The sequence below is a fragment of the Acomys minous genome, assembly GCF_964271855.1.
Source record: "Acomys minous genome assembly, chromosome: 20".
In the NCBI taxonomy this organism is placed as follows: domain Eukaryota; kingdom Metazoa; phylum Chordata; class Mammalia; order Rodentia; family Muridae; genus Acomys; species Acomys minous.
The window spans coordinates 16433332-16505420 of record NC_140502.1 but is presented as its reverse complement, the minus strand read 5'-3'; the positions used below and the strand labels follow the sequence as shown (position 1 = coordinate 16505420).

General features: G+C 43.2%; 3 protein-coding genes across 3 annotated transcripts; 1 reads left to right on the top strand and 2 right to left on the bottom strand.

The window, feature by feature from the left end:
• Nucleotides 1–39916: 39916 nt before the first annotated feature.
• On the bottom strand, nt 39917–41107 carry LOC311590803 (speckle-type POZ protein-like; the record flags this gene model as incomplete). Its single annotated transcript, XM_084770062.1, has 1 exon — nt 39917–41107. The coding sequence occupies one exon, from the start codon at nt 41105–41107 to the stop codon at nt 39917–39919; it is 1191 nt and encodes a 396-aa protein (XP_084626188.1).
• An 8030-nt stretch (nt 41108–49137) lies between these two features.
• On the bottom strand, nt 49138–50190 carry LOC311590802 (speckle-type POZ protein-like; the record flags this gene model as incomplete). Its single annotated transcript, XM_084770061.1, is given in 2 exon segments — nt 49138–49713; nt 49717–50190. Coding segments are annotated over 2 exon segments (1050 nt in total).
• A 14959-nt stretch (nt 50191–65149) lies between these two features.
• Nucleotides 65150–66203, top strand: LOC311590801 (speckle-type POZ protein-like; the record flags this gene model as incomplete). The annotated part of the gene is given in 2 exon segments (XM_084770060.1): nt 65150–66022; nt 66024–66203. Coding segments are annotated over 2 exon segments (1053 nt in total).
• Nucleotides 66204–72089: the final 5886 nt, after the last annotated feature.

The following is a 72089-nucleotide window of genomic DNA, read 5'->3' as shown; positions in this document are numbered from 1 at the left end:
CCATGCCAGGCAGAAGAGGGCATCAGATAACTTTATTGATGATTGTGAGCCATCCTGTAGTTGCTGAGAATTTAACTCAGGACCTATGGAAGAGCAGCCAGTGATCTTAACGTCTGAGCCATCTACCCATCATTTCAACCCAACAAAAAGAAACTCATGTTTTGGGGAAATAGCATTTAAGGATAGAATGCTGCCTACTGTATTGTTTATAAATAAACACCCTTTGTACAGATGAAAACCAAAACCAAAACCAAAAACGAATGAAAATATTCTTGTCTCCTCTGTGAACAGGAAAGCCAGTGCAAGATGAAGGATTCTGGACCATAATCAGTCTTGAGCAACACTTGGCACTGCAAGATGTCTTCTATGGAAACATGTTCCCAAACCTACAGGAAACAGAGCAACTGGCCTCAAGACTCCAGCTAAAGGACATGGTAGTGGAGGTTGGTGCCTGGGTGTGTCTCAGGGTAGTCAGCTAGCCCAGGGCCTCCTGTGGGCTTTCCTTTCTTCTAGTCATTTAAAGGTGTAAATGTATCCGGGCATGGTGGGACATGCTTTTAATCCCAGCACTCAAAAGGCAGAGGCAGGTGGATATCTGTGAGTTCGAGGCCAGCCAGGTCTACCGACTCCAGGACAGCCAAGGCTAACACAGAGAGACCCTGTCTCAAAAAACCAAAGAAAAATGTTGTAAAATTTTCATGTGTACTTGTGCATGATTTCTCTATATGTGCACCATGTGCATGCCTGGTTCCCAGAAGGCTAGAAGAGGTTATCCTATCACATGGAAGACGAGCTACAGGTGGTGGATGCTGGGAATGGAACACATGTATTCTGCCTCACAACTGTCAGTAGTTATAATCCCAGAAGGTCCTAAAACATTGTCTGACCTCCCAGGCACCAGATGTAAGTTTCTATGGATATAGGCACACAAGACACAACACACACAGGCACACACACACACACACACACACACACACACACACACACACACACACACACATGGAAAGGCAACTCTAACAGAATCTGGAAAGAACAGATCATAAAAAGACGTTTAGTACTTTTATTTAATGTATAATCCAACAATAAGTGATGAATACTCTAAGTAGCCTTGGAAACCCTATCTTTCTGTTGATAACAGTGTCACGAAACTAATACAGATGATATTGCATCTCTATACAACCAAAAGAAGACTAATGGCTTTTGCTACCACCCCTCTTCTTTGTTTTACAGATTTCTGGTCCTCAGCCAGTCCAGGGTCAATGTGTTCATTCGGAGTGTGATGTAATAAAATCCATCACGTCCTCTGTTATACCATGATCTTCAAGGATCTCTTTCCAGAGTTCCTGAATATCTGCAATTGAGTCTTCAGTACCATCTTTTTGCTGGAATGCAGCTTCCATAGTAAGTTTAGCTTCAGTGGAGGCACACTCAGCTACTGCCTGGTCATTCTGGGTCGCTCTTCCTAGAAAATTCCCAGAGCCTGCAGCAGCAGCAGCAGGAGCTTGGCCATCACAATGGTCTTCTGCGAGACAACACCTGACACCCACTGATCCTTGTTCAATGTGGAGAGTCTCTTCCAGGTAGGGAACGGAGTCCACACAAGATGTCCCTGAAGACATGGACTCTCCAGTGGCAGAGTCAAGAACAGATGAACAACCATGGGAACTGATTGATCCATCAACATCCTTAGGGCTTTCCATATTCTCTGGTGGTTCTGAAACATTCTGGAGATTTTTCTGTTTGTACTTAGCTCGACGGTTCTTGAACCACATCTGGAAATACAAAAAGAGGAGTTATAGGAAGGCCTGTGTGTGTCAGACTGGCTCAGAATAGCAAGTTGCAGGAGATGCCTAAAAAAAGGTATGTATAGCTTCCTCTCTTTGAATCTGGTCTCTACAAAGCTCTCCTAGTTAAACTGCCTGTGAATTCCACAAGCTGAACTGCCAGGAAGTGAACTACACTTCACTGCCTCTCACCTAGCTGAGTCACCTGAACTGACTGAAAAGAACTAACTAGAATTCAGACCTCCATGATTGCCTGAGATCTTGGTTAATGGCATTTGTCACCACACCCTGGACATGAGATTACTTTATCTGAAACTTGCTTTATTCTGGGCTGGCCTTTAATGGGAGATCTATTTGTTTGTCTCTTGGGATTAAAGTTATTTCTGCATTCCAACTGGATTAAGAAGAGCTAGAAGATTTTTGAATGTGATGTCTTGCTGGTGCAGCGATGTTGTGAATTGAATTTTCTCTGTACAGATTGGGTCAATATCAGAGTGTAGAGTGGGCTCTGTTTTCAGTACTAAATCTACTGTGCATTGGGACAATCTTTTTATTCCCTAATGAAAACAGATCTGTGTCATCATAAGCTACACTGAGACTTAGAGTCCAGATTAGGTCTGTCACTGAGTCTCACCAAGACATTTTTTATAAAATTTGTACTAATTTGCTAATGTAGTTAACTTTAATCCTCTTCTAGGTATCAAGAAATCTTCACATGACTTAGTAAAGTAAGGTTAGTCTTCCATGACTCAGGTTTCCTGAACAAGTAAAAAGATAGTTGAAGCTTCCATATTCACCCAGGATGAATGTAATCAAACTTCCAGGAAACACACTTCAGGTAGGCTGGGTTGGAGTAAAAGCAGTGCATCCTCTCAAAAAAAAAAAAAAGAACAGCAGCTCTCTGTGTCGGTCTAAAGGAGGCAGAAGCAGGTGGATCTCTGTGAGGTGATGACCAGACTGCTCTAGGTAGTGAGACTTTGGCTCAATTTCATAAAGAGCTAAAAAAGGAGGAGTATCAGCCATGTCAATATAGAGCAGTGAATCTGGGCAGTGTGCTGCATGAAGGCTCATTTCTTGAGGTGCTCATCATGCAGTGGAGTACATATTTCTTCTGAGTTGACTCTTAAGTGTGCAGGAGAATGAAGAGATTTTGGCCAAGAAATAGTTAAGTTTTGTGGTCCCAAGCAAACCAGGCAGCCCTATAAGTTGGGGCTGCACACTGAGTGAGACCTCAGGGTGGGGTTTTAGATGGTCAAGAGGGGATTAAGGGTGTGTTGATGGGAGGGTCCTGGATGAAGAACCTATTTAAGGCCTCATTCCTGGAGTAGAGCTTCGAGCTTCAGGAGGGATCTGGGAAGATGGCAGAGCCTACAGAAATCCAGGGTGAGTTTTCTGTGTAGATGAGAATGTGAGTGCCTGGAGGCTGTACTCTTTTCAACTTCTAGCTGCAATGAATAGGAGTCTCTCTTTCTCCACAGGGTCTTCATCACATGATTTTTTCAAAATTATCTTGACCTTCCTGATTATATAAAATAATATTTTAAAATGTTAGTTTGTATCCATGTGATGGCTACCTATGTTTAATATTTGTATGTTTGTTTGTTTCCTTTGTACTAATCCGAGATTATATTCGAGTATATATATCCGAGTATATATTCCAGACTGTCTTTGATCTCTGTGGAATCCATAGTTGGAAGGACTTCACAGATATCCTACTACCTCGTGCTTCTAAGTGTGGTATTAAATGCCTGAAAGCAGCAGTGAAGGGGTCTTAAAAGCACATGTTTATTATTTATCATCTTCCCCACCGCCACTGCTAGCAGCAGCAGCAGCAGCAGCAGCAGCAGCAGCAGCAGCAGGAACAGCAGCAGTGTGGGTTCCCTGAGAAGACCTGGATATTCTGAAACATTCTCTGTAGATCCATGTAGCTTCAAATTCAGATATCCACATTCCTCTGCCTCTTTAGTGGTGGATGAAAGTTGTAATTCACCATGTCCTCTGGCAACTGCTTTTTCTTGAAATTCAATGTTAAAATTTTAGTATGTTGTGAATACTAATCATATATCTGATTTTGTTGTTTGAGAAAACATTTCTTTGAAGATGGCACACAGATGTCTAAGCTCTACAAACATGGAACCAATTTCAGAACAAAGTAGAGATACCACCAAAATACAATGTAAAAAACCACAATTTCATACATGTTACTTATATGTTGAAAAACACGGGGTTGTCCTGGCATGGTGGTGCATGTCTTTAATCCCAGAACGAGGGAGGCAGAGGCAGGCAGATTGCTGCAAGTTTGAGGTCAGCCTGGTCTACAAAGTGAGTTTAGGACAGCCGAGGATACACAGGAAAACCCAGTCTTGAAAAAAAGTCTCACTGTTGAAAAGAAAGATACTTTAATTTAGGCACAATGATCATGTGAGGAATAGTTGGGTTTCATTACCCCCCCCCCTCTCCCTTGCTATTGTACTTACTAATTTGCTATTTTTTTTATAAAAATGAAGGGAGTAGATGTTCACAGGCTGCAGAATTGGAAGAATTTGGAGTGGGGAAGAATGTTTGGTGTGTTTGAGGAAAAGTCTTTCTGTGTTATCCAGCTGTACTGGAAAGTGACAGCCTGGACCTCTCAGTGGTCATCCTGTTTTAGCAACTTGTCTCCTAGGGTTAAAGGAAGGCTCTATGCCATGTGATTAAAATATTTTGTACAACATTCTTTTAATAATGGGTCAACTCCCATTGTGGTGTGACTTACATATGTTGTTTTATTATTCTCCATTAAAAATGACTATCTTCCCAACATTACATCATATAAGGGACAATATAAATGTATATATAACACAATCAATATATAAATATTAACATACATGGCATGCTTAATATCTTGTTTCATTCTTACAGAGTATGCCGTATAAATTCATATAAGCATATTGTGGTTTGAATTGTTACTTTTAAAGATTTATTTACTTAATATGTTTAAAGTGTTCTGCCTGCATGTGTGCTATCCTAGCAGAAGAGGGCACCAGATCTCATTATAGATGGTTGCGATTCACCATATGTTTGTGGTGAATTGAATTCAGGGCCTGTGGAAAAGCAGTCAATGTTCTTAAACTGAGCATTCTCTCCAGCCCTGGTTGGAATAAATAAATGTAATGAATTTTTTTCTTTCAGGTGCTTCATATATATTTGATTTTTACATTTATCTTATTTAATCAATTTACAGCCTGATCACAGCCCCTTCCATTTTTCCTTTTTAGCCCAGTTCTCATGAGCCCTACCCTCATTCTCCTGTCCCCATCCCCTTAGAGAAGTAGAGTCCCCCGTGGTTAGCAACACAGGTGAGCATATCAAATTGCAGAAGGACTGAGGGCATCTTCTGCCAATAGGCCCAGACCAGGCAGTCCAGCTATGGGTAAGAGACCTAACGACAAGCAACAGAGTAAGAGACAATCTTTACTCCACTTGATAGTGGACACACATATAAAAAAAGCAGCATATCCGCCTCAGATGGGAAGTAAGCAGCCTTAGCAGAGCCCATTTGTTCTTTGTAGTTGGTGTTGTGGTCCATGTGAGCCACCATGGACCCAGTTAATTTGCTACTGTAGGTGTTCTTCTAGTGCCCTGACATTTCTGCCTGCCTCAATCCTTTCTCCCCCTCTTCACAGGACTCCCAGAGCCCCACTTGTTTTTAGGCTGTGGGTCCCCTAATCTGATTTCCTCATCTGATGGAGGAACCTTTCGTAAGATAATCATTCTAGGCTCTTCTATGTAAGTTTAGCAGAGTATTATTAGAAGTTTCAGAGGTAGGCTCTCTGTCATGGGGTGGATCTCCAGTTGGGCCAGTCCTTGTTTTTCAGTCCCACAATCTCTGTTCCATCTTGATCCTACAATTCTTTAGGTTGAAGCCATTGTGGGTTGAAGGAATGTGGGAATTTTTCTGAAAATAATAGAAGCTTATGTGGGGTGGCTGTAGAGATTAGGAAGAGCTGGGGATGGAGAAAAATGAGGTTATATACATTCACATTAATAAGTGAAAGGTTTTATTTTGAGGAAGAGTTTTCTCTTATTTCCAGCTGTATTGCAAAGTCTTCTGTAGAACAGCATATCCTGTAACTCAGAGAGGTCCTCCTGCCTTTGCAAGGTGACTCCTAGGATTATATGTTGTCCATATATCATGTGATTAAAATAATTCATTTAAAAAACTTAAAATAATAAGTTTTCCAAAAAGACAGTCATTGTTTTTCTGGGTTCGAAATTTGGCTCACCCGGTGAAGGCACTTGACGAGAAAAGATTTGTAAGATGTCCACTGTCATTAACATGTGGCTTCTGAACCCCAATATGATATAAAAGTGAAGTTAAAACATTGAAAGACATCTCCATGAACATTCTGTGTACTTAAAGCTGCAGATGCTTGTATAGAATTAAGGATGAGCTCTGAGTGTCCTTCTCTACAAAGTAGATATTGGCTCTGACCTGCCTCTAGCCATGCCTTCCATACAAAACTCAATCATTTTCTGATTTCTCCTTTTTTATTCAATCCCCAATACTAGTGAGAGAAATAGATCTTATTCATAGTAAAAATGGAGAGAGATGTCTTAATAATATGAATTTATAGTCTCCATCCTTGGATTTTTTTCAAAGAAAAGCTCTGGTCTCAGTCCTGGGTGTACTTGATGTCACTCTGTAGTCTAGGCTGAACTTAAGGTGAGAATTGTCCTCCTGCATTTATGTAGGAGTTGGGATTACAGGCTGTCATTCCTCTTCTGACCCTTATGTAGTTTTTGATAACACTAAGAGCCTATGATTGTTTTTCTCATTGGAAAACCTAGAGACTCACATAGAGAATTTATCTGTTGTTTGAATATTTTATCTGTAGAGCTGATGTGATGATTTTCTCTCCTCACAGTTCCCCAGTTGAAGAATGTATTCCAGTAGGACCACATTATACTAGTCTTCCTTATCCACCAGTATCTCGAGTTCTGCCATTTAATTCATCCTACCCAAGCATCTTAGGACCCAAAAGGTTCCAAGGCTTTCATCGAAATTTCCAAATGTCTTCATATGCACTCATGGACACAGGTTTTCAAATGCCACAAGAGTGTGCAAGAAATGTCTGTCTCCAAAGGACTCAGTATCCTCTAGTGCCCACAGGATTTCCTACACATTCAAGCCTTCAAAGACAACCAGATTTGACAAGCAACTTAGATCACCAAATGTCTCAAAGTTTTCTACTTCCTGGAGGATCCCGGAATCAGATGCATCTCGAAAGGCATCTAGGATTTCAAAGCAATCAAAATCTCTACATTGCCCAAAGGGCCCTAGAGGCTCAAGCAACCAACAAACCACCAAGTCTCCAATGGGATTCAGAATATCAAAGGTACCAAGTTCCCCAAGTATCCATTGGATCTTCAAGTAAACCATGTATCCGTATGGACCGAGATCTCGGAGGGAACTCAAGTCTGCCAACATCAGGAACTAACCCAGTTCACTCAATACCCCAGATGCCCTCATCTTCCTCAGAAAGGTCTGATAATAACAGTGAAGTTCACCTCAGTACTCCAAAGCATAAAAATAGGCGTCACATTAAGGACTCGGAAGAACAAAATCGCCGGCTGCAAGAATATTTTTATGAGTGCATGCAACCAAGGAAACAGCAATGCATGGAGCTGGCTGAAAATCTTGGAGTGACAGAGTACCAGATCCAGGTATGACTTTTTCTTGACTCTCTCCCCCTGCAACCAGAATATTACTCTAGTCAGCACCTTCACTGATTTGAAAATCCCTCTCAGTTTGTGCTTGTACTATCCTGGGAGATCATGTCATAGATGTTGACTGTAGATGGTTGTTCATCCAGGGCTAGACATGGCATTCTGCTTGTGCATGGGTACTTCGCTGGAGACACATTATCAGCATGTAGAGTCTCTGGGAACTAGACACTTATGTTTCTAGTAAAGACATAGAAAATCTAGGTGGTTGCCCTACGATTTGAGTGTTAGGTGGTATCTATCCTGACATCCTACCTCTTTTTAGGCATCTCCTGCAACTTCCTATTCTGAGCCAGGTTGACACACACAGGGCTTCCTATAACTCCTCTTTTTGTGTTTCCAGATCTGGTTCAAGAACCGCCGAGCTAAGGACATACATAAAAATCTCCAGAATGTTTCAGAACCACCAGAGAATATACAAAGCCCTAAGGATGTTGATGGATCAATCAGTTCCCATGGTTGCTCATCTGTTCTTGACTCTGCCACTTGAGAGTCCATGTCTTCAGGGACATCTTGTATGGACTCTGTTCCCCACCTGGAAGAGACTCTCCACATTGAACAAGGATCAGAGGGTGCCAGGTATGGTCTCCAAGAAGACCATTGTGATGGCCAAGCTCCTTCTTCTGCTGCTGCAGGCTCTGGGAATTTTCTAGGAAGAGGGATCCAGAATGACCTAGCAGTAGCTGAGTGTGCCTCCACTGAAGCTAAACTTCACATGGAAGCTGCATTCCAACACAAAGATGGTGCTGAAGACTCAATTGCAGATATTCAGGAACTGTGGAAAGAGATCCTTAAAAATCATGGTATAACAGAGGATGTGATGGATCTTATTACACCACACTCTGAATGAACATATTGACCCTGGACTGGTTGAGAACCAGAATCTGTAAAACAAAGAAGAGGGGTGGTAGTGAAAGCCATTATTCTCATTTTGGTTGTATAGATGCATTATTGTCTGTATTAGTTTCGTGGCAGTGTGATTCACAGAGTGATAGGCTTTCCAAGGCTAGTTAGAGTATTCATCACTTATTGTTGGATTATACATTAAATAAAAGTATAAAATGTCTTTTTATGGTCTGTTCTTTCCAGAATCTGTTAGAGTTGCCTTTCCATGTGTGTGTGTGTGTGTGTGTGTGTGTGTGTGTGTGTGTGTGTGTGTGTGTGTTGTGTCTTGTGTGCCTATATCCATAGAAACATACATCTGGTGCCTAGGAGGTTAGACAATGTCTTAGGAGCCTCTGGGATTATAACTACTGACAGTTGTGAGGCAGAATACATGTGCTTGCAACTTATCTTAAGTCTTGTGCAGAATGAATTTAGCTTGATGATTCCAAAGATGACTAATTGCTTTACATCTTCAGTAGAAATATCTAAGTAAAAAAGGCTGTGGTGTTCTTAATCCTTTGCAAAACATGTAACCATTTTAAAAATTATCTTTCATGTTCCAGTAGATAAAAGCAATATTATGGCTCACTATCAGCTTCAATTCTATTTCTAGTGGCTACTATGTCCTATTCTTGCCATCGAGGACAGAGTGTACACCTTCTGTATTTATATGAACGTAAAATGTTCATTTACATAAAATAAAATTACTACATGTACTAACTAAATGATCTAAATCTGGCCGTTTATAAACTACAACAGATTTATTTTGTAAAAGTTTAGTGTGTCCATGAAACTCATAGCTCGCTGGTGTTGACAAGTTATAGTTCAACATACAAGAATATTTTTTCTTTTTACACACTGTGATTGTAACATGGGTAACAGTGTCATGTCACTGTACTCAGATAAATATACTTTGGTGACTTGGGGCCTAAATCTGCATTGTAAAATCCATCCATCAACTTTTATGTAGCTTTTATTTTATTATCTCAAGCAAGTTCGTTATAATTTATTCACGGTATATACAGATTATAATCTGCTTGATCTTCTTTTTTTGTTCTGACCCTCTTTCCCTCTTTAACTCTATTTTTGTCTCATAGATCTCTTAACAGCTGAGGTCGTCCTGTTGACTACAACCAATTAGGTTTACTCTGGATAGCCTGCTTCCTCTTCCTGTCAGTTCCCATAGTGCCCCCTCTGTACAGGGGAAGTGTTCAAATGGCAGGAAATAGAAGTCATGTCAGGAGCAGTCAACCCTGCTTCCCTACATGGAGAGTAAGTTGTCCATCTGCTACATCTGTTTTGTTTTGTTTTGTTTGTTTCGTTTGTTTTGAGACAGAGATATGCTGTTATCCCTGGGTGTCTTGGCCTCGCTCTGTAGACCAAGCTAGCCTTGAACTCACAGTGACCCTCCTGCCTCTGCCTCCTGAGTGGTGGGATTAAATGCATGTGCCACCACAACTGGCCTCATCCTCTGCATCTGAACAGGAGGTCAAGGTCTCTGCTTGCAAACTCCATTGTTGGTGAAACAGTTTGCACAGGTTTTCCAGCCCTGATAGTCTCCTGGGGGAAGTCTTGACATCACTATCCTCAACATTCATTTCTCAACACATCTCTTCACTCAGAGTATGGCTGTGAGTCCCAGGATATGTCCTGCTTCCCCCTGGATAGAGTCTCTCAGAGGACGTATGTGTTGGGCTAATATCCACTTATATGTGAGTATATAGCATATGTGTCTTTCTGGGTCTAGGTTACCTCATTCAGGATGATCTTTTCCAGTTCTATCCATTTAGCAGCCAATCTCAAGATTTCCTTGTTTTGGTTGCTGAATAATATTCCTTTCTATAAATGTACCACAATTTCTTTATCCATTCTTTGAGGAAGGGACATCTACCTTGTGTGCCAATTCTGAGTACTACAAATAAAGCTCACAGGAACATAGTTGTGGCATGCCCATGAACATGCATGGGAATTGGGAGGTCAAATGAGAGTAGCATTCAACAGGATTGGGGTTATAGGTGTTTTGAAGGTGACTTTTAATTGCCTTGAAGTGAACGCAGGTCCCTTACACAGGTTCCTTGAGTATTCAAATAGAGCTGTAATACTATTAAATCATCTGTGGGAATCATTCACACCCCTCCATAATGCACGGAGGCCATAGAAAAAAAGTGTAACCTTCTTTAGTTAACATTTTATGTGACTGTGCTTTGAGCCACATGGAATCTCATTTACCAGCTACAACTCTGTTTATAAATGTTCCTGTGACCACCCTACTGTCTTGGCTTACACTGTGTACCTTTGGGGTACTTGTGTGCAGTATGTTTATTTCATTTAATCTCCTATATGTAGCAAAGTACTTCTCAGCACACTGAGTCTCTTTTTTATCTATCTCAGCCTGTCTGTGTATCTATCTATCATCTTCCCATTAACACACACACACACACACACACACACACACACCCACACCCACACACACACACACACACACACACACGTATGTGTTATGGACCTTAGTGATATATCTGCTTCTGGGATGAGTGCAGTGATTGAAGGAACGGTACAGCAGGGAACTTCTGGCAATCTGTCCCTGGTTGACTTCCAAGTGACTTCATTGACAGTCATCCCTTGAACTAGCAGTTCCTGTACTTCAGCTCTCCATGTAGCTTTGCTTACTTGTATGTGCACACATCTTTGGCCTTCATGTAATGGTAGATATCCTTAAGAGTGTACTATTATTCCTTTCAATGGAATGCCTACATAAAATGTAATGGAAAATTTCCCTTTTGTTTAATGGTTGACTGCCTGTTCACCACAGTTTAACTGGTGCCCAGTTTGTCTTTGCAGCTGCTGTGCAATTAACGCTTGCCTATAATGCTTCAAAACAACCTGTAAATCTACTGTACAGACCGCTGCAATGGGCCAGCATATGGTACTGTTCCTACGTGGTATATGCAGATAATACGTATATTAAATTTGCATTCTGTGAGGTTCCACATGAATAAATTAAATATAACCAAATCAGCCAATAAATTATCTTAAAAAGTAAAAATCTAGACATGGTGGCTTATATTTTAACCTGGATTTTAGGAGAATCCCCAACACCTCTGCAAGTCACAGGACAGTGTGAGCTACAAATTGATACTTTGCCTCAGCAAACAACAAATCCCAGAGGGAAAGTGTTAATGAGTCTTATAGGTCTGAGGTTATTTGACTCCATCTGCTAACCTAGTCTTAGTCCTGGAGGATTCTAGTCTCCATACAGTATAACCTAGGCCTAGAATGCTTTCAGCCTCTGAGACTTATTGCTTACTATGGTCATACTGTCTCTTTTTTTCTAAACTCTGGGTGGCTGCTTTCAATCAGCTGTTCTTGCTGAAATTACTCTCCTAGTCTCTCAGTCTGAAATTTCTCTCATCCTCTTTCTAAATTGCTTTTCTTTGCCTCATAGTAACTTTGGAAATGTATTGTGAATTATGGACCCTTCTTAATCTCTGTTTTGTTTTGTGTTCAGCTATGTCTATGTATAGCTTCCTCTCACTGAAATCGGTCTCTACAAAACTCTCCTAGTTAAACTGCCTGTGAATTCCACAAACTGACCTGTGATGAATTGCCTCTCGCCTAGCTGAGTCTCCTGAACTGACTGAAAAGAATGGAGTAGAACTCAGACCTGTATGATGCCTGAGAGCTGGGAATAATGGAGTGTTTCACCATACCCTGGAGCTAAGCTTTCCTTTACCAGAAACTTGCTTTATCCTGGCTTGGCCTTGAACTCAGACATCTATTTGTCTGTCTCTTGAGATTAATGTAATTTCTGAATTACAGCTGGCTTAAAAAGAGTTAGAAGAATTTTGAATGTGATCTCTTTCCAGTGTAGGATGTTCTGATTTTAAATTACTGTATACAGGTGGGGTCACTATCAGAGTGCAGGGTGGGCTCTGTTTTCACAACTAAATCTACTATGCCGTGGGCCACTCTTATTATTCTCTGTTCACCACTGCTGTATGTCATCATAAACTACATAGAGGTTTGAAGTCCACATTAGCTCTGTTACTGAGCCTCACCACGGCATTTTTGATAAATTTTGTACTAATTTGATAATGTAGTTAACTTTAATGTTTTTGTAGGTATCAAGAAATCTTTCCATGGCATAGCAAAATAAACTTGTCCATTCCATGACACCGGTTTTTTGCAGAAGTAAGAAGAGAGATGAAACTTCCATATTCACGCAGGTGGAAGTAATTAACCTTACAGGAAACACACTTCATGGATCCTGGGTTGAAGTAAAAGTAGTGCATCCCCTCATTACAAAATCCAACAGCAGTACTCTGTGGCCTCCTATTCATTATATGGCCTAGCAGTGACCAAACAACCCATGATCAGGCCTGTGCTTATGGAAGAGCTCTGGAACAACTGTGGGACTGTAAGGGATCTCATATTCCTGGGAAAAATCCTTAGGGTCTAGATGCTCCATGTAGAAATATCATGATAGTGTTGGTATCATGGCTAAAGTGTAGTTGCCAAAATTATCTAAGGCTGAAGAGACAAATCCCCATCAAGAAGTGAAGAACTACATGAGTGTTGTGGACTATCCTTTATATCAGTCTAAAGGAGGCAGAAGCAGGTGTATTTCTGGGAAGTGATGGCCAGATTGCTCTAGGTAGGGAGACTCTGTCTCAGTTTTATAAAGAGAGTAAAAAGGAGGAGTATCAGCCATGTCAATATAGAGCAGTAAAGGTTGGCAGTGTGCTGCATGAAGGCTCATTTCTTGAGGTGGTCATGAACCAGTGGAGTCCACATTTCTTCTGAGTTGAACCATTAGCAGTGCAGGAGAACCAAGAGTGTTTGGCTAAGAAAGAGTTAACTCTTGTGGTTCCAAGCAATCCAGGCAGTCCCATAAGGTGCAGTTTCACACAGATTGAGGATCAGGGTGGGGTATCTGGTGTGCAAGAGGTGATTAAGGGTGTGTTGGTGGGAGGGTCCTGGATGAAGAACCTATTTAAGGCCTCATTCCTGGAGTAGAGCTTAGAGATTGAGGTTGTATCTTCGAAGTCCGGAGAGCATCCTGATATCCAAGGTGAGTTTGCTTGCAAGAATTCTGTGTAGATGAGAATGTGACTGCCTGGAGGATATATTCTTTTCAACATCTAGCTGCAATGAGTAAGAGTTATTCTTTCTCCTTATGGTCTTCATCACAAGCTTTTGTTTGTTTTAATTAACTTGGCCTTCTTGATGATGTAAAATAATATTTTAAAGTGTTGAATTCATCCATGTGACGGCTACCCATGTTGAATATTTGTTTGTTTGCTTTCTTACCGTTTACTAACTGGGTATGTCTATATAATCCAGACTGTCTTTGATCTCTCTGTGGAATCCATAGTTGGAAGGACCTCAGAGATAAATTAATATTTCAGTCTTCCAAGTGTGGTATTGAATGCCAAAAACTGCAGTGAAAGGGTGTCAAAACCACATGTTTATTATCAATCATAATCTCCACCTCCCACATCACCCACAACCACCGCCTTCATTAGCAGCACACTTCTTATTATTTTATGAAGCATGGATTCTCTGAGAAGACCTGGATAGTCTCAAATATTCTCTGTAGACCATCAGGCGTCAAATTCCGATATCCACATTCCTCTGCCCCCTTATTGGTGGGATTAAAGTTGTAATTCAGCATATCTTTCTCCAACTGCTTGTTCTTCAAATTCAATGTAAAAATTTTTAGTATTTTGTAAATATTAATCTTTTGATTTTGTTGTTTGAGAAACCTTTTCTTTGAGGATGACACACACAAAGTCTAAGCTCCATAAAACCAGAACCAATGGCAGAACCAAGGTGAGGTGCCATCAAAGTGTAATGTAAGAAAACATAATTTTTTACATGTTACTTTTATGTTGAAAAACAATGGATAGGTTGTCATAGTGGTGAATGCCTTTAATCCCAGCACTAGGGAGGCAGATGCAGGCGGTTCACTGTGAGTTTGATGATAACCGGGTCTGCAGAGTGAGTCAAGGACAGCCAAAGAAACAGAGAAACCCAGTATCCAAATCCATGCAAAAATGAAGAAACAAGGAAAAACACTGGGTATCTGAAGGATACTTTAGTTTAGGCAGAATGATCAGTTGAGAAGTTGCTGGATTTCATTACCTCTCTTTCTGTTTCTCTCTCTCTTTCTGTTTCTCTCTCTCTTTCTGTTTCTCTCTCTCTCTCTCTCTCTCTCTCTCTCTCTCTCTCTCTCTCTCTCCCTTGCTATTGTGTTTACTATTTTACTAATTTTTGATAAGAATGAAGGATGCAGATATTCCCAGGCTATAGATGTAAGGAAGAATCTGAGTGGTGGTTTTTTTTAGAGACAGGGAATCTTTGTGTAGCCTTGCCTGAATGGGCCTTAGTTTGTAGACTAGGCTGTAGAGGAACTCCCATCTACCTCCAGAGTGCTCTGATCAATGGTGTGTGCAATTGTGCTCAGCTAAAACAAATCTTTTTGAACTGTGTGTGTACCTGAGACTTTGGGTGATGGCAAAAGAGTAGTGATGAAAACTGAAGGCACAGATGAAGAGATGTTTGCTCTCATTTGCCTCTAGCCATGCCTCCCTCGCAAAATTTAATTATTTCTCCTTTGGTCTTTAGGGATGGAGATTGAATTAGAGTCATTTTCATGGTAGACGTGTGAGGAGATGAATTAAGAACATAAATTTGTTTCCTCCATCCCATGTTTTTTCCCCCTCAAGACAGGGTTTGTCTGTATAGTCTTGGCTGTTCTGGAACTCTCTTTGTAGACCAAGCTGGCCTCAAACTCAGTGAGATCCAACTGCCTCTGGACTATTGGGATTAAAGGCATTTGCCACCACATTAGCTCCTGTTTTTGTCCAATGAAAAGATTTAAGTTGTTTGCATTGCTTATCTCAAAATCAGTCTATCACAGATTGCTTCTTATTTAGTATCAGTCCAGATTAGGAGATAAGTTTCCACCTTTGTGCTGGGGTGAGAGGCCTTGCTACTTCCACAAACACTGGTGTCCAGAAGGAGAAATACCTGACCCCACCTAGAAACTGATAAACCTGTGTCTTAGTCTTTGGAGTTGGGATTTAAAGGATGGCAGTAATATACTCTGAGGCAGATACCTTTTGACCCCTTTTAGTTGGAATCCAAGATAGGAATCCTACAAAATTGGTCTTCCCTAGCCAACACTCTATAGCTTTTTAACATTTGCAGATGTCCCTCCAAAGCTTGTTTATAATCTGTTAACCCAAGAAATCGCTAATGGTAAGGCACAAAGTCTGCATTTGTTGTCTTTAAAACTTGGAGGAAAACGGACCACTAATGTTGTCTGCTGTAACCTTCCACTGGGTATGTACATTAAAAGCAAAAATGGATTCACTCAATTTGCCAATTGGATGCTAAAGAACACCTCTTTCAGATTCAAGAGAATATATACTTCTTTCACTGGAGGCATCAGATTTAGGCGAATCAGAGTTTACAGGTTTCTTAATAAGCTGGGGAGCCGTTTTCCAGAGTGACTGGCTGGGAGTCAGGATATGTGTGAGTGAGTGTGTGTGTGTGTGTGTGTGTGTGTGTGTGTGTGTGTGTGTGTAGGAGATAGTGCAGGTAGGAGCTGCGATGACCTTTTTATGATTAGAGTCACACTTTCTATTTCTTTCTAAACTCTGCCCAGCTGCTTTAAATCAGCTGTTCTTGCTGAAACTCCTCTCCTAGTCTCTCAGTCTGAATTTTCTCTCATCCTCTTTCTCTATTGTTCCTCTTTGCCTCATAGTATCTTTGGAAATAGGTTATGAATCCTGGATCCTTCTCATTCTCTGTTTTGTGTTCAGCTATGCATAGCTTCCTCTCTCTGAATCCTGTCTCAAAAAAACTCTCCTAGTTAAACTACCTGTGAATTCTAGAAACTAAACTGCCAGGAACTGAACTACACTTCACTGCCTCTCACCTAGTTGAGTCACCTGAACTGACTGCAAAGAACTAACCAGAATCAGACCTCCATGATTGCCTGAGATCTTGGATTAATGGCTTGTGACACCACACCCTGAACATGGGATTTACTTTATCTAAAACTTGCTTTATTCTGGGCTGGCCTTTATTTGGAGATCTATTTCTCTGTCTCTTGGGATTAAAGTTATTTCTGCATTCCAACTGCATTAAGAAGAGCTAGAAGAGTTTTGGATATCATCTCTTGCCAGTTCAGCTATGTTGTGAGTTGAAATTTCTCTGTACAGATGGGGACAATATCAGAGTGTAAAGTGGGCTCTGTCTTCAGTACTAAATCTACTGTGCAGTGGGACATTCTTATTATTCTCTAACAAAAACTGTTGTATGTCATCATAAATTACACAGAGGCTTAAAGTCCAGTTTAGTTCTGTCTCTGAACCTCACTAAGACATTTCTGAGAAATTTCATAGTACTTTGATAATGTAGTTAACTTTAATCCTTTTGTAGGTATCAAGAAATCTTCACATGACTTAGTAAAGTAAGGTAGGTCTTCCATGACACAGGTTTCCTGAACAAGTAAGAAGATAGGTGAAGCTTCCATATTCACCCAGGTGGAAGTAATTGAGCTTCCAGGAAACACAATTCAGGGAGGCTGGGTAGTAGTAAAAGCAGTGCATCCTCTCCAAAAATAAAACAGCAGCTCTCTGTGGCCATCTATTCATTATAGGGCCAAACAATCCATGATCAGGCCTATGCTTATAGAAAATATAAGCAACTTTGGGACTGTAAGGGATCTAATTTCCCAGGGAATATGATTTAGGGTCTAGATGCTCCATGTAGAAATAGCATGATAGTGGTGATATTATGCCTGAAGTACAGCTGCCAAAATTGTCTAAGACTGAAGAGACAAATCCTATCAAGAAGTGAGGAACTACATGAGTGTTTTGGACTGTCCTTTATCCCAGTCTAAAGGAGGCAGAAGCAGATGGATCTCTGTGAGCTGATGGCCAGACTACTCTAGGTAGGTAGACTCTGTCTCAGTTTTATAAAGAGAGCAAAAAGGAGGAGTATCAGCCATGTCACTATAGAGCAGTGAAGGTGGGAAATGTGCTGCATACGGCTCATTTCTTGAGGTGGTCACCAACCAGTGGAGTCCACATTTCTTCTGAGTTGAACCCTTCACAGTGCAGGAGAACCAAGAGTGTTTGACTAAGAAAGAGTTGACTCTTGTGGGTCCAAGCAAACCAGGCAGCCCTATAAGGTGGGGCTGCAAACAGATTGAGGATCAGGGTGGGGTGTCTGTTGTGCAACAGGCATTAAGGGTGTGTTGGTGGGAGGGTCCTGGATGAAGAACCTATTTAAGGCCTGATTCCTGGAGTAGAGCTTAGAGCTTGAGGTTGGATCTTCGAAGTCCGGAGAGCCTTCTGATATCCAAGGTGAGTTCCCTTGTAAGATTCTGCGTAGATGAGAATGTGACTGCCTGGAGGTTGTATTCTTTTCAACATCTAGCTGCAATAAATAGGAGTCTCTCTTTCTCCACATGGTCTTCATCACAAGCTCTTGTTTGTTTTATTTAACTTGGCCTCTTGATGATGTAAAATAATATTTTAAAGTGTTAAATTCATCCATGTGATGGCTACCCAGATTGAATATTTGTTTGTTTGCTTTCTTACATTTTACTATTTAGATATGTCTATATAATCCAGGCTGTCTATGATCTCTCTGTGGAATCCATAGTTGGAAGGACCACAGAGATAAACTAATATTTCACTTATCCAAGTGTGGCATTGAATGCCGGAAAAGGACAGTGAAAGGGTGTTAAAACCACATGTTTATTATCTATCATCATTTCCACCTCGTCCCCACCCCCATAAGCACTGCTTTCATTAGCAGCACCCTTCTTATTGTTTTATGAAGCATGGATTCTCTCAGAAGACCTGGATCATCTGAAATTTTCTCTGTACACTCACCTGGCCTCAAATTCAGATATCTATATTCCTCTGTCTCCTTAGTGGTGGGATTAAAGTTGTAATTCAGCATATCTTCCTCCAACTGCTTGTTCTTCAAATTCAATGTTAAAATTTTTGGTATTTTGTAAATATTAATCATTCGATTTTGCTGTTTGAGAAACCTTTTCTTTGAGGATGACACACACAAAGTCTAAGCACCATAAAATGGAACCCATGGCAGAACAAAGGTGAGATGTCACCAAAGTGCAATGTAAGAACACATAATTTTGGACATGTTACTTTTATGTTGAAAAACAGTGGGTAAGCCGGGAATGGTCGGGAATGCCTTTAATCCCAGCCCTAGGGATGCAGAGGCAGGCGGTCGCTTTGAGTTTAATGATAGCCTGCTCTGCAAAGTGAGTCTAGGACCGCCAAAGAAACAGAGAAACCCAGTATCAGATAAACAAACAAAGATGAAGAAAGAAAGACAAACACTGGGTATCTGAAGGATACTTTAGTTTAGGCACAATGATCATTTGAGAAGTCGCTGGATTTCATTACCCCCCCCCCTCTCTCCCTCCCTCCCTCCCTCTCACTATTGTTTTTACTAATTTACTAATTTTTGATAAAAATGAAGGAAGCAGTTGTCACAGGCTATTAATGTAAGGAAGAATCAGGAGTAATTTTGAGATAGGGAATCTCTGTGTAGTCTTGGCTGAATGGGCCTCAATTTGTAGACTAGGCTGTAGTGGAACTCAAATCTGACTCCAGAGTCCTCTGTGTAATGGTGTGTGCAATTATGTTCAACTAAAACAAATTTTTTCGAACTGTGTGTGTGTACGTCAGTCTTCCGGTGCTGGCATAGGGGTGGGGATGAAGTCTGAAGGCACACATGTAGCAGATATTTGCTCTCATTGGCATCTAGCCATGCCTCCCTCATGAAATTTTATCATTTCTTGTTTTCTGTTCTCTCTTTGTTTTGGTCTTTAGAGATGGAGATTGAATTAGGGTCATTTTCATGGTAGACGTGGGAAGAGATGAATTAAGAACATAAATTTGTTATCTCCATCCCCTGTTTTTCCCCCTCAAGACAGGGTTTGTCTATGTAGTCTTGGCTGTTCTGGAACTCTCTTTGTAGACCAAGCTGGCCTCAAACTCAGTGAGATCCACGTGCCTCTGGAGTATTGGGATTAAAGGCATTGGCCACCACATTAGCTCCTGTTTTTGTCCAATGAAAAGACTTAAGTCCTTTGCATTGCTTATCTCAAAATCAGTCTATCACAGATTGCTTTTTATTTAGTATCAGTCCAGATTAAGAGATAAGTGTCCACCTTTGTGCTGGGGTGAGAGGCCTTGCTACTTCCACAAACACTGGTGTCCAGAAGGAGAAATACCTGACCCCACCTAGAAACTGATAAACCTGTTTCTTAGTCTTTGGAGTTGGGATTTAAAGGATGGCAGTAATATACTCTGAGGCAGATACCTTTTTACTCCTAATAACTGACATCCAAGATAGGTATCCTACAAATTTGGTCTTCCCTAGCCAACACTCTATAGCCTTGTAATTCTTGCAGATCTCCCTCCAAAGCCTGTTTATAATCTGTTATCCCATGAAACCTTTAATGGTAAGACACAAAGTCTGCATTTGTTGTCTTTAAAACTTGGAGGAAAAAGGACCACTGATGTTGTCTGTTGTAACCTCCCACTCGGTATGTACATTAAAACCAAAGATGGGTTCACTCAGCTTTGACAACTGGAAGCTAAAGAACACATCTTTTAGAATCAAGAAAATATATACTTGTTTCATTGGAAGCATCAGACTCAGGAGAATCAGAGTTTGCAGATTTCTTAATAGGCTGGGGAGCAGTTTTCCAGGGTGACTGGCTGGGAATCAGTATGTGTGTGTGTGTGTGTGTGTGTGTGTGTGTGTCCGATCCTGGAAATATGGATGAATGAAATTCACTTTTTTGTTTTCAGGTCCATTCAAGTGCATTTCGTATTACTTGATCAGCATTGAGGTAGCTGAATTGTTTAGGTGAAAAATTATAGGATCTTAGTGTTGAGTCATTCCTGGATGTGTGGGTTTTGCCAACACCTCTTTTGAGTATTTGATGTAACTCTGAGAGATATTAAATCTGTATATATTTTTTGTAGCAGAACATTTATCTACCAGGTTTTTTGTTATAGTAGTTTGTGTGCATTGTTTTCTTTTTTGTGTGTGTTTTGATGTCTGGTAAAATGTCGGAATTGTTCTGGGTATCTGTAAGTCTAATTGCATCCTTATTTCTTTTGTGACTAGGTGTTTTATCTTATGCAAAAGATCTTGCCTCATTTGGTTATCTGTTGTTAAACACTCTTTGCTCTACCATCCTGATACTACATTGGATTTTCAGGATCATAATGTAGATTGAGACTTTCAGTATGAGATCTTAGACAAAAAAAACTTGTTTTGGGATTACGTATATCAGATAAGGATAACAGTTACCCAGAAGGAGAATTACAGGCAGCAAAAGACAAGGTTATAGTTGTTGACTTTCCCTTAAATATGGACTTCAATGGATCAGGTCTTTGTTTTAGGGTAGAAAGGGGGCGCTGGATACAGCCTATATTTTACAGTGGGATTGGCACTTCCATCATGGACAATGATTGCTGAAGTCAGAGCTTCAAAGAACAGAATGCTGTTACAGAGCATGTTGCTTTGGACAAACTTTATGATCAAATGCTTGATATTTTAAACAGCAAAGGCTACTCAAATACAGAAACAATAGATATGCTTTCTTAAGGATATATCTGTACTGTTCTGTAATTTAATATTTGTGTTCTTTCACTTTATTCCCTTTGGGTTTTTCAAGACAAGTCTTCTCTATGTAACTGTTCCTGAATTCCTTGTGTTCTTTCACTTTTAATATTTTTCTTGAGGATGTATAGTCCTGTGACACTTTAGAATGGGAGAAATACAATTCTTGAGGAACAGCAACAATAACATCTGCTTTTTCAAGAGGGGATGAGAGAACCCTGAGCTATTGTGTAATTTGCTATGTTCTTATGACAGATATTCCTACCCTTGACAGAGCATTTTTCTTCCTATTAAGTCAAATATTGTTGCACTTTCCATAGTTTCTTGTTTTTTTTCTTTTGAAACATATTTTTAACATTACTGTCATATAATCATGAAACCATTTCTAACATAAACCTGAGTAGATTTTGGCCTTTTATTATATTTCTTTTCTCTTTCTAACTTGTAGCTTTTGTACATCACCAACTATTGAAACACATTTAGAAGTCACAAGACAGATACTAAATTGGCAGAACTGAATCTTCCTGATGAAGCTAACCAAAATGGCTTCACAGCTCAGAAAAACTTTTAAGCCTGAGTCACCACCAAATGACTTTGAAACAGACACTCTAGAGTCCATTCCAAGCTGGGATTCTGTTGTGAATTCTGGAGAAGACAACTCTAACTCGCCAAGTCCTCAGCTGAACTTTTCCCCAAATGACAATGGCTCTTTGGCAAAGCAAGAGCTAGAAAGACTCTGGGAGATATTCACCTCATGGTTGCAGCCAGAAAAACGGAGCAAGGAGCAGATGATTTCTCAACTGGTCTTTGAGCAGTTTCTCAACAGTGGACACTACAAGGACAAGGATGCCTTAAAAGAGAAGTGGGAATCAAGTGGGGAAAACATGGAGAGATTCATGGAGGGTCTGACTGATGAATGCTTGAAACCTCCTGTCATGGTGAGTACCTGGGGTGAGGGATGACTAAATTGGGAGGAAAGACAGTCATTGGGATTTGGGGAAAACAGGAAGGTTAGGCTGTTTGTGTTATTAGTGAAACCATCCTTTTCCAAAGCTCCATGGACGTCTCACTTTGTCTTTTCTCTGGAGACTGACTCAACAACATGAGCAAACACAGTGTCAATAGTGACTTGAGAGTACAGACTTGTGAGTGCCAGGATAATATCCTTAGAGATAGGATTAAGAGAGATGAGCTAACCCACAGTCTGATGATTCTGCACAAACAGGTTAAGGGCAGGTATTACATCATTTACTGGTTTTTTGACAATGGTCTCTTGGTTTTTGAGTACAGGTCCATGTCTCCATGCAGGGGCAGGAAGCCCTCTTTTCTGATCATCTTTCCTTAAAACAAGTCATCAGTGAATTTAAAGAGCAGCAATCAGCAACATCTGCAACAGGAGACGATGGAATCACACCCCTTCAGACGCCACATGGCAGGATCATCGCAACAGGTGAGTGTGGATACTTGAAAGATAGGGATGTTGTGTGAGATCACTTCTGGGGTACAGTTTCATAGACTGTCTTAATTCCACAGGATATGAAGACACTCAAGATGGCTACAAGCAATCCCAGCACACCGGTGAAGTAAATAGTGGTGTTTATAGTCTAGAAAATGAAAGGGATCCCCTTCTTATTATCCAAGGATATCAAAATCCTGAGCCTGAAGAGGGCGATATTTTTCGTGGAATCCCCCACGGAACCAAAGGGACAAAGCAAGGCTCCTCCAGGCACCAGGATCAGTCCCTCTGGGAAAGATTTCCTGAAGCTGTACCCATGGAGGTACAAGCAGGATTGTCCTCCAGGCTAGACCACACTGAAGACAGTGAAGATGGCTGCAATGCTTTCTGGAACACTACCGAAGTTAATGCTGGTGCTAGCAATACTGGAAATGAGATATACCCCCTTCACACTATTCAGGGAGAAGATCCTGAGCCTGAAGAGAGATGCTTTTCTCATGGAGACATTGGCAAAGCTACAAGAGGAAGTCAGGGCCCCTTCAGGTCCCCAGGGAAGTCACAAAGTGCACCTTCTTCTGAAGATTTCCCAGTGGAGGTATTAATGCTCCTCTCTAAGCCACAGTGGCCTCCCTCTCAGTCTGTCTCTCTGTGCCAGAATCTTGAGGCCAACTCCACAGGTACAGGTCAGCAGGAGAGACTCCACAGAGACCTGAAAGCACACAGTTGTGATCAATGTCCCCAAACCTTCAAGTACCAGTCTAGACTTTTAGCCCACCAGAGAAAACATAGGAACGAGAGGACATTTTTCTGTCCCTCGTGCCATAAAGGCTTTTATAACCACTCAGACCTCCGTGTTCATCAGGTCATCCACAAGCAAAAGAAGCCTTTCACATGCAGCACATGCAGAAGGTCCTTCAGTCACAAGACCACCCTGCATGCTCATGAGAGGATTCACACAGGAGAGAAGCCCTATACCTGCTCCCTGTGTAACCATAGCTTCCGCCAGTCATCTACCTACCACCGGCACCTGAGGAACTGTCACAAATGATACTGAACTCTAAATCTTCCCAGTCCAAGGCCAGCACAGCTTTAGCCTCGAATTCTCATTTGTACATGAAGAAACACATCACTTGTTAACAACAGTTAGCCAGTGAAAATGTAACATGAACCTTCTGGGTTATTCCTTCCACCCAAAGTTTGTCCCACTCTACTGCCACATGAGGGCAAAGAAGGCAAGTCATTTGTCAGAACAGACTGACTCTCTGAGGAAGCTCACCTGTGTTCACATACCATGCAGAAATCTTGGGGGGGAATGATGTTTTCCCCTGATGTGCTTGGTGTGGCCTTTGATCACGCCACCAGGATTCCTCAAACTCATGGAGATTTAATACCCTTTATCTCCCCTAGTTCTGGGGTTATAGGTCTGTGCCACCATGCACAGCTTTATTTTTTAAAGCTTATTTATTTAGTCATCTATTATTTATAGAGTATTCTGCCAGAATGCGTGCCTCCACATCAAAGAATGGCACCAGATCTCATCATAGATTGTTGTGAGTTTTCATGTTGCTGTGGGCAATTGAACTCAGGACCTTTGGAAGAACAGACAGTGCATTGACCTCAGAGCCATCTCTGTAGCACCATGAACAGCTGTATGAAACCATGTTTGATGCACCTGACAAGGACTGAGCACTGGAACTCCGGCAAGCATGCCAGCAGCTGTCCATGCACAATGTTCTTGCATCCTCACAGCTTTGAGTTCCCAGGTCCGGAGGACTTGGGCCAGCAGATTTCAGCAGAGCTGCAGCGAGGTTGTGGTGCTAAGAGAAAGATTTGTGCAATGGAAAATTCTTCTGCAAATTGCTCAAAAAGGGTAAGAAAAGATCTCAAACACCATTTCCTAACTGAAAGGTGCTACTGCAGAAAGTGAAGAAGTTGGACTGTGAAGGAAACTGTTTGACCCTGTTGTGTAGAGCAAAGAGCAGACACAGATATTGATACTGACCACAGGCAAGGGCCAGAATTTGACCTGATGCTTAATATTTTGATATCAGTTACTGAGTTTTCCTCTGTAGACATCAACTCTTGTAAAGCAGCCTCAGAAACACCAGGACTTGCACATCTCCCTTCTAAGAAGGAAGTGAAGAGACACTGGAGGCTGGATGTCCAATAAACACAGGCACAGCTCCCAGCACCAGTGCCAGGATACTCTCAACTGAAGTTAATAACCATCTTCAGCACCCTGTTGCACGTCAAGTGGAAGATATTTCTAGCACTAATTTGCAAAAGATCACAATCTCAGACCTAATGGAACCCTCTTAGGAGTGAGATTCCTAAGAATTGTCATTACATAGAAGTGCTAGAAATATAAGCCCAAAACCCATTGCCCGCTCCTCATAATTTTTAGGGCAAAGTCTTAACAACACATCAGAATGACTCATCAATTCACTATCAGAGAGGCCAGTCTACTGCTTCCTCAGAAGTACAGCGATGCAGGCGTGGTATCATGTTGATGACATGACAGGAGCAGGCCTCCTTCCACTCCTCCATGTGCCTGCACAGCTGCTCTCTATAGGAAAATCATTGGCACTGCAGAAACAGCAGATGAAGAATAGTTATACTATGAGTACTGATTCTTCAACCCCATCAGAGTCTTAAGAAGGAAATAATATCTAATATGTATGAAGTGAAGGCAAGCAGCATGCAGAAGTATAGAAATTCCGGAGACAGTTGACTCCCTGGAGAGTCTGTAATGATGGGACATCCAGTTTTCATCCGACAGCTCAGGACTTCGGACACACATTTCTGTGATTCAGGAATTTTGAAGGACTTGTATATCAAATATCTGCAGAGTTAAAAAGGTTATTTCCCAGTGTCATGCTTCTTCATAGATTGGAAAGTCACCGTGCTATCAGCAGGAGAAATAAGAACAGTTTTCTTCCAGTGGCTTTATATGCCACATTTGTTTCTTTGATGCCCATCGTCTTCCCTGAAGTAGATTGGAATGTTTACATCTGAATCTCCTCATGATTTTTGAAATAAAAATCTTTTTACATATCGTCTTCAATTAATTAATTCATAGTACATCTCAATTGTTATCCCATCCCTAGTATCCTCCCATTCCTCCCTCCTGCTTACCTCTTACTCCCCACCCCTATGACTGTGATTGGGAGGAACTTCCTCCCCATGCCTAGGCTCATAGGGTATCAAGTCTCTTCTTGGTTGCCTGTAATCCTTTACCTGAGGGCAGATAGAAAGTCAGACGACCTTTCATATCATGCATGAAATCATCAATACTAGGTTTTATCTTCCTGCCGGCTTATTACCTCCTGGCTGACTAAAGAATTATGCCTCCCATTGTTTGCTGCAGGGCCTCGAGTTGACAGGTCCCAAATTTCATTAAACAATGGCAAGAGGTTACTTCTTATGTCCCTCTTGTATTTGCAATTCTTAAACCAATGATTTCCTTCACACTGCAGCTACATTACCCTGGAAATCTTGACATACCATTACCATTATGGTCATAATCTCCTTGTACTCTTCTGTGTATATCTACTTCTCAAGAGTCAATACATCTGTTGCTTTGAGGTCTGTTCCTTTTAACTATATATATATATAGTTATATAGTTAACTATAACACCAGGACTTGCACATCTCCCTTCTAAGAAGGAAGTGAAGAGACACTGGAGGCTGGATGTCCAATAAACACAGGCACAGCTCCCAGCACCAGAGCCAGGATACTCTCAACTGAAGTTAATAACCATCTTCAGCACCCTGTTGCACATCAATTGCTCTAATATCGATGACTGCAGAATCACAGTTGAGAGGCAGGGACATGGAAGGTTTTGACTTCGTGTTCCCTAGCACACTGTTAGCCATAATCAGTAGTTACAGGACACACCAGATCAAGATTTTTAAAAGAAATCCGAGAGTGAAAAGGAATCCATGATGTCAGGCGGTGACAGGGCAACTTCAGCAGCCTCCAAATCACTGAGCTCTTTAAGGAATTGCTGGTCTTTGATGAAAGTGTCATCTTGAACACGTTCTGTGAGTTTAGTTGTGCTGACTGATGGAGTCTTTGTTGGGTTTCCAGCTGCACTTGTGTCTGTTGCAGAAAATGCTGATGAAGCTGTGCAGAAATATGAAGGTTGGACTGAGGCTGGAATTCGGGCTGTAGCTGGGTGTTCAGAGGATGGACATGCTGCTGATAGATCTGGGATTCTGTCTCCTGTTCCTGTGGATTGCCTAGACTGTGCGAACATCAGGGTTTCCCATGCAAGACTCATATTGTTCTCATCAGGGGAGAAGATGGATTCTGGGTCTGGGAACATACTGGGATGGAATGGAGGAGGAGAGCTGACACGTGTTGATTTCTCCCCCGAGGAAGAAATGGACTCTGAATCTAAAGACATACTCGATGGGGTGAGTGGAAGAGAGTTGGTGGAAATAGACTGTTTCTGGGACACAGAATCTTCACAGACAGAGGCTAGAGGAATCCCAGTGCCTTTGGTGCTGGCAGATAGGTCACAGGAAGCTTGGCCTTGCTTCCCAAGTGGTACACTAGATGGGCAGGCAGGTCTGTCGCAGGAAACGTGGTCTTGCTTCCCATCATGATTCCCAGGTAGTTTCTCAAGTTTCTTTTGATTCTGCCTAGCTCGCTTATTCTTGAACCATATCTGGAGAGAAAAGGGAAAATGGAAATCAAAGCAAGTCAGCTGTATCATTAAGCTCCCAAATATTAATATACTGTGTGAAAATTCTGGCTATTGGTTGCTATGCTATGCAACACATATCCCAAATCTCTCACATTCCTGAGCCCAAGAATGATGATGGCAGTATGAGCTGGACATGAAAACCAACAGACTATGGTAACTTCTTCTAGGAGTTGCAATTGTGATGTGTGACTAAATTCTACACCTCCCAGATTAGAGAATGAGAAAAGATTTTCACCAACCGTAATCTAACCAAGAGATAAATATCATACCTATTTGAGAAATTTCACCCCAACAAATCAAATAATCCATTTATAAATGGGGCACATGTACAGATCTACCAAAAGGCCATAGATAACAAATCCTTGCCTATACCCAAAATATTCTCCTCCTTACTGCATGGCCACTCGCTCCACTGAGTACACTGGAGAGTTAAGTAAGAATGAATAAAGAAAATATGGTGCATTTACACAATGGATACTAGTGTGGTATCAAAAAAAAAACCCCAAAAAACAAAAAAAAAAACCCCCAAACCTTCAAATGTTCAGGGAGATTGGTGGAACTAAAATGACCATTTGGAGTAAGGTATCTCAGACCCAGAAAAACACCCAATGAAAATCTGCATGGTATATATTAACTTATATGTGGATATTAGCCCAACTAGATGTTCTCTGAGAAACTCCAGCCTGAGGTGTTGTCAGCACAGATACTGGGATTGATAGGAGCATACTTGGTGAATGGGTGATGAGAGTTGCATGGAAGAGGTGAGCATGCAAACAAAAGGAAGGGTTAGGACCTCCCCTAGGGGCCCAGCATATCTGGAATGAGGGGAGCTTTCAGAACATCATACAGCAAGCAAGGACATGGCAAGCAGAGAACTGAGACATTATGTGCAGACATAGCCAAGGGTCAAATCATTCTGAGTGTTCTCATGGGGGAGGAAAAAAGAAACTGCCTATGAAATGAACTTGGGTGCCCATAAAATGATCACTGCCCTTTGGTCAGATGGCCTTGAAGGTACACAGAGGGAAGAGATGCATACTATTCTGATGAGAATGGAAAAGCTGAGGTCAGACAGTAGGAGAGAAGGGCCTACACTTTCTCAGGTCTAGGAGAGCAGAGTAGGGCAGAAGAGGGAAGACAGTGGGAACAGGAAGAGAAGAGTTTAGGGATTACATTCAAGATGTACTATGGATAATTACAATATATAAAATAATTTTAAAGATCATTCTTAGTGAGGTAAACTAGAGCCAGGAGGAAACACATGATATGTACGTACTTATAAGCAGTTATTAGAAATATAGCAAAGAACTAAAATCCACAGACCCAATGAAGCTAAGCAGAGTCCAAAGAAAGATGCTTGAAACTAACTCAGAACAAAAAAGACCATCAACATCCAAAGTAGATAGGGGCAATGAAGTGATTTGGAGAATTGGAGATGGGTTGGGAAGGATAAATGGACTGAGGATAAGATTGGCAAAGAGCTGAGGAGGGTGTGTGAGGAGAAGAAAGAGGAGAGAAAACAGAAATCTGGAGAGAGAACACCTATGGGTAGAGGGGGCAGACAGCAGTGTGGCATAACTGTCTTCTGAGAGGCTTCAACTATCAGCTGATGGGGACATACACAGTAACCCAAGGCCTGGCAACAGGCTGAGTTGAGGGACTGCTGTGGATGAGTAGGAGGAAGAATGAAGGGAGCCAGATGGGCGAGAGACCCCATGAAATCCTTCAGAGTAAACTTACCTGGGTATTCAGACTGAGCCACCCGCCAAAACTTTTATGTGGATGGAAAGTAGATCTTCTATTCTTTGATAACAAATGTGCAGCTTTGGTCACAATGATGGTCCCATATCGCAATAAGTAAGGGCTGTCTCTGACTCTGATATCTACTGCTGGGTAATTCTTACTAGCTGAGCTTCCTCATCACTCCCAGGTGGGAAAGGATGTGCTTTGGCCTGCAGTGACTTGAGATAATTGGCTGGATTTGTTATGCTTGGGTGCCTCCCCTTAACTTGGAGGAAGGCATCAGAGCATAGCATGGGGAATGGGCTGAGTGGAGAGTAGGGAGGCACGGGAAATTTGGGTATAAAGCGGTTAAATAAATAAATAAATGAGTGGAGAATAGAAGAAATCATAACAGATGCAAACCTAACCATGAACACAACTCCACCAACCTTGTACAACCTAGAACTAATCAAAGGAACTCCAAGCAAATGGAGAGAAACCTGAAATCAAGCATTCAGGGAAGTGTGGCCTTGGCTGGTTAGGGAGTGGCTGTCTGACTAGTAGAGAGAAGGAGACAGAAGATGGGACATACCTTGATCTGGTGTTCTGTCACGTGGAAATTCTGAGCCAGTTCCTTGCATTGATCTTTAGTCAGGTACTTGTGTTTATCAAATTTTCTTTGGAGTATCTGGTTTTGTTCCATGGTAAACACAGTGCGTTTTTTTTATTCTGTCTTCTTGGATCATGGAGGGAAACCCATGATTCTGGATGGACTTGGGAAGACAGGAGACCTTGTGAACTTGATAGACCTGAGGTGCCTGGGGAACCTTGGAAGTCCACATTCACTAGAGAAAAAGAGGATGTTTCGCCTGGAAGGAGAGAAGATCATATGATCATTTGTACATTTTTGTTTTTTTTGGCAACGGAAAGCCTTGGGAAACTAGACATCCTCAGACATCATTGAAATTTGCTCCCATTTGGAGACCATGCGGCACAAAATCAACTTTAGACATGGGAGGCCGCACATTTTCTATCTCTTACATTCAAACCTCCTGAAAAATTCCTCTAGACTTTCTATACAACACAAGTCTCAGTCCTGTTCCCTCTCTGGTGAACTGTGCACAAAAGCTCTTAAGAATGGCCTGCACTATGGAATCTTACAAATAGTTGTCCTGTGTCTTTCCTGAACTCTGCAATCTTCTGGTTCCTGCTGTTCACATATAGAAAAAGGAACTTTTCAATTTAATGATGTCTCACTTATTACTTGTTGACCTTAGAGTCTGGGCAGTTGGTATTTCTTCAGGAAGTTGTCTCCTGTGCCAAAGAGTTGAAGGATCTTCGACACTATCTCTTTTAATAGATTTAGTGGTCCTCATTTTATGTTAATGTCTTTTGTGCTCTGGCACTTGAGGTTTGCGCTGTAATAACTATGGATCTAGGATGGATTCAGTGAAATTCCCAGATCACTTTATTTTACCAATAAAGACACAGGAGACAGATGCTGTGGTAAAAAACCTGCTAGCTCAGAGAGGCAGAGAAAGCAGTAAGCTAACCTTCCTGCTCAGCTCACCTCCTGATGGAAAAGGTCCCAAAGTCTCATTAGCTCAGCTGACTGCCCAGGTAGAAAATACCTAAAAACCCAAGTCCAAAAGCTTCCAAAGGCCAAGCACCAAAGTCCAAGGAGCTCAAGCTAAAATCCCAAGATCCTGTTATCCTGAAAGCTATCTTAATTGTTCCTCTACTCAAAACCTCGCCTACATTTAATCCCCGTCAGCTGCTTGCTTGCTCCACCCATTGACCTAGGGTTAACTTTATTAAATCCTGTGTTTTTATAGTTCACAATCTCAGGGGTCACAATGGGATCAAAGGCAGTATAAACAGTTCACAATCTCAAGGACCAAAATGGGATCTCAGACAGGATTTTCTAGTTCACCATCTCAGGGATCACATTGAATTCAACATCATGGAACATATCTGTTTGCATTTTTTGACATGTAGACAGGCACTAGAGCAGCACAATTCATTGAAGGTGCTTTCTTTTTTCTATTGTATGGTTTGTTTCTTCCTCAAAAATTATATATGTGTGAGTTTATTTCTGGATCCTTGATTGGATTCCATTGATCCACCTGTCTGTGTTTATGCCACTACCATGCACTTTTTATCACTGTTGCTCTATAGTACATCTTGATATCAGGGACAGCCATCCCTCCAGAAGACGTTTTCACGTTCAGGATGTCTGAGCTATTCTGGATTTTTGTGGTCCCAAATGAAGGTGAGAGTTTGTTTTTCAGGGGCTGTAAAGAACTGTGTTGGCATTTAATGGGAACAGCATTAAATCTGTGGGATTGCTGTGGTAAGATGGCCATTGTTTCTTGGATAATCCTACCTACCCTCAACCATAAAAAATCTTTCCGTTTTCTCATATCTTCTTCAGTCTCTTTCTTCAGAGATTTGATTTTTTTTTCGTACACTACATTTAGTTCCTTTTTTACATTTACATCAAGATTCTTCGTGGTTTTTGTGGCTATTGTGCAGAGCATTGTTTCCCTGGCTCTACCCATCAGGAGATCAAAGCAGAAGCTCAGTCTCACAGTCCAACTTAGGTCAGAGCACAGGGAGTGCTATGGAGGAGTTGGGGAAAGAAGGACCCAGATGGGACAGGATCTCTATAAAAGACTAACAGAGCCAAGAAATCTGGGCCCATGGTCCCTGCAGATTCCTGTGCACCAAAGAAGGACCATGCATGGAGAAAAGCCAGGCACCCCACTCAGAGGTAGCCTATTGGAATCTCCATCTCAATATGGGGCCCATAAAAAGTAGAGCTGGTGTTGTTCCTGCCATGGACTCTGTTGCCTGCACTTAGATGACTTTCCCATGGCCGGGTGCTTTACCATGCCGCAGAGGAAGAGGATGTAGGCAGACCTGAGGAGACCTGAGTGACTGGGGTCATTTAGTAGGGGAGAAGTGCTCCCCCTCTCTGAGGACTTGGATAGGGAAATCGAGGGGCAAAGGTGTTAGGGTGATGCCTGGAGGAAATGAGGGAGGAGGCTACAATTGGGTTATCAAGTGAAAAAATGTAAATATACATAAAATTTTTAACAGAATGTATAAAAATTTCCCAATCACTTAAAAAGTTGTGTTACCAATTGATCTAATTCAGTACAGAGAAAGAAATGGAGTAATGTAAGAGTCACTAGGGGCCCTGACGGTCTTGTCTGAAATTAATATTGAAATCTGGGTAGATAATTACATAGACACACAACTTTCCAGTCTCAGCAAGTGGGGAACAGAGTGGAGGTGAGACACTAAAATTCTGAAAAGTATTTGTTCTTATGTCCTACAGGAAGAAGAGAAACCATATCTTAATTCTTCGCTTTGAATAGAAATTGAACCTAAAACTGGCTCCAGTAGAAATGTCAGGGGACGAAGCAGTCGCGACCCGGGGCTACACACATATTGACCTAGGGGAGCTGTGGGAGACTTCCCACTTCACACACTGCTGCCTGTTTGTAGGTGGTCACGAATTCTGGGCTCACAAGGCCATCTTAGCTGCTCACTTTCTGGTTTTCAGCTTCTTGTTTGAACACAACATGAAGGAGAGGTCAAAGGACAGAATTGAGATCCAGGACATGGAGCCTCAAGTCTTCAAGGAGATGATGGGATTCATTTACACAGGGAAGGTGCCAAACCTCCACAGCTTGGCCCCTGATGTGCTGGCAGCTGCTGACAGGTATGGCCTGGAGCAGTTGAAGGCCATGTGTGAGGACGCCCTCTGCAGGGACCTCTCAGTGGAGAATGCTGCTCACACTCTCTTCCTGGTTGACCTCCACAGTGCACAAGAGCTGAAAATGCAGGCCCTGGGTTTCATTACAGGTCATGCTTCTGAGGTCTCTGAGACCTCAGGGTGGAAGGAAATGGGGGAAGCCCATCCCCACTTGCTGGCTGAAACATTCCAGTCCTTGGCTTCTGCACAGGGTCCTTGGCTGGAGCCCCCTCTCAAACGCTTGAAGAGATCCTAGCTCCTGGTTAGATGTGACCTAGCCCTGTCTTCCTCAAGGGTAGACAGTGCTGTGACCAGTGACCTCCAGGCACACCAAGGCATTGCTGCTGCATTTACAGTGGATCTGGGGAAAGGCAGCCTGGTGGCTCAGGATTTCAAACATCTGGAAGAAGTGGAAATGATTGCCATGTGGGTAGCCCAGGGCTCTGCTGTGCTCTACCTAACATCTGCCTTCTTCCTGGAATTGTTTCATTTTGTCCACTGACTTGAAGACTGAGTCAAATTAGGTGGTTGCAGAAAACACAGTACAGAGAGATGGTTTTTAAGAGGTGTCGGGGGACCTGTTTTGATTCGACTGAGCAGAACACATGACAAAGGGGTCGCGTCAAAGGAGAAACAAATATTAACATTTACTCAGAAGGGAACAAAAAGACAAAGACTTGTCCTCACCTCCCATAACTTAGTGTGTGGGGACTGGAGAGTTAACTCAGGTGGCAAAAGCAATGGTGCTCTTGCAGAGGACATCTGGACTGTTCCCAGCACACACAGGGATTTTCATCCATCTGTGACTGGACATCCAAGGATCTGAGAAACTTCCTGGAGTGCATGGGCACATACATCACTGTAGACAGAGCCTTACATATGAAATATGAACTGAATAAAAATGATGAAATCTCTTGTGGGTTCCTGAAGAGTTTATGTTCAGAGAAGTCCAATTTAGTCCTTCCAGCTCTGCTCTCTTGTGAATGATTGTAGAGTCCTATCTACCCTAAGTATTAGAAATACTTTTTCCTGGGACATGCCCCTTGGGCTAGTATGCAGATATAAGAGAGTATATATCATTTGATTCTTTCTGCTTCTAGGTTAACTTGCTCATTATGATCATTTGTAATTCAATCCATTTGTCCACAAATTTGGGGACATCCTTGTTTTTAATTGCTGAGTAGTATTCCATAGTGTAAATGTACCACAGTTTCTTTATCCATTTTTCTACTGAGGAACACTGAGGCTGTTTCCATGATCTGGCTATTATGAATAAGGCTGCTATGAACATAGTTGAACAAGGTTTCTTGTTTTGTAATGGAGCATCTTCTGGGTATATTCCAAGGAGTGGAATAGCTGGGTCTTGAAAGGCTTCACTTACCAGGAAACTGGGACGGAGGGGAAGACATCCTATTGGGACTCTAGATGAGAGATGCATGGGAGAATGGCAAAGTAGAAGGATCCAGAGGGTTCTAGAAACCTACAAGAAGAACATTATGATAGGCAGATTTGGGCCGAGGGGTCCTGCTCAAACTAAGGCACCAGCCAAGGACAATACAGGCCATAAACTTCAAACACCTACCCAGATTTAGCCACTGGACAGGACATTCTCCACAGTTGAGTGGAGAGTGGGGTCTGACTTTCACATGTACTCTGGTGCCTCATTTTGCCCATGTCCCCTGGATGGGGAGACCTGGTGGCACTCAGAGGAAAAATAGCAAGCTACCAAGAAGAGACTTGATACTCTATGAGCATATAAAGGGGGATGAAGTCCCCCTCAGTCACAGTCATAGGGTAGGGGAGTAAGGGGGAAATGGGAGGGAGGGAGAAATGGGAGGATACAAGGTATGGGATAACCACTGAGATGTAATATGAATAAATTAATAAAATAAAAGTTTTTTTAAAAAGAGAATGCAGACTGTCCAGATGAGACCTGGTAGGCTGGGGTCATATGGCACGAAAGGAGGGCTCCCCCTTTCTAAAGATTCCGGGTGGGTGAAGGGGAAGAGAGGGAGGTAGAGAGAGGGAGACCAGGAGAAGACAAAGGAGTGTGCCACAATCTGGATGTAAAGTGAATAAAAATGAATAAATAAAAAAGATAATCATGGAGAGACCCACCTCCCTATTCTCAGTGTGGAAGCAGAGCATAGAGCAGACACTAAAATTCTGAAAAGGACCTGTAATTGTGTCCTACAAGTTAAAGAGAAATCATGTCTTGATTTAAACTTCAAAGTACCACCGATAGAAATGTCAAGGGACCAAGCAGCCAAGAGCTCTGGCCCCAGAGAGATCCCTGTCCAGAAATTTTCCTACACTTGGGCTGTCAGAAACTTTTCTTTTTGCCTGGAGGGATTGCAGGAAGCTGTTTGAAGTGGGACTTTCTCACCAGGAGCCACTCATGAACTGATACCTTGTTTGAGAGGACATCCCCAATGGGATTGATGAAAAAAGCAAAGACTGCCCATCATTCTACCTCCTGTGACTCGGATGTCCTAAGGGCCCAGTTTGAGTGTAGTTCCACTTTTGGATCACATGTCCCTAAGCAGAGAAATTCCCAGGACTGAGAAGCAGAACTGTCTTTAGGTTCCTGCAGGGCAACACCTGGGATTTCAAAATGTCCATCCAAAGACATCTCCTTTTGTCCAAGGCAGATCGCCTTCTCCCTGAGGACCACCTCACCCTTCTATGCATGGTGGATATGGCTCAAGACTCCCACAGCATTTCTGGAGAGAACATGACATCTACAACCAAGGTTCCAAGGTGCACATTGACAGATGACCTAGGGCAGCTGTGGGAGTCTTCCTGCTTCACACACTAAAGACTGTTGGTAAATGGCCACGAATTCATGGCTCACAAGGCCATCTTAGCTCCCTGCTTTCCTAACAGAGTCCTCTCCTGGAGCCTCCTCTCAAGTGCCTGAAGCAATCTCAGCACCTACTTAGCTGTGACCTACATCTTTCTTCTAGAAGCAACCACTAGTGTTGTTACCAGTGACTCCCAGGTAGACCCGAGCATTGCCGCTGCATTTCCAGTGAGTCTGGGGAAAGTCGGCCTGGTGGCTCCGGATGTCAAACAACTGGAAGAAGTTGGAATGATCTCCAAGTGGGCAGCCCTGGAGCCTGGTGTGTTCTACCTAACATCTGCCTTCTTGCTGGAATTGTTTCATTTTTGTCCCATAGGTTGGAAACTGAGAGTCATCTTAGGTGCTTACAACAAACACAGCCCAACCGGGTTTCTTTGGGGAAACCTGTCATGATTGGACTGAGCAGAACACCCGAGCAGGGGCTCAGAGCTTCTGCTTCAGCTGTGATGGAATATTCTAAGAGTACCATGATAGATTAGCTGGGCTATACTGTAGACACAAAGGCCTGGCTGGTACGACCTGTGTTGTAGGGTGTGTGTGTGTGTGTGTGTGTGTGTGTGTGTGTGTGTGTGTGTGTGTGTGTGTTTGTCTGTGTACTTGGAGCAAATAAATCCAGCCATCGTTTTTTTGAACAACAAGTAGATTCTTTAGATGAAAGAGTTGTGCAGAACATGCGGGATTTACACTTGCTCTTCCTCAAGGAGGATGGACTAACAATGCCTTAGGGCAACAAAGCTGCCTCTATGCCAGTCATTAAGATGTAATTCGAAACCCCTTGGTAAAAGTCAAAATCAACCTCCTTAGGAAGGAACACAAAAGACAAGAATCAAACAACTGGTGTGAAGGATTATTCAGTCGGTCCCCGTAGTTAATATCTTTAGTTCCCACTGTCACTGGATTTTTGTATATCCTACTGCTAACCTTCATCTGTGCACCTTGTCTCATTCATGCTTTTATGTCTTTTGTACAAAAAAGATTTACTGCTGTTAACGCGAAGCTGCTGCTCTGAAGAGGTCCAGGGTCGGATCTCTGGGGCTGGATGCAGATGCCCTTCCCGTTCACTTTACCTCTTGGGTGGTCAGAGCTGATGGCTCAGGCAACTGATCAGGATTGAAAGAGGGAAGAAGAAAAGGAGCCCAAGGTTTCTTCTCTAAGCACTGGCTGTACTGCGACTGAGGAGGAGAATTTAAGCTGACCACAGTTTTCCTATGGCCGAGGCTGTAAAACTGGCTTCTGGCTAGAGACTTAAGGGGGGTCATAAAGGAGACTCTTTGATCTATAGATAGGCCTCCAGGTGGAGATATCCAATTAGCTAATGTAAACTTGGGCTTATTAGCCATAGAGAGCTGATGCCCTGAGTCTGCTAACTTATGTGTGAATATACAGGGAAATAAGAAATAAGAAAGAGATAGAAAACAAACCACTTACACACATACTTTCATGAGAAAATGTTGATGAAGTCAAGCATCTTAACTTCAACTGAAGTTAAGCCTCCCAATTTTAGCACCGTTTATTGTAGATGACCAAACTTATATGTCCGAGAAAAGGGTTTTACTTCATAGTCTAAGAAAGGCAATTAATCATGAAAACAGATGAATTCTAAAATACAACAGGTTACATGTTTTGAATCTAAACATTTCTTATCTAAGTATTTATATCATAAGGTCACAGTGAGTTCAGAGTGACAAGGCCTAAAGGTTACAACAATGTACGACTCACCAATTAGTGCTGACCTAACTATACATTATCCAGCAATCTCTTAGTTCATAGTGAGTTCAGGACAATAATTTTTTCTGTCTTTCATTCTAAGAAACAGAGTAAATTCAGACATCTCTAGGTAGCTTCATTCCTACTTAGGTTTATAGAAAGTTTAAACAAACTTGCCTCTACTTATGGTGAAATACCAGGATTCAAGGTGCCATCTGGAGTGGAGGCTTATCTGCAGCAACAAATCCGCTACAAGGCTATCCTTAGTGAGGCATCTGGAGGTCCACAAAGGTATTTATCATACCCATAAACTAACTTTACCATTTACAACTATTTGAATAAAACCAGGAATTTCATAATCAGGAATTAATTCATCTGAATAACAAACAGTGCATCTTCAACAAAATCCTATAAGAGTTTGCTCAATCAGAGATGGTCAATATCCAGAAAGTACCAGTTCTCACCAATGCCAGATGTTTCTACTTTTTCATTTTTGGGACAGGGTTTTCTGTGTAATCTTGGCTGTCCTGCACTCACTTAGGAGACCAAGCTGGCCTTCGATTCACAGTGATCCACCTGCCTCTGCTTCCCTGGTTGCTGGGATTAAAGGCATGCGCCACCATGCCTGGCTCTAATGCAGGATTTTAGAGAGATGCAGCAATGCATAAGTGACAGGGGGTGCAGAGGTTGGAAGCAATTCTGGGGTGCATCATGATACAGACCTTGCAAATACCGGATCACCTCCAGAGACCTCTCATGCCTACTGGACTTCCCCAAATCAATGACTCCTGACAGCATGTCAGAGGCGGGAAGCAGTTTGCAGGATCATCATGGTACAAGACCTTGCAAACACCAGATCACCTCCTACCCAGCCCACATGCTTAAAGAGCTCCATTACACGATGAACTTGGCATTCTGCAATCAACCTTTTTGTTTTAAGAACTCACTATAAACCCATAGATCTTGACTAAAATATAGAAGTAAGTATTTGACACCAGGAAAAACCCAAGGAAAGAATGTTGAAGCCTTCCAACATTGACACATGCCCTGGTATGCTTAGGCCTTGCCAGCTAACACAGTAATAGCTGTTTTGACTTCCCTGGCTCACAGTTCAATACTTGCTCCTGAAAACAGAATACTGACAGATGTTAAATGTAAATTCTGCGCTAGGTAAACCATAATACCCTGCTATGTTCTTTTTTTCATGGGAAAGTAAAAACCTCTGCCCTGGAGAGGGAACTGGAAGATACCCAGGTTCCCCAACCCTATATCTCAGATAATGATCTTAACAGTAAGTCAAAATAGGGTGTCTAGCTACCTATCACAATATGCCTGGGATAGGATTGAATCTTGCCCTTTGGTTATGGTTTTCTCCATGAAAAATTCACTCTAAAAATGAGTGGGCATCTGTGTGTCCCTGATCATGATCAGTGTTGGAGGTGCATAAATTAAATCATCTATATCTGACAGAGATGTGTGTCTGAGCGGGTTGTGCAGCTATTCTTAGATGAGAAAGCTGAGCTCCCAGATGTATGGTCGTGGGGAGTGCATGCTGACTCACAGGCTACTGGGACACCACGGCATCAACAATTCCATTTTCCCTGTCTCCTAAATGCTAGAGGCACCAGGGTGTCTCTCATAGTTTCTATTCCAAAGTAATCTTCTCCATACCACAAGGACACTTGCACAACTAGATTCATAACAGTTTGGACCTATATTTGTCTCGCCTACAAAAAAATGTGGGGCTCAAGATGGAGCAGAGATAGTTGGACTGGCCATTCATTGACTTCTAACCTGAGACCCATCCCATAAGGGACACCCAACCCCTGGCACTATTAATAAAACTATGCTAGGATTGCAGACAAGAGTCTAGTACAGTCATTCACAGCAGAGCAGAGCTGGACGGACTAAACGTGGTGTCGCTGAACATAAACACGACGGAAAACCACAAGAGATTTCATCATTTTTATTCAGTTCACATTACATTGTAAGGCTCTGCCTACAGAGATGTATGTGCCCATGCACTCCAGAAAGTGTTTCAGATCCCCTGGATGTCCAGTCACAGATGGATGAAAACTCCTGTGTGTCCTGGAAACAGTCCAGGTTGCTTTTCCCAACTGAGTTATCTTCCCAGTTCCCACAAACTGAGTTATGGGCTGTGGGGGAGGGAAGGTTGCTTGGTCTTTTTCTCCCCTTAAGATTAAATGTAAATATTTGTTTTCTCCTCTGACCTGATCCTTTGGTCATGTGTTTTTCCAGTTGAAAGAAAAAAGTTCCCTCTCCCCAAAATATCATTTTGGGGCAATTAGTTGCAAGCACCTACTCTGAATCTCAGTCTCCAACTCAGGAGCCAAACACGAAACAAGTACAGCAAGAAGGCAGATGTTAGGTAGACCACACCTGACACCAGGATTGCCCACAAGGCAACCACTCCAACTTCTTCCAGGTGTTTGAAATCCTGAGCCACCAGGCTGTCTTTCCCCAGATCCACTGTAAATGCAGCAGCAATGCCTTGGTGTACCTGGAGGTCACTGGTCACAGCACGGTCTGACATTGTGGAAGACAAAGTTAGTCACAACTATCCAGGTGCGAGAATTGCTTCAGCCGTTTGAGAGGGGGCTCCAGCCAGGGACCCTGTGCAGAAGCCAGGGAATGGAATGCTTCAGCCAGCAAGTGGGGATGGGCTTGCCCCATTTCCTTCCACCCTGAGGTCTCAGAGACCTCAGAAGCATGAACTGTAATGAAATCCAGGGCCTGCATTTTCAGCTCTTGTGCACTGTGGAGGTCAGCCAGGAAGAGAGTGTGAGCAGCATTCTCCACTGAGAGGTCCCTGCAGAGGGCGTCCTCACACATGGCCTTCAACTGCTCCAGGCCATACCTGTCAGCAGCTGCCAGCACATCAGGGGCCAAGCTGTGGAGGTTTGGTGCCTTCCCCGTGTAAATGAATCTCATCATCTCCTTGAAGACTTGAGGATCCATGTCCTGGATCTCAATTCGGTCCGTTGGCCTCTCCTTCATATTGTGTTCAAACATGACACTGAAAACTGGAGAGTGAGCAGCTAAGATGGCCTTGTGAGCCCAGAATTCGTGACCACCTACCCACAGGCTGCAGTCTGTGAAGTGGGAAGTCTCCCACAGCTCCCCTAGGTCATCTGTAAACGTGCACCTTGGAACCTTTATCGCAGGTGTCGAGTTCTCTTCAGAAATGCTATAGGTGTCTTGGACCATGGTCACCTTGCAGAGCAGGGTGAGGTGGTCGTCAGGGAGAAGGCGTTCTGCCTCGGACAAGAGGAAACCTTGAAGGATGAACATTTTGAATCCCCAGTCCATACCAGGAAGGAACTTAAAGGCTCGCCGGCTCTTCAGTCTGAGAGTTTTGTCTCCTTCCGCATTTATAATCCAAATCTTGAATTTTGCCCAAACTGGGGTCTTTGGACTCCTGAGCAACACCAGGTAAACTGACACATAATCTTTGCTTTCTACGTCAATGCCTTTGGGGTGAACTCTCAAACACCATTTCCGGTTGTCATTGGATCCTGATGAGAAAGTCCCACTTAAAATGGCGTCAGACATCCCCTCCAGGCAAAAAGAGAAGTTGCTGATGGTCCACCTGTAGGAAATCTTCTGCACAGTGATATGTGTGGAGCCCCGGGTCTTGCCTGCCTGGTCCCCTGACATTTCTAATGGAGGCAGTTTGAAGTTTAACTTCGATCCAAAATGAAGAATCAAGATATGGTTTCTCTTCTTCCTGTAGGACATAAGAACAAATTCTTCTCAGAATTTTTGTGTCAATATTAATTTCACAGAAGACAGTCCAGGCCCTAGTGACTCTTAGACCACTACATTTCTTTCTCTATATTGAATTAGATCAGTTGGTAACTAGTTTTGCCTACTGTACACACCTTTTAAAGGGTTTGGAACATTTTATACATATTTTAAAAATTTAAGTATATTTAATTTTTTTCATTTGACATCCCAATTGTAGCCCCCTTCCTCATTTTTTCCAGGCCCCAGCCTAACGCCCTTGCCCCTCAATTTTCCTACCCAAGTCCTCAGAGACGGGAAACCCTTTCTCCCCTACCAACTGACCCCAGCCTATCAGGTCTCCTCAGGTCTGCCTACATCCTCTTCCTCTCTGTCATGGTAAAGCACACGGCCACGGGAAAGTCATCTAAGTGCAGCCAGCAGAGTCCATGGCAGGAACAGTCCCTGCTCTACTTATTATGAGCCCCATACTGAGATGGAGATGCCAATAGGCTACCTCTGAGTGGGGTGCCTGGCTTTTCTCCATGCATGGTCCTTCTTTGGTGCACAGGAATCCTCAGGGACCATGGGCCCTAATTTCTTGGCTCTGTTAGTCTTTTATAGAGATCCTGTCTCATCTTGGTCCTTCTATCCCCAACTCCTCCACAGTACTCCCTGGACTCTGCCATAAATTGGGCAGAGCTTCTGCTTTGATCTCCTGAAGAGTAGAGCCAGGGAAACAACGCTCTACGAAATAGCTACAAAACCATAACGAATCTTGATGTAACTGTAACAAAGGAACTAAATGTCTTGTATGAAAAAAAATCAAAGAGACTGAAGAAGATATGAGAAGATGGAAAGATCTTCCATGGTTAAGGATAGGTAGGATTAACCAAGAAACAATGGCCATCTTACCACAGCCACCCACAGATTCAATGCCGTTGCCATTAAATGTCAACACAATTCTTTACAGACCTTGAAAAACAGCTCTCAACTTCATTTGGGAAAACAAAAACCCAGAATAGCTAAGACAATCTTGACCATGAAAACATCTTCTGGAGGGATGGCTGTCCCTGATCTCAAAATGTACTATAGAGCAACAGTGATAAAAAGTGTATGGTACTGGCATAAACACAGACAGGGCAATCAATGGAATCCAATCAAAGATCCAGAAATACACTCACACATATAATTTTTGAGGAAGAAGGCAAACCATACACTAGAAAAATGAAAGCACGTTCAATGAATGGTGCTGGTCTAGTGTGGGTCTACATGTCAAAAAATGCAAACAGATATATTCCATGATGTTGGATTCAACGTGATCCCTGAGATGGTGAACTAGAAAATCCTGTCTGAGATCCCGTTTTGGTCCGTGAGATTGTGAACTGTTTATACTGCCTTTGATAACATTGTGACCCCTGAGATTGTGAACTATAAAAACACAGGATTTAATAAAGTGAACCCTAGGTCAATGGGTGGAGCAAGCAAGCAGCTGACAGGGATTAAATGTAGGCAAGGCTTTGAGTAGAGGAACAATTAAGATAGCTTTCAGGATAACAGGATCTTGGGATTTTAGCTGGAGCTCCTTGGCCTTTGGAAGCTTTTGGACTTGGGTTTTTAGATATTTTCTACCTGGGCAGTCAGCTGAGCTAATGAGACTTTGGGACCTTTTCCATCAGGAGGTGAGCTGAGCAGGAAGGTTAGCTGACTGCTTTTTCTGCCTCTCTGAGCTAGCAGGTTTTTCACCACAGCATCTGTCTCCTGTGTCTTTATTAGTAAAATAAAGTGATCTGGGAATTTCACTGAAACCATCCTAGATCCATAGTTATGACAATGAGCAAGACTCAAGTCCAAAAGGACAAAAGACATTAACATAAAACGAGGACCACTAAATCTAGTACAAGAGATAGTGTGGAAGATCCTTGAACTCTTTGGCACAGGAGACCACTTCCTGAGGAAATACTAACAGCCCAGATTCTATGATCAACAATTAATAAGTGAGGCATCATTAAATTGAAAAGTTCCTATGAGACAGAGGCCACTGCCAAAAAACAAAACTATAGCCTACTATCTGAGAAAAGATCTTCACCAACTCTACATCCAACAGAGGGCTAATATGCAGTCCATATAAGGAACTCAAGAAATTAAACACCAACAAAGCAAATAATCCCATTAAAATATTGGGTACAGAGATGAACAGAAAACTCTCAAGGAAAAACTATAAACTTTCTAAGAAGCACTTAACGAAAGGCTCAACATCCATAGCCATCAGGAAAATACAATCAATACTTCTCAGGGATTCCATCTTACACCTTCAGAATGGCTAAGACCAAAAACTCAAGACAGAGCACATACCCCTAAGGATGTGGAGAAAGAAACTCTCCTTCATTGCTAATGAGAGTGCAAACGGGTAAAACCATTTTTGAAATCATTCTGGCACTTTCTCTGAAACTTGGGAACAGCACTCCCTCAATACCCAAGCATACCACTCCTGGGCATATACACCAAAGATGCTCTACTATACAACAAGGACATTTGTTCTACAATGTTACTGGTAGTGGCCAGAAATTGGACAATCCAGATGTCCCTCAACCAAAGAATGGATAGAGAAACTGTGGTCCACATTCACCATGGAATTCTATTTCAGCTATTAAAAACAAGGACATCATCAAAATTCCAAAGTAACAGAACTTAGAGAATGAAGGAAGCTAGATCAAGGGCATTGAGGAGAATGACTTACAGGCTGCAGTCAAGCTAATCCACTGACCACTGGCTGTGCACAGAGATGCCAAGAGGCCTTTTCAGCTGTTCAGTCCAGGAGGTGATGTCTCTGCTGGTCTTCAGTATACACTGCAATTCTGGAGAAGCAGGCTGTAATGCCAGTGATGGACAGACTTGCTAGCCAAGTGGGGCCAAGAGGCAAAAATCCCAAGCTTCCCTCTTACATGCCCTGATATAATCTTGCAGGGAAGGTGTGCCCTAATTAAAGGTGTGGTTGCCAGGCTCAAAACCAGGATTAAAGGGGTGTGGCTCCCTGTTTTGAGATCCGGTGGCAAGTTTGTGTCTTTGGACCTCCAAATCAGGATTCCATATGGATCTGCCTACTTGAACTGAAGCAAAATCTTTCTCACAGGCAGGACCTCCATTCTGGGGTTTGAGTTCTCTCCAGATGGACTCAAGGTTTAGCAAGAAGGGATATCCCATGTGTATCTTCTTCCTGTAGCTAAAGGTCCATAAGTGAAGGGATGGTGTGAATTTCTACACAGCTACTCTTTCCTCTTGTGATTGTGTTACAATTATCCCTGCCATGTTCCTCCCATTTCTATTTTGTGGAGTAATTTCAAGAGTATTGGAGCTAGCTCTTTTTTGAAGTTCTGGTAGAATTCTGCAATGAAACCATCTGACCCTGGGCTTCTTTTTGGTTGGGAGACTTTTGATGACTGCTTCTCCTTCTGTAGGAGAAATAGGACTATCTCATTTCTTTACCTGATCTTGGTTCAACATTAAAAAGCAGAATCTATCAAGAAAAGTGTCCATATGTAACAAGAATAAATTAATAAAATATTAAAAAAAAAGAAAAGTGTCCATATCTTCTAGATTTTCACATTCTGTGTCATATGGGCTTCTGTGGTAAGACCTAATGATTTTTTGTATTTCTCCAGTGTCTGTTGTTATGTCTCCCTTTTTGTTTCTGGTTTTGTTGATTTGGATAGTGTCTCTCTTAAACAAAAAACATAAGCCATAGTCATAATTGGAGGGTGCTGAAGCAGAGACATAGAAATGCACCAGCCCAGTGTCTAGGGGATGTGTGCACACTGCAGGGGTCCGCTGCTCTGCTTCCATTCAGTCATGGTGCAATGCTTCAACAGTAACTTAAAAAGCAGGACATTTATACAGTGTGTGTGTGTGAGAGAGAGAGGGAGAGAGAGAGTGAGAGACAGAGACAGAGAGAGAGAGAGAGAGAGAGAGAGAGAGAGAGAGAGAGAGAGAGAGAGAGAGAACAAAACAATCAGGGCTTGGAGTGGGTAAATGAGAAATACAAAACGGAGAATCCTTTTTTTTTTCATTTCTCTGACTGCTTACAGTATTCGCAGAGGTCCCAAATAATATTAGAACCTAAGGTACCATTTTGAATTGATTATCTAATGGGAATTCTGGCCAAGTTCAGTCGCAAAAGTGAATAAATTTAGGGCCCATCAGTGTTCTTTAAACAAGTCCCAACTGTTTGATTTACCAATGAAGACTCAGGAGCCAGAGGCTAAGGTGAAGGCCTGCTAGCTCAGAGAGGCAGAGAAAGCACCCAGCTGACCTTCCTACTCAGCTCATATCCCAGAGGAAAAAGCCAAAAGCTAAAAGCCAAAATCCCCCAAAGCTCTTCTTCAGCACTCTGTCTTAAATACTCCTTAACTCAGTGCCCCTCCTTTCTGTATAATCCCTGTCAGCTGGTGCTGCTCAACCTCTTGATCTAGGGTTAACTTGACTTAATCCTGTTATAGAAAGCAATTGGAGCCAGGCATCGTGGTGCAAGCCTTTTGTTTCCTTTTGTTTTTATTTCTTTGTTTTTGAGACAGGGTTTCTCTGTGTATCCCTGGCTGTCCTGGACTTGCTTTGTAGACCAGGCTGGCCTCAAACTCACAGCAAACTGCCTGCCTCTGCCTCCCTAGTGCTGGGATTAAAGGCATGCACCACAAAGCCTGGTTTGACACATGCCTTTAATCTCAGCACTCTGGAGACAGAAGCAAGGCAGATTTCTGTGAGTTTGAGGCCAGCCTGGTCTACAGAGTGAGTCCAGGACAGCCAAGGCTACACAGAAAAACCCTCTCTCAAAAACAAAAAACATCAACCAAAACAAAAGAAAAAACCCAGGAGGCCCTAGAAAAGCTGTGATAGTACAGGCAGCTCTAGAGGGAGGGCAGGAGAGGAGGAGGTGCAATAAACCCACCCACTTGTGCCCATGGAGACTGCAGAATTGCATCTCCAAAGGTGAGGGGATGAGGTCAGGTGAAGAAGGCTGGCCATGAACTTAAAGAGCGTTGGTGCATGTACCTCTGCCTCAAAGAGGGGTGTCTGAGGTCAACAGTCACTTCTGGGACTCAGAGAAACATTTACACTCACCAAAGAAGAAACTTATCTGGCAAACACCACTGTCCAGCTCATCTTTAACTTTGTTTCTTTAAGGATTTATTAACTTCTTTGTTGTTGTTGTTGTTGTTGTTGTTGTTGTTGTTGTTGTTGTTTGTTTTGAGACAGGGCTTCTCTGTGTATAGGCCAGGATGTCCTGGAAATCACTTTGTAGACCAGGCTAGCCTCAAACTTACAGAGGTCAGCTGGCCACTGCCCCCAAAGCTCTGGGATTAAAGGCTTGGGTCACTACACCCAGCCATACCTTTTCTTTTGTTTATTTGAGGATTTATTCACTTCCTTAAAACCTCTGTCATTCTCATAAAGTTCCTTTTAAGGTTTATGTCTTCTGCCTCAGCTGTGGTGGGGAATCGGGGCTTGGATCTAGAGCAGCAGAAGAGAGGAAGATGACAAGCAGCTTTCTTGGCAGGTTTGACCTGTGGGTTATCACGGAGCGATTGCATTTGTGGCTGGAATACAGCCATGAGTGGAAAAGAGGGGGTTTAAAGGGGATTGTCTGTGGGATCCACAGAAGATGTAGGGGGGTGTGGGCAGAAGGAAGGTTGCACAAGGCGGTCTGTAGAAGCTATGGGGGTGAGACTGGGGCACTGGATTCGCACGGAAGGGGGGGTTGCCTTACCTGTTTCCCTGCCCTGCTCTGCTGCCCTGTTCCTAGTAAAGGTCGGCTGTGTTGGGGGCTGGGATGATGGGGGGCGTTGGGGTAAGGAAGACTGGGGGAGAAGATCTGTGTGACCCATGGAAGGGGGAGATGAGGTCTCAGACATGAAGGAAAGACCAGAGAAGAGTTTCTGCTACAGAGCTGGGACTAGGAATGGGAAAATTAAAAGTGGGGGAGCAAAGGATGGTATATGTATCTGCCTTTGGACTTCTTGTTACCCCGGAAAGAGTGGCCCTTGGGTTAGCATGGGGGCCTGTCCTGGGCTGGTGGAGATGGCAAAGAAAGAGCAGAGGGGAGTTAGAAGGGAAGATGTGCGGTATCCATAGCAGATGGGAACAGTGGGCAAAAGAGGCTCTCACAGGAGGTCTGCTGCAGAGGTGGGCATGACACTGTGGCACTGGATCTGTGAAGAGTGGGGAAGGTCTGCAGCAGTCTGCCTGGTTTCCTGGTAGACATGGCATGGATCCATGTTTCTCAACACTTTGCGGTGGTGTCTAATGACCCTTTCAAAGAGGTAGAATATCAGAAATCCTGCATATCAGGTGTGTCCGTTATGAGCCATAGCAGAACCGTATTACAGTTGCGAAGTCGCCAGGAAATAATCTAATGGTTGGGAGTCATCACAACGTGAGGAGCAGTATGAAGAAGCTGCAGCTGTGCTGGGTGTGGTGGCTTCCTTGACCACCCTGGCCCTTCTTCCTTCTTTTACATGGGCTTGGTGCTGAGGTGCACGCCTTTAAACCCAGCACCCAGGAAGAGAGAAGCAAGGCAGATCTTTGTGAGTTCAAGGCCAGCCTGGTCTACAAAGTGAGACCAACACAGCCAAGACAACACAGAGAAACCCTGTCTCAAAAAAAAATATATTGTAGCGGGACGAACAGATGCAAATATTAGGCAGAGCTCAGAGAGTCTTTTTTTTTTGAGACAAGTTATCTCTGTGTAGCCTTGGTTGTCATGGACTTCTTTGTAGACCAGGCTAGCCTCAAATTCATAGATCTAACTGCCTCAGTCCCCTCTGAGTGCTGAGATTAGAGGCGTGCACCACCTCACCAGGCTCCTGGAAGAGGGGGAGGAAGGATTGAAAGGGTCAAGTGGTCAAGGACACAAAAAGAAAACCTACAAAACAGACCTGGGACCATGGGGGATCACAGGGACTGAACCATCACCCAGAGAACATCCATGGAGTAGACCTAGACCCACACACAGGTATAACAGGTACAGCTTGGTCCTCATGTGGGCTCTAACAGGAGGAGTGGGGACTGGCCCTGACTGTTGCCTGCTTTTGGGTCCCTTTGCCCTAAGGGGACCACTGACCACCTTGTGTAGTGTCAATAGAAGATGCCACCAGGTGTACTTGACATGCCAAGGTGGGTTGATACCCATGGGAGGTCTCCTTTTCCCTGAAACGAAAGGGAGGTGCATAAAGAGGAAGGGAAGGGAGGGGAGAGAAAAGCATGGGGTAGGAGACATAGGGACAGGGAGGAGAGGGAGGGAAGGGAAATGGACAGGGAGGAGAGGAGAGGGGAAGTTCCAGTCTAATATAAAGAATGTTAATTAACTAATTAATAATAAAAATAAGGAGACTCTACAATTGATTAAATCACTTTTATTCACTTTCTATTTCATTTGCAGGCTCTGTCTACAGAGATGTATGTGCCCATGCACACCAGGAAATGTCTCCGATCCCTGGATGTCCAGTCACTGATGGATGAAAAATCCTGTGTGTGCTGGGAACAGTCCATGTGTCCTCTGCAAGAGCACCATTGCTTTTGCCAACTGAGTTATCTCTACAGTCCCCACACACTGAGTTATGGTGGAAAAAAGTCATTGCCTTTTTCTACCCATCTGAGTAAATGTTAATGTTTGTTTTCTCCTTGGTCCTGACCCCTTGGTCATGTGTTCTGTTCAGTGGAATCAAAACAGGTTCCTCAACGCCTTCTAAAAACAATCTCTGTGCTGTGTTTCCTGAAAGCACCTAAGTTGACTCTCAGTCCTCAAGCCAGGAGAAAACAAAACAAAACAATTCCAGCAAGAAGGCAGACGTTAGGTAGAGCACAGCAGAGTCCAGGGCTGCCCACTTGGAGACCCTTCCAACTTCTTCCAGATTTTTGAAATCCTGAGCCACCAAGCTGTCTTTCCCCAGATTCATTGTAAGTTGCTACCAACACCGGCTGTTGCTTCTAGGAGACAGGTGTAGGTGACAACTAAACAGGTGCTGGAATCACTCCAGGCTTTGTGGGGGGCCTCAGGGAAAAGATTGAAATGAAGCCAGGATCTGGAATGCTTCAGCCAGCAAGTGGGGATGGGCTTCCACAATTTCCTTCCACCCTGAGGTCTCAGAGACCTCAGAAGCATGAACTGTAATGAAATCCAGGGCCTGCATTTTCAGCTCTTGTGCACTGTGGAGGTCAGCCAGGAAGAGAGTGTGAGCAGCATTGTCCACTGAGAGGTCCCTGCAGAGGGCGTCCTCACACATGACCTTCAAGTGCTCCAGGCCATACCTGTCAGCAGCTGCCAGCACAGCAGGGGCCAAGCTGTGGAGGTTTGGCGCCTTCCCCGTGTAAATGAATACCATCATCTCCTTGAAGACTTGAGGCTCCATGTCCTGGATCTCAATTTGGTCCTTTGGCTTCTCCTTCATGTCGTGTTCAAACATGGCGCTGAAAACCGGAGAGCGAGCGGCTAAGATGGCCTTGTGAGCCCGGAATTCGTGACCACCTACCCACAGGCTGCAGTCTGTGAAGCGGGAAGTCTCCCACAGCTCCCCTAGGTCAGCAGTCAATGTGCACCTTGGAACCTTTATTGAAGATGCGGTGTCCTGTCAGGAAATGGTGTAGGAGTCTCCGACCACACTCACCTTGCAGAAGAGAGTGAGCCTGTCGTCCGGGAGTAGCCAATGGGTATGGGACAAGAGGAAATCTCGAAGGATGAACTTTTTGAATCCCCTGTATTGACACGGCAGGAACTTTAAGATCCCTGTGCTCCTCACATCTTGGGATCTCTCTCCTTGAGCATTTATGATATAAATTCGGAAGCTTGCCCAAACTGGGCTCTTCGGACAGCGCCATTGCAGGTAAACTGACAGGTAATCTCGGCTCTCTTCATCAATCCCATCAGGGTAGAGTCTCAAACACCATTTCGGGCTGTCACTGGCTCCTGATGAAAAAGGTGGGCTTTCCATGGCTCCCCACATTCCCCCCATGCAAAAAGAGAAGTTGCTGATGGTCCACGTGTAGGAGAATTTCTGGACACTGATCCGTGTAGCGCCCGAGCTCTCGGCGGCCAGGTTCCCTGACATTTCTGCTGCCTGAGGGAGTTTGAAGGCTAAAGTGGAATCAAAATAAAGAATCAAGATTTGCTTCCTCTTCACCCTGTAGGATAAATGATACATGCTTTTTAGATGTTTTTACCTGCTGTTCCCTGCTCTGTTTCCTCTTCTTTGAGACTGGAAACTTCGGCCTCTGAGATTTTCTATCTAGATTTCAGTATTAATTTCAGACAAGGCCGTCCAAGCCCGAAGTGACCCTTACATTATTCCATTTCTTTCTCTGTACTGAATTAGATGAGTTGGTAACGAGTTTTGCATATAATACACAACTTTTTAAGTGTTTGGAACATTTTATACATTCTGTTAAAAAATGTATGTATTTTTAAATTTTTTCACTTGATAACCCAATTGTAGCCCCCTCCCTCATTTCCTCCAGGCCCCACCCTAACACCTTTGCCCCTCGATATCCCTACCAAAGTCCTCAGAGAGGAGAAGCCCTTCTCCCTTCCCAACTGACCACAGCCTATCAGGTCTCCTCAGGTCTGCCTACATCCTCTCCTTCTGCAGCATGGTAAAGCACCCGGCCACTGGAAAGTCATCTAAGTGCAGGCAAAAGAGTCCATGGCAGGAACAGCCCCAGCTCTACTTATTGTGGGCTCCATATTGAGATGGAGATGCCAATAGGCTACCTCTGAGTGGGGTGCCTGGCTTTCTCCATGCATGGCCCTTCTTTGGTGCACAGGAATCTGCAGGGACCGTGAGCCCAGATTTCTTGGCTCTGTTAGTCTTTTATGGAGATCCTGTCCCATCTGGGTCCTTGTATCCCCAACTCCTCCATAGCACTCCCTGTACTCTGCCCTAAGTTGGGCTGTGAGACTGAGCTTCTGCTTTGATCTCCTGATGGGTAGAGCCAGGGAAACAACAGGTGGATCAATGGGATCCAATAAAAGATCCAAAAATAAACTCATCATGTAATTTTTAGGGAAGAAGGCAAACCATACAAAAGAAAAAAGAAAGCACCTTCAATGAATTGTGCTGCTCTAGTCCCTGTCTACATGTCAAAAAATGCAAACAGATATGTTCCATGATGTTGGATTCAATGTGATCCCTGAGATGGTGAACTAGAAAATCCTGTCTGAGATCCCGTTTTGGTCCTTGAGATTGTGAACTGTTTATACTGCCTTTGATAACATTGTGACCCCTGAGATTGTGAACTATAAAAACACAGGATTTAATAAAGTTAACCCTAGGTCAATGGGTGGAGCAAGAAAGCAGCTGACAGGGATTAAATGTAGGCAAGGCTTTGAGTAGAGGAACAATTAAGATAGCTTTCAGGATAACAGGATCTTGGGATTTTAGCTGGAGCTCCTTGGCCTTTGGAAGCTTTTGGACTTGGGTTTTTAGATATTTTCTACCTGGGCAGTCAGCTGAGCTAATGAGACTTTGGGACCTTTTCCATCAGGAGGTGAGCTGAGCAGGAAGGTTAGCTGACTGCTTTCTCTGCCTCTCTGAGCTAGCAGGTTTTTCACCACAGCATCTGTCTCCTGTGTCTTTATTAGTAAAATAAAGTGATCTGGGAATTTCACTGAAACCATCCTAGATCCATAGTTATGACAATGAGCAAGACTCAAGTCCAAAAGGACAAAAGACATTAACATAAAACGAGGACCACTAAATCTAGTACAAGAGATAGTGTGGAAGATCCTTGAACTCTTTGGCACAGGAGACCACTTCCTGAGGAAATACCAACAGCCCAGATTCTATGATCAACAATTAATAAGTGAGGCATCATTAAATTGAAAAGTTCCTATGAGACAGAGGCCACTGCCAAAAAACAAAACTATAGCCTACTGTCTGAGAAAAGATCTTCACCAACTCTACATCCAACAGAGGGCTAATATGCAGTCCATATAAGGAACTCAAGAAATTAAACACCAACAAAGCAAATAATCCCATTAAAATATTGGGTACAGAGCTGAACAGAAAACTCTCAAGGAAAAACTATAAACTTTCTAAGAAGCACTTAACGAAAGGCTCAACATCCATAGCCATCAGGAAAATACAATCAATACTTCTCAGGGATTCCATCTTACACCTTCAGAATGGCTAAGACCAAAAACTCAAGACAGAGCACATGCCCCTAAGGATGTGGAGAAAGGGGAACTCTCCTTCATTGCTAGTGAGAGTGCAAACGGGTAAAACCATTTTTGAAATCATTCTGGCACTTTCTCTGAAACTTGGGAACAGCACTCCCTCAATACCCAAGCATACCACTCCTGGGCATATACACCAAAGATGCTCTACTATACAACAAGGACATTTGTTCTACAATGTTACTGGTAGTGGCCAGAAATTGGACAATCCAGATGTCCCTCAACCAAAGAATGGATAGAGAAACTGTGGTCCACATTCACCATGGAATTCTATTTCAGCTATTAAAAACAAGGACATCATCAAAATTCCAAAGTAACAGAACTTAGAGAATGAAGGAAGCTAGATCAAGGTCATTGAGGAGAATGACTTACAGGCTGCAGTCAAGCTAATCCACTGACCACTGGCTGTGCACAGAGATGCCAAGAGGCCTTTTCAGCTGTTCAGTCCAGGAGGTGATGTCTCTGCTGGTCTTCAGTATACACTGCAATTCTGGAGAAGCAGGCTGTAATGCCAGTGATGGACAGACTTGCTAGCCAAGTGGGGCCAAGAGGCAAAAATCCCAAGCTTCCCTCTTCCATGCCCTGATATAATCTTGCAGTGAAGGTGTGGCCTAATTAAAGGTGTGGTTGCCAGGCTCAAGACCTGGATTAAAAGGGTGTGGCTCCTTGTTTTGAGATATAGTGTCAACTTTGTGTCTTTGGACTTCCAATTCAGGATTCCATATGGACCTGCCTACTTGAAAGGAAGCCAAATAGTTCTCACAGGCAGGCCCTCCATTCTGGGGTTTGAGTTCATTCCAGATGGACTCAAGGTTTAGCAAGAAGGGCCATCCCATGTGTATCTTCTTCCTGTAGCTAAAGGTCCATACGTGAAGGGATTATGTGAATTTCTACAAGCTACTCTTTCCTCTTGTGATTGTGTTACAATTATCCCTGCCATGATCGTGAAAATGGAAAGAGTGTGTTACTCAACTGCCAGGGGTCTGACTGTCACAACAGGCGGGCAGGTGGAAGAGCTCACATATGGTGTCTCACAATCAGAGCCAGAGACCTCAGAATGTGCTGTCTTCTTCGCTGTCTTTTTCCAATGCAGATTCATGGTCCCTGCATGGGTCTATGCAGCTTTATTCATGGTCTTTCCACTCTGCCTCAGATAATCATCCTTGGAATAACTATATCATCCCCATGTATGCAATAAGTGTGATATTCTAAGTATCCTGGTTGGGTGAGGCTGAAGAGACCATGATAAAAACTGTCAGACTCCATTTTGTTAGAAACATCCTTAAACCATCCCAAAGACCACAAACCCTGGAAAAATTCCTTGCTGGAGGGTCAAACTGATCTACACTGAGCTGCAGTTTATTTGTACTTTTATTATGTTTGATTCAATGATGTCATAACTGCCTCTTTGCCATCTGCATACTGCGTTACACTTTGCATATACACTAAACACTGCCATGCACTCTTTCAAGACCATCCAGATCTGTTTGTCAGAAAATACCTTGAGTCTGAGCTGACCACCATGGTTTACCATCCTCAGCACTCTATAAGCTAATTGCGGTTTTCTTCCTTTAAATATGCAATACAAATTTGCCTCAAGGATCATTGAGATCCTGGACTGGCCCGCTGCCTGAGCTCTGCAGCAGACACCCTGTGGGGGACTTCACTGCCCCAATCCTCACAGCTGCTGAGGGTCCCACAGATCTTACCATTCCAAACCATCCGCTTCTACATGACTGCTAGCAGTGGGAGTGGGACATCTCTGATTCTTCTGGCTGCTCTTGAGACCCTCTGCCTACTCCTGTGTTACCTCACCCAGCCCTGGTGTGATGGGTTATGCCTATTCTTAGTGCATTTTGTCATGCTGCGGTCAGTTGGTGGCCCTGGGAGGCATACTTTGTTTGGAAGAAAAGTAGGAACAGTAGGTTTAGAGGAGAGAGGAAGTAGAGGGGGCAGAATCTGGAGAAGCATAGGGAGGGGAGGCTGCAGTCGGGGTGTACTCTTTGAGAGAAGAATAAAGAAAAAGAAAAAGTAAGTTACCTCACACAAAAAGAACCAGGCCAGACTGTTTTAGCACAGAGTTCACCAAGACTTTCAAAGAACATTTAACACCAATACTCCTCAAATAATTCTACTAAATAGCAACAGAAGGGCCATTGCCCAATCTGTTCATGACACCATTATTACCCTCATTCCCAAACTACATAAAGACCCAACATAGAAAGAGAATTATAGACCGAGTTCCTTTATGAAAAATTATTCAGAAGTACTCAATAAAATACTCAAAATCCAAACCCTAAATCACATCAAAGCTCATCCATCATGTTCACTGAGGCCTCATGGCAATGATGCAAGATGGTTCAACATGCAATAATCAATTGATTCTACTGTATAATCAAATTGAAAGATGAAAGCACACATCACCTCATTAGATGTAGAAAAGGCCTTTGACAAAATCCAACACCATTCATGAGAAACATCCTGGAGATATTAGAGACACAACAACTGAGCATAATAAAGGCAGGATCCAGCAAGCCCACAGCCAGCATCAACCTACATGGGGAGACACTCAAACCAACTCCACTAAAATCAGGAACACGACAAGGTTGTCGAATCTCTCTCTCCCCATAGAATATAGTTCTTGATGTCTTCTTCAAAAGAGCAATGAGACAACTGAAGGAGATAAAAGGCACACAGATTGGAAAGAAGAAGTCAAAATATTCTTCTTTGCAGATGATATGACGGTAGATCTGTGAAGCTAAAAATTCCACCTGGGATCTTCTACAGCTAATAATGACTTTCATCAAATACCTGGATATCAAAGTACTAAGAAAAGTCAGCAGAGCTCCCATATAAAAATGACAAACAGAATGAGAAAGAAATCCAGAAACCCACCTTTCACAATACTCTCAAGGAATATAAATTTCTTGAGCTAAATTTAGCCAAGCAATCAATGGACTATAAGAAAAAATTTCAAGTCTTTGAAGAAGTTGAAGAAGATATAAGAAGATGGAAATATCCCCAATGCTCACAGATCGAGAGGATTAACCTAGTAAAAATGACCACCTTACTAAAAACAATCTACACACTGGATGCAATCCCCACCAAAATGGCACCACAACTCTTCACAGATTTTGAAAGACAGATCTCAATTTCATATGGAAACCCAACAAAATCCAACAACAAAAATGATAGCTAAAACAATCCTGAGCAATAAAACAACTCCGGGATTTCTCCTCATATCTGATTTCAAGTTGTTTTATAGGGTTACAGTAATGAAAACTGTATGGTATCAGACTAAAGCAGACATATTGATCAATGGAGTGGAATTGAAGACTGAGATATAAACCTAAATACCTATCTATGGACACCTGATTTTTCATAAATAGGCTAGAAATACATACTGAAAAAAGAGACAGAATATTTCACAAATGGTGCCAGTTTAACTTGCCTTCCTTTTTTTACTTACTGGAAAAAGGACAGAATATTTCACCAACGGTGACATTTAAGTTGTCTTCTTCCTCCTAAGCCTCCTGAGCCTAGAGGTAAAAAAACAAAACAAAACAAAAAAACAACCAAAAAAACCATGAAAACAACAACAATAACAAAAACAAAAATCAACAACAACAACAAAAACTTAAGCCTTATTCATAATTGGAGGGTTCTGCAGCAGGGAGGTAGAAATGCTCCACCCCGGGGAAAGGGTGTAGGGGATGTGTGCACACTGCAGGTGTCTGCTCCTCTGCTTCCATTGGTTCATGCTGCAATGCTTCAACTGTGACTTAAACAGCAGGACATTTACACAGTGTGTGTGTGTGTGTGTGTGTGTGTGTGTGTGTGTGTGTGTGTGTGTGAGAGAGAGAGAGAGAGAGAGAGAGAGAGAGAGAGAGAGAGAGAGAGAGAGAGAGAGAGAGAGAAAGAATATAAAACAATTAGGGCTTGAAGTGGAAAAAAGAGAAATAGGAAAGGGGATCTTTTTTTTTTTCATTTCTCTGACTGCTTACAGTATTCACAGAGGTCCCAAATACTATTAGAACCTAAGATACCATTTTGAACTGATTATCTGATGGGAATTCTGGCCAAGTTCAATCACAAAAGTGAATAAATTTAGGGCCCATCAGTGTTCTTTAAACAAGTCCCAACTGTTTGATTTACCAATGAAGACTCAGGAGCCAGAGGCTGGGGTGAAAGCCTGCTAGCTCAGAGAGGCAGAGAAAGCACCCAGCTGACCTTCCTACTCAACTCATGACCCAGAGGAAAAAGCCAAAAGCTAAAAGTCAAAATCCCCCAAAGCTCTTCTTCAGCAGGCTGTTTTGAATGTTCTTTAACTCAGTGCCCCTCCTTTCTGTTTAATCCCTGTCAGCTGGTGCTGCTCAACCTCTTGACCTAGGGTTAACTTGACTTAATCCTGTTACAGAAAGCAATTGGAGCCAGGCATGGTGGTGCAAGCCTTTTGTTTTGTTTTGTTTTTGTTTGTTTGTTTTTGAGACAGGGTTTCTCTGTGTATCCCTGGCTGTCCTGGACTCTCTTTGGAGACCAGGCTGGCCTCGAACTCACAGCAAACTGCCTTCCTCTGCCTCCCTAGTACTGGGATTAAAGGCTTGCACCACCAAGCCTGGTTTGGCACATGCCTTTAATCCCAGCACTTGGGAGGCAGAGGCAGTTAGATCACTGTGAGTTCGAGGCAGGCCTAGTCTACAAAGTGAGTTCAGGACAGCCAAGGCCACACAGAAAAACCCTGTCTCAAAAAACAAAAAACATCAACCAAAACAAAACAAAAAACCCAGGAGGACCTAGAAAAGCTGTGATAGTACAGGCAGCTCTAGAGGGAGGGCAGGAGAGGAGGAGGTGCAATAAACCCACCCACTTGTGCCCATGGAGACTGCAAAATTGCATCTCCAAAGGTGAGGGGATGAGGTCAGGTGAAGAAGGCTGGCCATGAACTTAAAGACCATTGGTGCACGTACCTCTGCCTCAAAGAGGGGTGTCTGAGGCTCAACAGTCACTTCCTGGGATTCAGAGAAACATTTACACCCACCAAAGAAGAAACTTATCAGGCTGCCATGTAAAGAAGGGGTGATAAGCAGTTGGTGAGCCAGAAGGGGAGTCTGTGGGTGGTGGACTGGAGGTGAGGGATAGGGTCCCAGGGCAGCTCAGACCCCAAGGAGGAGCACAGGAACCTGGAGAGCCTGCCTGAGTCATAGGACCGAAGTCTCACACCTCAGGTGGAAGTGTACACTAGCAGCTGGGAACCAAGAAATCCCACAAAGCCACACAGCACAACAAATCTCACCAAGAGGTTTACTGGGAGGGAGGAACCCAGGAGGATGTCTGCCTCTCCTCAGGCAAGACACATCAGAGGACCGAGAAGAGACAAGGCTTGTATAGGATGTCCTGAGAGAGGGGAGCTTTCCAGGTAGGGGACTGCTGGGATTTCAAGTCCAGAGCTTGGTCTTTTCACTGTGTAGGGTAGGCGCTCGGTCTGGCCTTTAGGGGAGTTTGAGTGTTCTTTGGATGGAAAATGGAAGTTGGAGGTCCTCAGGCATGGGTCCTGGCCACCCACTGGCTTGAGGGCCTTAAAGATAATACTTTCTGCCCTGGGATCTGACTCCAGGGGCTGAACAGATCCCAACACCTCCCAAAGACCCCAGCTGCTTGACTGGGCTACAGGTTTTCACTCTGCCTAACTAGGCCAAGTTTCTAACAATTCCTGAAAAAACCACAAGTTATGGACAGCTCATGGGCAGCTAATCAGCTTATAGAAGAAAATGGCCAGATACCATGTTTTTATTACTTCGTGACCTTGGTAAAGAACACAGCTGTCCCCATGCAATCAAATTAAAAGCCAACACCTGAGTAAGAGCCAAAATTTCAGTGACTCAAAAGTCCCCAGTAACCAAACAAACAGCCAGTCTTGAATCCCCTGGTACACTCTGACTCAATTCTGTTCTCACAGGTCCCTCCAAGTGTCCATAAATTTAGCCTGCATGCTCTATTTGGGGAGCGGGTCGCCCTCCAGTGCTAGATTAAAAGCACTCTTTGACATGAACTCTGGTGCCCTATATTTGACCAAAGAACATTGTTTTTCTAGACAATGCACAGCAATCACACACTTTAAACATCTAGGAAGGAAACAGAAACAACAACAACAAAAATAGAACACCAACCCAAGAAAACATCCAAAAAATTCACCACCTGGACCTAGAAGCATCCCGAGCTCAGATTCTTACAGGCCACCATTAAACACAATCACTAACAGACAGGGCATCTGTCACCATGAGAGTCCAGCTGTCTTACCACAGCAGACCCTGATATCCCAGCATAGCCTGAGAATAAGAAAGAGGTCAGAAACCTTCTGACCTTAAGATGAAAGCAGTCCAAAGGATGGAGTGAAGAAATCCCTTAAAGAAATTCAGGAAAACACAAACAGTAAGTGTGATGTAATCAATAAATCCATTAATGAAATCCAAGAAAATCAAACAGTGGGCAGAATTAAATAAAAACACTTTAAGAACTGAAAATGGAAATAATAGCTACTGTAAGGGCAATAAAAACTGTGGGAATTCTGAAAACGAAAAATTTAGCATTTGGCTACAAAGAATCAGTGAAAAAATAGTTGGTTCTTTGAGAAAACCAGGAAGATCAATCAACCTTACCCAAACTACCTTTAAGCCTGAGAATTTCTAAATTAACCAAATCAGAAACAAAAAGGGAAACAAGAACAGACAACTAGGAAACTCAGAGATTTGCAGCTGCCAACTATAAAAGCCTGTGTGCTCCACCGATTGAAAAATCTAACAGAAATGGAAACTTTCCTTGGTAGGTACCACTTACAAACACCAACTCATAATCAGAAGAGCAACTTAAACAGACATCTAATCCCTAGCAAAACAGAAGCAGCCCTTAACATCACCTCACCTGACCCACCCTCCAAGCACTGTCCCCAATCCGCTCTCCACTCCTTGTACCAGATTCCAACTCAGGCCATAGATTTCCTTATGGATCAGAGGTCATGCCGGCTGACAGAACCCACCCTTAGGCTTCCTCCACTCTCTAGTGTGCTCCTTGACACTATTCCCAATTTCCTCTCCTCTTCTTCCTTTTTAACTCTTCATAGCCCTCAACACTGAAAGAGACCCCCTGCTCAAAAAGAGACTACTCCAGCACCTGAAGTTCAGCCCCACTAAGGTGGAGAACCCCTGCAAAACTACAGTACACAAACAAGAAGACAAGAAAGGAAACAGAAAATAAAGAACAAAACACACATTCATCAAAGTCAAGCCCCACAATTGGCACCTGGATCTATGAGATCGCCCCAAACACAGAGGCTGGGGACCAGCAGAACAGAACCAACAGCGGCCAGGGTCTGTGTCATCACCAGAGCCTAGCTGCACGACTACAGCAAGCCGTGCACATGCCAGCAGACCTGAAACTCAAGAAAAAGACCTTAAAACCAACTTTACGAAATGAGAAAGGTCCTCTGAAAAGAAGTAAATAAATGCCCAACCCCCGCCCCAAAAAGGAGCCTAGCACGACTGTCTTCTGGGAAGCTTCATTCATCAGCTGGTAGAAACCAATGCAGAGAGAGAGACCCACAACCAAAGAATTGGGAGTTGGAGGGGTCAAGGACACAACTACAAGACCTAAAAAAGTAAACTAACCTGGACCCACGGAGGCTCACAGAGACTGTACCACTGACTGAAGAGCATGTGTGGGCTGGACAAAGGCCCCTACATGTATGTACTGAATGTGCAGATGGTTCATTGTTCAGGACGCCTAACAGTTAGGGTCGGGGCTGTCTCTTGCTCTGTCGCGTGTCTTTTGGACCCCCGTTTCATAGCGGGGCTCACTTGTCTGGCCTCAGTGAGCGAGGATGTGCTCAATACTGCTGCTGTGACTTGATGTCCCGGGGTGGAGTGGGACCTATGGGGTATCTGCTTCTCTCTGGGGATGAGAGGTAGGAAGGAGGAGTGTGGCCTGTGAGAGGAAACTTGGAGAAGAGTAAAGGGGGGGGGCAGAGGTTTTAAAGTGGCTTGGTTAATTAATTAATCTGGAAGAAGAGTAATAAGAAGACAGGAAGAGGCTGTAAAGTGAATTAATGAATTAAACAAGTCATAAATAATAAGAAAAAAGAAGAAACAGTAGATCAAAAATTGGAGGAGAGATTAATAAGTCCCCTTTACTAGTGTTCTACACCGTGAGATCTCCTCTGGGCTCTACAACCCAGACACTTTTGCTTTAGTGCCCACAGATCTGTCTGAAACACATGGCCCAGGTGCTGCTCACTGCCCTGATTGTGGCTAGTGAGGCTGGGATCCTAGTGATTTATGAAGGACAGCCTCAACTCAAATAATCTTTGTTTGTAAATGCAGCCTCAAACTCATTCTGTGTCCCACCCAGCCACTTAATGTTTTGTGCTTATATCAGAAGGACAATATTGGTTCCATTTGAGATTGGTGCTTAGTTTATGTTTAAGTGTGAGGACGTGGAGGGGGACTGTTGATATTGTTTCTGTTTGAGGACAGGATCTCGTTTTGAATGCCTAGACACAACTATCCAACATCCAGTATTCCTGCTGCCTCAATTTATCCTAGAAGGCCCCTTGAGTTTAGAGTAGAAGCCTAGGAAACTCACTTAAGACAAAGAAGCATAAAATGAATGCTTGAATTTCTCAGCTCAGTGAGGTAGCCAGTTTGGGATCTGAATGATCCTTGAGGGAAATTTGTATTGCATATGGAAAGGATGAAAACCACAATTAGCTTATAGAGTGCTGGGGATGGTGAAACAGGGTGGTCAGCTCTGACTCAAGTTATTTTGCTGACAAACAGATCTGGATGGTCTTAAAAGTGTGCAGAGCAGTGTTTAGTGTACATGCAAAGTGTAATCCCGTATGTAGATGGCAAAGGGTGAATTATGACTCCATTGAATCATGCATAACAAGGGTGCAAACCAACTGTAGCTTGGTGTAGATCAGTTTGACCCTCCAGCAAGTAAATTTTCCAGAGTTTGTGGACTTTGGGATGGTTTAAGGATGTTTCTAACAAAATGGAGTCTGACAGTTTTTAACATGGTCTCTTCAGCCTCAGCCAACCAAGCTCCTTAGAATATCACACTTATTGCATACATGGGGATGACATAGTTATTCCAAGGATGATCATCTGAGGCAGAGAGGAAAGACCATGAATAAAGTTGCATAGACCCATGCAGGGACCATGAGTCTGCATTGGAAAAAGACAGCGAAGAAGACAGCACATTCAGAGGTCTCTGGCTTTGCTTGTGAGACACCATATGTGAGATCTTTCACATCATGCCTGTGGTGACAGTCAGACCCCTGAAAGATGAGTAAAACATTCCTTCCATTTTCAAGCTCATGGCAGGGATAATTGTAATACAATCACAAGAGGAAACAGTAGCTGTGTAGGAATTCACACCATCCCTTCACGTATGGACCTTTAGCTACAGGAAGAAGATACACATGGGATGGCCCTTCTTGCTAAACCTTGAGTCCATCTGGAATGATCTCAAACACCAGAATGGAGGGCCTGCCTGTCTGAAAGCTTTTGCTTCAGTTCAAGTAGGTAGAGCCTTTTTGAATCCTGATTTGGAGGTCCAAAGACACAAAGTTGACACTAGATCTCAAAACAAGGAGCCACACCCCTTTAATCCAGGTCTTGAGCCTGGCAACCACACCTTTAATTAGGCCACACCTTCCCTGCAAGACTATATAAGGGCATGGAAAAGTGAAGCATGGGATTTTTGCCTCTTGGCCCCTCTTGGCTAGGAAGTGCAGTCCATCAACGGCGTTACAGCCTGCTTCTGCAGGTTTGCAGTGTATACTGAAGACCAGCAGAGACATCGCCCCCTGGACTGAACAGCTTATGGGCCTCTTGGCATCTCTGTGCACAGCCAGCGGTCAGTGGATTAGATTGACTGCAGCCTGTAAGTCATTTCTCCTTAATGCCCTTGATCTAGCTTCCTTCATTCTCTAAGTTCTGTTACTCTGAAATTTTCATGATGTCCTCGTTTTTGACAGCTGAAATAGAATTCCTTGGTGTAGATGGACCACAGTTTCTCTATCTATTCGTTGGTTGAGGGAAATCTGGATTGTCCAATTTCTGGCCATTACCAGTAACATTGTAGATAAAATGTCCTTGTTGTATGGTAGAGCATCTTTGGTGTATATGCCCAGGAGTGCTATCCTTGGGTATTGAGGGAGTGCTGTTCCCAAGTTTCATAGAAAGTGCCAGAATGATTTTCAAAATGGTTGTCCCAGTTTACACTCACTAGCAATGAAGGAGAGTTCCCTTTTCTCCACATCCTTACTAGCATGTGCTCTGTTTTGAGTTTTTGGTCTTAGCCATTCTGATAGATGTAAGATGGAATCCCTGAGAGGTATTGGTTGTATTTTCCTGATGGCTATGGATGTTGAGCCTTTCATTAAGTGCTTCTTAGAAATTTTATATTTTTTCCTGCAGAGTTTTCCCTTCAGCCCTTTACCCAATATTTTACTGGGATTATTTGCTTTGTTGGTGTTTAATTTCTTGAGTTCCTTATATGGACTGCATATTAGCCCTCGGTTGGATGTAGGGTATGTAAAGATCTTTTCTCAGAGAGTAGGCTATAGTTTTTTTGGGGGGGCAGTGGTCTCTGTCTCATAGGAACTTTTCAATTTAATGATGTCTCACTTATTAATTGTTGATCTTAGAGTCTGAGCTGTTGGTGTCTCTTCAGGAAGTTGTCTCCTGTGCCAAAGAGTTCAAGGATCTTCCACACCATCTCTTCTAATAGATTTAGTGTTCCTCGTTTTATGTTAATGTCTTTTGTCCTCTTGGACTTGAGTTTTGCGCATTGTAATAAATATGTACCTAGGATGTTTTCATTGAAATTCCCAGATCACTCTAATTTACCAATAAAGACACAGGACACAGATGCTGTGGTGAAAAACCTGCTAGCTCAGAGAGGCAGAGAAAGCAGTCAGCTGACCTTCCTGCTCAGCTCACCTCCTGATGGAAAAGGTCCCAAAGTCTCATTAGCTCAGCTGACTGCCCAGCAAGAAAATACCTAGAAACCCAAGTCCAAAAGCTTCCAGAGGCCAAGGGGCTCCAGCTAAAATCCCAAGATCCTGTTATCCTGAAAGCTATCTTAATTGTTCTTCTACTCAAAGCCTTGCCTACATTTAATCCCTGTCAGCTGCTTGCTTGCTCCACCCATTGACCTAGGGTTCACTTTATTAAATCCTGTGTTTTTATAGTTCACAATCTCAGGGGTCACAATGGGATCAAAGGCAGTATAAACAGTTCACAATCTCAAGGACCAAAATGGGATCTCAGACAGGATTTTCTAGTTCACCATCTCAGGGATCACATTGAATCCAACATCATGGTACATATCTGTTTGCATTTTTTGACATGTAGACAGGCACTAGAGCAGCACAATTCATTGAAGGTGCTTTCTTTTTTCTATTGTATGGTTTGCCTTCTTCCTCAAAAATTATATGTGTGAGTGTATTTCTGGGTCTTTGTTTGGATTCCATTGATCCACTGTGTTTATGCCAGTACCATGCACTTTTTATCACTGTTGCTCTATAGTACATCTTGAGATCAGGGACAACAATCCCTCCAGAAGACGTTTTCATGTTCAGGATTGTCTTAGCTATTCTGGATTTTTGTTGTCCCAAATGAAATTAGGAGCTGGTTTTTCAGGAGCTGTAAAGAATTGTGTTGGCCTTTAATGGGAACTGCATTAAATATGTGGGTTGCTGTGGTAAGATGGCCATTGTTTCTTGGTTAATCCTACCTATCCTCAACCATGGATGATCTTACCACCTTCTCATATCTTCTTCAGTCTCTTTCTTCAGAGATTTATGGGTTTTTTTTCATACAAGACATTTAGTTCCTTGGTTACAGTTACATCAAGATTCTTTACGGTTTTTGTGGCTATTGTGCAGAGCGTTGTTTCCCTGGCTCTACCCATCAGGAGATCAAAGCAGAAGCTCAGTCTCACAGCCCAACGTAGGGCAGAGTGCAAGGAGTGCTACGGAGGAGTTGGGGATAGAAGCACTCATATGGGACAGGATCTCTCTAAAAGACTAACAGAGTCAAGAAATCTCGGCCCATGGTCCCTGCAGATTCCTGTGCACCAAAGATGGACCATGCATGGAGAAAAGCCAGGCACCCCACTCAGAGGTAGCCTATTGGCATCTCCATCTCAATATGGGGCCCATAATAAGTAGAGTAGGGGCTGTTCCTGCCATGGACTCTGCTGCCTGCACTTAGATGACTTTCCCGTGGCCGGGTGCTTTACCATGCTGCAGAGGAAGAGGATGTAGGCAGATCTGTGGAGACCTGATAGGCTGAGGTCAGTTGGTAGGGGAGAAGGGCTCCCCCTCTCTGAGGACTTGGATAGGAAAATCGAGGTGCAAAGATGATGCCTGGAATAAATGAGAGAGGAGGCTACAATTGGGTTATCAAGTGAAAAATATTTAAATATACATAAATTTTTTAACAGAATGTATAAAAATTTCCCAAACACTTAAAAAGTTGTGTATTATAGGCAGAACTAGTTAGCAATTGATCTAATTCAGTACAGAGAAAGAAATGGAGTAATGTAAGAGTCACTAGGGGCTCGGACGGTCTTGTCTGAAATTAATATTGAAATCTGGGTAGATAATTACAGAGACACACAACTTTATAGTCTCAGCAAGTGGGGAACAGAGTGGAGGTGAGACACTAAAATTCTGAAAAGTTTTTGTTCTTATGTCCTACAGGAAGAACAGAAACCATATCTTAATTCTTCGCTTTGGATAGAAATTGAACCTCAAACTGTCTCCAGTAGAAATGTCAGGGGACGAAGCAGTCGCGACCCGGGGTTACACACATATTGCTGTACAGGAGATTTCCTACAGGTGGACCATCCACAACTTCTCCTATTGCCTGGAGGGAATGCCGGACCCCGTTTTCAGTGGGACTTTCTCATCAGGAGCCAATGACAACCTGAAATGGTGTTTGAGAGTTCACCCCAAAGGCATTGACATAGAAAGCAAAGATTACGTGTCAGTTTACCTGGTGTTGCTCAGGAGTCTGAAGACCCCAGTTTGGGCAAAGTTCCAGTTTTGTATTATAAATGCGGAAGGAGACAAAACTCTGGGAATGAGTAGCCCACGGGTCTTTAAGTTCCTTCCTGGCGACAACTGGGGATGCAAAATGTTCATCCTTCAAGATTTCCTTTTGTCCCTGGCAGAAGACCTTCTCCCTGAGAACAACCTCACCCTGCTCTGCAATGTGACCATGGTCCAAGACACCTATAGCATTTCTGAAGAGGACTGGACACAAGCGCTAAAGGTTCCAAGGTGCACATTGACTGCTGACCTAGGGGAGCTGTGGGAGACTTCCCGCTTCACAGACTGCAGCCTGTTGGTAGCTGGTCACGAATTCCGGGCTCACAAGGCCATCTTAGGGGCTCACTCTCCGGTTTTCAGAGCCATGTTTGAACATGACATGAAGGAGAAACAAAAACACCGAATTGAGATCCAGGACATGGAGCCTCAAGTCTTCAAGGAGATGATGGGTTTCATTTACACGGGGAAGGCGCCAAACCTCCACAGCTTGGCCCCTGCTGTGCTGGCAGCTGCTGACAGGTTTGGCCTGGAGCGCTTGAAGGCCATGTGTGAGGACGCCCTCTGCAGGGACCTCTCAGTGGAGAATGCTGCTGCACACACTTTTCCTGGCTGACCTCCACAGTGCACAAGAGCTGAAAATGCAGGCCCTGGGTTTCATTACAGGTCATGCTTCCGAGGTCTCTGAGACCTCAGGGTGGAAGGAAATGGGGGAAGCCCATCCCCACTCGCTGGCTGAAGCATTCCAGTCCCTGGCTTCTGCACAGGGTTCCTGACTGGAGCCCCCTCTCAAATGCCTGAAGAGATACTAGCTCCCGGTTAGATGTGACCTAGCCCTGTCTTCCTCAAGGGTAGACAGTGCTATGACCAGTGACCTCCAGGTACACCAAGGCATTGCTGCTGCATTTACAGTGGATCTGGGGTAAGACAGCCTGGTGTCTCAGGATTTCAAACATCTGGAAGAAGTTGAAATGATTGCCATGTGGGTAGCCCAGGGCTCTGCTGTGCTCTACCTGACATCTACCTTCCTCCTGGAATTGTTTCATTTTGTCCACTGACTCGAAGACTGAGGCAACTTAGGTGCTTGCAGGAAACACAGTATAGAGAGATGGTTTTTAGGAGGTGTCGTGGGACCTATTTTGATTCGACTGAGCAGAACACATGACCAAGGTGTCTGGTCAAAGGAGTAAACAAACATTAACATTTACTCAGAGGGGTAGCAAAAGACAAAGTCTTGTCCCCACCTCCCATAACTCAGTGTGTGGGGACTGGAGAGTTAACTCAGGTGGCAAAAGCAATGGTGCTCTTGCAGAGGACACGTGGACTGTTCCCTGCACACACAGGGATTTTCATCCATCTGTGACTGGACATCCAGGGATCTGAGACACTTCCTGGTGTGCAGGGGCACATACATCTCTGTCGACAGAGCCTTACATATGAAATATGAACTGAATAAAAATGATGAAATCTCTTGTGGGTTCCTGAAGAGTTTATGTTCAGAGAAGTCTAATTTAGTCCTTCCAGCTCTGCTCTCTTGTGAATGATTGTAGAGTCCTATCTACCCTAAGTATTAGAAATACTTTTTCCTGGGACATGCCCCTTGGGCTAGTATGCAGATATAAGAGAGTATATATCATTTGATTCTTTCTGCTTCTAGGTTAACTCGCTCATTATGATCATTTGTAATTCAATCCATTTGTCCACAAATTTGGGGACATCCTTGTTTTTAATTGCTGAGTAGTATTCCATAGTGTAAATGTACCACAGTTTCTTTATCCATTCTTCTACTGAGGGACACTTAGGCTGTTTCCATGATCTGGCTATTATGAATAAGGCTGCTATGAACATGGTTGAGCAAAGATTCTTGTTATGTGCTGGAGTATCTTCTGGGTATATTCCAAGGAGTGGAATAGCTGGGTCTGGAAAGTCTTCACTTACCAGGAAACTGGGACGGAGAGGAAGACATCCTATTGGGACTCTAGATGAGAGAAGCATGGGAGAATGGCAAAGTAGAAGGATCCAGAGGGTTCTAGAAACCTACAAGAAGAACATTATGATAGGCAGATTTGGGCCGAGGGGTCCTGCTCAAACTAAGGCACCAGCCAAGGACAATACAGGCCATAAACTTCAAACCCCACGCAGATTTAGCCAATGGACAGAACATTCTCCACAGTTGAGTGGAGAGTGGGGTCTGACTTTCACACGTACTCTGGTGCCTCATTTTGGCCATGTCCCCTGGATGGCGAGACCTGGTGGCACTCAGACGAAGGATAGCAGACTACCAAGAAGAGACTTGACACCCTATGAGCATATAAAGGGGGATGAAGTCCCCCTCAGTCACAGTCATAGGGTAGGGGAGTAAGGGGGAAATGGGAGGGAGGGAGGAATGGGAGGATACAAGGTATGGGATAACCACTGAGATGTAATATGAATAAATTCATAAAATAAAAGTTTTTTTAAAAAGAGAATGCAGACTGTCCAGATGAGACCTGGTAGGCTGGGGTCATATGGCACGAAAGGAGGGCTCCCTCTTTCTAAAGATTCGGGGTGGGTGAATGGGAAGAGAGGGAGGTAGGGAGAGGGAGACCAGGAGAAGACAAAGGAGTATGCCACAATCTGGGTGTAAAGTGAATAAAAATGACTGAATAAAAAAGACAATCATGGAGACACCCACCTCCCTATTCTCAGTGTGGAAGCAGAGCATAGAGCAGACACTAAAATTCTGAAAAGGACCTGTAATTGTGTCCTACAAGTTAAAGAGAAATCATGTCTTGATTTAAACTTCAAAGTACCACCGATAGAAATGTCAAGGGACCAAGCAGCCAAGAGCTCTGGCCCCAGAGAGATCCCTGTCCAGAAATTTTCCTACACTTGGGCTGTCAGAAACTTTTCTTTTTGCCTGGAGGGATTGCAGGAAGCCGTTTTAAGTGGGACTTTCTCACCGGGAGCCACTGATGAACTGATACCTTGTTTGAGAGGACATCCCCAATGGGATTGATGAAAAAAGCAAAGACTGCCCATCAGTCTACCTCGTGTGACTCGGATGTCCTAAGGGCCCAGCTTGAGTGTAGTTCCACTTTTGGATCACATGTCCCTAAGCAGAGAAATTCCCAGGACTGAGAAGCAGAACTGTCTTTAGGTTCCTGCAGGGCAACACCTGGGATTTCAAAATGTCCATCCAAAGACATCTCCTCTATTCTGGGTTTTTTGTTTTTCCATATGAAGTTTAGAATTGAATTTTTAATGTCTTTAAAAAATTGTGTAGGTATTTTTATAGGGATTGCATTGAATCTGTAGATTGCTTTTGGTAGGATGGCCATTTTTATTTTGTTAATTCTCCCTATCCATGAGCAAGGTAGATCCTTTCATCTTCTCATGTCATCTTCAATCTCTTTCTTTAGGGTTTTGAAATTTTTTTCAAACAGGTCCTTCAGTTGCTTAGTAAGAGTAACTCCTAAGTACTTTATATTGCTTGTGGCTAATGTGAAGGGTGTAGTTTTCCTAATTTCTTCCTCTGCAAGCTTATCATTTGTGTATAGGAAGGTTACAGACTTTTTTGAGTTAATTTTGTATCCAGCCAATTTGCTGAAGGTGTTTATCAGCTGTAGGAGTTCTCTGGTGGAATTTTGAGGGTCACTTATGTAGACTATCATATCCCAAGAAAGGCTTCACTTACCAGGAAACTGCGACAGAGGAGAGGACATTCTAGTCGGACTCTAGATGAGAGAATCATGGGAGAAAGGCAAAGTAGAAGGACCCAGAGGGTCCTAGAAGCCTACAAGTAGAACATTATGATAGGCAGATTTGGGCACAGGGGTCCCGCTCAAACTAAGGCACCAGCCAAGACAATACAGGCGGTAAACCTTAAGTCCCTACCCAGATCTAGCCAATGGACAGAACATTCTCCACAGTAGAGTGGAGAGTGGGATATTACTTTCTCACATACTCTGGTGCCTCACCTTTGACCATGTCCACTGGACGGGGAGACCTGGTGGCAATCAGAGGAAGGACAGCAGGTTACCAAGAAGAGAATTGATACCCTATGATCATATAGAGGGGGAGGTAATCCCCCTCAGGAACAGTCATAGGGGAGGGGAATAAGGGGAAATTGGGAGGGAGGAAAGAATGGGAGGATACAAGGGATGGGGTAACCATTGAGATGTAACAAGAATAAATTAATAAAGGAGGAAAAAATTGAAAAAACAAAACAAAACAAAACAAAGACATCTCCTCTTGTCCAAGGCAGAATGCCTTCTCTGTGAGGACCACCTCACCCTCCTATGCGTGGTGGATACGGCTCAAGACTCCCACAGCGTTTCTGGAGAGAACATGACATCTACAATCAAGGTTCCAAGGTGCACATTGACAGATGACCTAGGGGAGCTTTGGGAGACTTCCTGCTTCACACACTACAGACTGTTGGTTAATGGCCATGAATTCATGTCTCACAAGGCCATTTTAGCTGCCTGTTTTCCTCACAGAGTCCTATCCCGGAGCCTCCTCTCAAGCACCTGAAGCAATCTCAGCACCTACTTAGCTGTGACCTATATTTTTCATCTAGAAGCAACCACTAGTGTTGTTACCAGTGACTCCCAGGTAGACCAGAGCATTGCTGCTGCATTTCCAGTAAGTCTGGGGAAAATCTGCCTGGTGGCTCCGGATTTCAAACACCTGGAAGAAATTGGAATGATCTCCAAGTGGGCAGCCCTGGAGCCTGGTGTGTTCTACCTAACATCTGCCTTCTTGCTGAAATTGTTTCATTTTTGTCTCATAGGTTGGAAATTGAGAGTCAACTTAGGTGCTTCCAACAAACACAGCCCAACCAGGTTTTTTTGGGGAAACCTGTCATGATTGGACTGAGCAGAACACCTGAGCAGGGGCTCAGAGCTTCTGCTTCAGCTGTGATGGAATATTCTAGGACTACAATGATAGGCTAGCTGGGCTATAGTGCAGACACAAAGCCCTGGCTGTTCTGTAATGTGTTGTGGTGTGTGTGTGTGTGTGTGTGTGTGTGTGTGTGTGTGTGTGTGTGTGAGTGTGTGTGTGTATGTGTCTGTGTCGGTGTGTTTGTTTGTTTTGTGTGTCTGTGTGTGTCTGTGTACTTGGAGCAAATAAATCCAGCCATCATTTTTTCTAGAACATCAAGTAGATTCTTTAGATGAAAGAATTCTGCAGAACATGCGGGCTTTACACTTGCTGTTCCTCAAGGAGGATGGACTAACAATGCCTTAGGGCAACAAAGCTGCCTCTACGCCAGTCATTAAGATGTAATTAGAAACCCCTTGGTAGAAGTTAAAATCAACCTGCTTAGGAAGGAACATAAAAGACAAGAATCAAACAACTGGTGTGAAGGATTATTCAATCGGTGCCCGTGGTTGACATCTTTAGTTCCCACTGTCACTGGATTTTTTTATATCCTCCTGCTAACCTTCATCTGTGCACCTTGTCTCAATCATGCTTTTATGTTTTTTGTACAAAAAAGGTTTTCGGCTGTTAACGCGAAGCTGCTGCTCTGAAGAGCTCCAGGGTCGGGTCTCTGGGGCTGGATGCAGATGCCCTTCCAGTTCACTTTATCTCTTGGGTGGTCAGAGCTGATGGCTCAGGCAACTGATCAGGATTGAAAGAGGGAAGAAGAAAAGGAGCCCAAGGTTTCTTCTCTAAGGACTGGCTGTACTGCAACTGAAGAGGAGAATTTAAGCTGACCACAGTTTTCCTATGGCCGAGGCCTTAAAAGTGGCTTCTGGCTAGAGACTTCAGGAGGGTCATAAAAGGAGGCTCCTTGATCTATAGATAGGCCTCCTGGTGGAGATCTCCAGTTAGCTAATGTAAACTAGGGCTTATTAGCCATAGAGAGCTGATGCCCTGGGTCTGCTAACTTATTTGTGAATATACAGGGAAATAAGAAATAAGAAAGAGATAGAAAACAAACCACTTACACACATACTTTCAAGAGAAAATGTGGATGAAGTCAGGCATCTTAATGTCAACTGAAGTTAAGCCTCCCAATTTTAGCACCGTTTATTGTAGATGACCATACTTATATGTCTGAGAAAAGGGTTTTACCTCATAGTGGAAGAAAGGCAATTAATCATGAAAACAGATGAATTCTAAAATACAACAGGTTACATGTTTTGAATCTAAACATTTCTTATCTAAGTATTTATATCATAAGGTCACAGTGAGTTCAGAGTGACAAGGCCTAAAGGTTACAACAATGTACGACTTACCAATTAGCGCTGACCTAACTATACATTATCCAGCTATCTCTTAGTTCATAGTGAGTTCAGGAAAATAATTTTTTCTGTCTTTCATTCTAAGAAACAGAGTACATTCACACATCTCTACGTAGCTTCATTGCTACTTAGGTTCAGGAAAGGTTTAAACAAACTTGCCTCTACTTATGGTGAAATACCAGGATTCAAGGTGCCATCTGGAGTGGAGGCTTATCTGCAGCCACAAATCCGCTACAAGGCTATCCTTAGTGAGGCATCGGGAGGTCCACAAAAGTATTTATCATACCAATAAACTAACTTTGCCATTTAAAACTATTTGAATCAAATAGGTTCATAAGAGTTTGGACCTATATTTGTCTCCCCTAAAAAAAACGCGGGGCTCAAGATGGAGCAGAGATGGAGGGACTGGCCATCCATTGACGTCTAACC